This window comes from Calypte anna, chromosome 3, assembly GCF_003957555.1.
Source record: "Calypte anna isolate BGI_N300 chromosome 3, bCalAnn1_v1.p, whole genome shotgun sequence".
Classification (NCBI taxonomy): domain Eukaryota; kingdom Metazoa; phylum Chordata; class Aves; order Apodiformes; family Trochilidae; genus Calypte; species Calypte anna.
The window spans coordinates 104307403-104379491 of record NC_044246.1 but is presented as its reverse complement, the minus strand read 5'-3'; the positions used below and the strand labels follow the sequence as shown (position 1 = coordinate 104379491).

At 40.6% G+C, this 72089-nt stretch overlaps 2 protein-coding genes across 3 annotated transcripts; both read left to right on the top strand.

Annotated features, from left to right (window-relative positions):
• Positions 1-19200: 19200 nt before the first annotated feature.
• LOC103529798 (cytosolic 5'-nucleotidase 1B) lies at positions 19201-25729 on the top strand. Of its 2 annotated transcripts, XM_030447979.1 has the most exons (7): positions 19232-19440; positions 19523-19690; positions 22568-22697; positions 23237-23359; positions 23436-23486; positions 24040-24224; positions 24864-25482. In XM_030447979.1, exons 1-7 carry the CDS (start codon positions 19312-19314, stop codon positions 25200-25202), a joined length of 1125 nt encoding a protein of 374 aa, XP_030303839.1. In that variant the 5' UTR covers positions 19232-19311; the 3' UTR covers positions 25203-25482. The 2 variants fall into 2 exon arrangements, with proteins under 2 accessions (XP_030303840.1, XP_030303839.1); XM_030447980.1 differs by lacking the exon at positions 23436-23486 and having other exon boundaries at positions 19201-19440; positions 24864-25729.
• An 8199-nt stretch (positions 25730-33928) lies between these two features.
• On the top strand, positions 33929-38871 carry RDH14 (retinol dehydrogenase 14). Its single transcript, XM_030447981.1, has 2 exons — positions 33929-34294; positions 37337-38871. The coding sequence occupies exons 1-2, from the start codon at positions 33929-33931 to the stop codon at positions 37952-37954; spliced, it is 984 nt and encodes a 327-aa protein (XP_030303841.1). The 3' UTR covers positions 37955-38871.
• Positions 38872-72089: the final 33218 nt, after the last annotated feature.

Genomic DNA, 72089 nt, shown 5'->3' with positions numbered 1-72089 from the left:
AAAGTTAAAACCTAGTAATGGGCAAGCATTTCTAGTGTTTTTCTCTTCAGAAAATATTTCTATATATCTTTCAGCTGCTCAAATTATCCTATTTGAAACGCATTTGTAATTTGCTGCGACTGAGTGACCTGCTTGTGAGGCTGTATCTGATCATTTGCAGACCCTGTTAAATAACAGCTTGTGCATGACTTTAGCAGATGGTTCAGCTAACATATAATTTCTATAGGTATATAAAATAACATGTGGAATAAGAAAGCATAATGGCCTCAAGATTCTCTCCTCATTTTTGCAAAGTCATTTGCTTCTAGTTGTTACAGCACAGCAGCAAAGGGCCATAGAGCAAAAATTATGAGAGGTAAACTAAGCTGAATAATAACACTATTTAAGTAATACTGCAGAAGCACTACTAATGTGTGTATAAAAACAAGTGTTACACAGATAGCTATGAAGAAGGAAGTCTAATATTTCCAGATCAAGAAAAACTATCTGATCATCACTGATTTAGTCATGGTTTTAAGTATCTGCAGTCTCCAGAGAAGGTTTATTTTGACATAGTCATTATTAAAGCTGGTATTTAAAAAGTATCAGCAAGCAATCCCATAATCTATTTTCAGGAGATAACATTTTTTAAAGGATATGTACTGTCAAAATTAAGAGGCAAGACTTTGCTTGATGGTCCTTGAATTTCATTCCAGATGATAAAGAAACAATAAGTGGTTCACAGCTTTGATAGTTTGGAGAGGGAGATATTCCAGAGCATAACTTCAGATTGTAAGTACTTATTCACCCTACACTTCATCTGTATTTGACTGAGGGAGTTAGAGGTCCTAAAGAGCAAGAGGCTACTTTGCAATACCATGAAGGTACTTCCACAGTGCCTTTTGCAATCCTGATCCCAGGATGTGCACCCAAGTACATCTCTACAGCAGGGAAGTTCACTCCATGGATTTTTCCCTTCAGGGAATAAACTGGAATGATATGTGATATACTCTCTACCTGTGGACCCGCATTTCCTTTGGAAGGAAATCCTGATGCTCAAGCAAATGAAACACAACCCCATCTACTCCCCTCACAGAGTTGGAACAAGGCCACAGTGCCTGCAAACTGAGCCTGCAAGGTTTTGCTGTAGGACCTGTCAGTCCCATCATGTTGGCTCGCCAAAGAGCCCCTGTGGGAAGTTTCTGCTTTGAATCATCCTCTAGAAGAATCCACCACTCTCTGCCAACCAGGGAGGAAACCTAAGAAGACCAGTTTGCTGTGGCCAGAGCTAGCCTTTGCTCTCACATTTGTAAATCATTTATACTGAATTAATTACATGGCACTTTGCTCAGCTAATATTAATTTGGCTGTGAACATCAGCAAATGTCTTGCATGCAGACTTGTGGGTGTTCTGCACGTGCATTAATGAGAGAATATGTCATCTTCCAGAGCAAAATGAATATAGAATATATAGTTCTGCCAAAATATCTCCTCAGATGTTTTTCTTAAATATTTCAAGCCACGAAAAGGGGATACGACTTCACAAAAATGTTTACCGTTCCCATTCCAGTTTTTATTTCTGATCTACCCTACCTCCTTAAATTCCTTCTCTTATATTTAGGATGCCGTAATTGTCCAGTTCAAACCTAAAGCCAATGCACTATCATTATTAAATAGCTTTGCTCATTGACATCTGTGACTGTGGCAGAAAGAATCCCCAATACTGTCAGAAAATAAAAATCAACCATCAAGTCCAGAAATTAAGACAGAGCTTAAAACTATCAAAACATATAAAATTATCCCTTGACAGTCCTACAGAACCCACATACAGGAGTCTAATTTATATGAATTGTTCCAAGCCTCATTTACCAAGGAAAATTGCTGTCATTACAGATACATCAGTGAGTTGGTCATGAACATTTTTGTTCCACCTTTTAAATTTAGAACATACTGATTACTTCATGAAGTATTTTTTCAAGGGGTAATGTTGGTTTTGGGAAATGAATTAAAAAACATCTATGTCTGTTTTTTGATGTAACTAAGACTTTGTCTCCAGAAATGTTCGTTCCATGGCTCAAAATTACTTTTCATAGAGAAAGATAGGCAACTGAAATCACAAAGTATATATTGAAAACAACCAAAATGCTTCCAAATAGCCAAAGCAACAAGTTACAGCTGATCTGAACCAAACCCATATCTTTTGGATTTACAGTCCATGATGTTTTTAGATTTTGACTTCTTTGTCCTGATTCAGGGCATAAACATTTTTCCATACTGTTACATTTGGCCAGAATGTGAAACCTATTTCCTGCCTGTTTCTTTTTTACTACCACACTGATGGCAGCTCTCCTAGCACAGTCACAGCTGTAAGATATTGGCTCTACTGCAACTGTAAGAGTGCTTTTGCTGATATACTTTATGTCAGTTCCACAGACCCAGAAGATAACTGTTCTGCAAAACCACTGTTTTCATATGCTGGGATAACTGTAGATATATAGTTTTACAAACAGACACAAAAATCCCTCAGATCTACCTTGTGTTACGGTGTTAGCCATAAATTTAAGAGTGTATTTCCCCCTGTTTGCATCAATGAATCTGTTTCACTGAAAGCATTTCTGTAATTCACCAAAGTGCAAAGGGTCTCTCGGGTCCCATGCAGGCAGTTTTAATGTTGACCATAATCCATATTTTAATACTTGAATGTAGTAATGGGAGATGCACCAATACCATGGAAATGGTCTTAAATATCCCCTGTTCAAAACACTCCCAGAATTATTAAGTTAATAGTCTTGCTGTATTTATTTTGCTAAACTTTTTGTCCTGTTCGTAGTCCCTTTGTGGTCTCTTTGTTCCTGCCTCAGTTGCTGTTTCAGAATACAGATAAGACTGCTCGTATTCCTCTTCTGTCCAAGCACTGTATTCCTTTCCTCCAGCTGGGTGTGCTCCGCTCTTTCCCAAGCAGAGAAGAGTAGCCTTCAGAGGGTTTTATGGTATATGTACAATGAAAAACAGTTTGGGGGATTTTTCTTTTAATTCTGTAGATGTCTGGCATGGCAAAACTCATGTCCACAAGGGTAAAATTCTTCTCTCCCAAAGTAGAGTTGAAACAGCTTATTAGAAGCCACATCTGCCCCATCAAATTCCCACAGGAGGCTTGGTCATTGTTGGGAAGAGCCTTGCCTGACACAACTTCATTGTGCCCAGGAGCATGCTGATAGCAAAGCACTACAGGTAATCCTGATGGTGCCTGAGTTGTTCCTGACCTGGTATCATTTGCTAGTGTAAACCTTCCTATCCAGCTCAGCATCCTAGCAAGAATGGCAAGAAAGAAAACTGCTGGAAAGGATTTCAGGACCCCCAGCCAGCAGAGAAAGACTTACTGACGTGTATAGCAGGTGTCTGCATGGAGGTTAATCCCCAGGTACAGGTCCCTGACTAACTAGAGGGTAGGAGATTAGTCATTAAAGAGCCGCCCCTTCCCCTTGAAGGCTCCCTAAGCTTTCAGTACAGCACATAGCAAAGCTTGATGGTGCTGTGATATTTGGTTGGCATTGGTATCGTGGAAGACTTGAATGGAATTATTTCACATTCTTCCTAAAATATCATCACCGTACTGAATTTTAGCCTGCTTGAATGAGTATTGGGATTTTTTTATATGGGCTGAGACTTTCTCTTAAGTCTATGAATACCTAAGAGCAAAATAATTTATTTATTTACTTATTACAGAGATCTTGCTAATAAAGAGAGGGCGAGCAGCATGAAAGATGGAAGGGAAAGGTTCAGCATTTTTAATTTTGTCCCTAGCCTTGCCCTTGGACAAAGCACTGAACAGTTGACTTTGCACATGATACCAATTTTTTAGACCCGTGTGGCTAATGAGACCTGCAGGATAATACATCACATCACCACTTCAAAAGATAGTATGTACGACCCTGATGTTTTCAAATTTCATAAAGATGACATGAGGGCAGCTGGAAACCTGCCAAGCTTCAGAAGTGTTCCTGAGTTATACTCACAGTATCAAAGCATGACAGGATTGGAGGAAAAAACAATGGTTTGTAGAGAGAGACAGAAACTGGAAAATAATATGTGAATGGATAAACAGACATACAGGGGTCCATTTTTATGTTCTGTGATATTTCACACACTGGCCATGTCTTGTGCATGATTAATTACTCTCCTTCATGTTATGACCCCCACAATGCTTCTGAGATACTAGACAATTCTGTTCTATTTGCTTTTCCTGTATGTGTTTCAAGCCTCTTGCAACTGCAGAAAAGATAGTGGTGATCTTACACGTAGGATCAGCAGCTTTGCACATTTGTTAACAGCTAGCAGCTCTCTGCATAAAGGAAGTGTATGACCTAATAAAGTTGTGTAACATACTGTCATTAAATATGTGTAATGGCTCTTATAATTCGATATGTTCTCAGATGTCAACAGGTTTTGGACTGGGCTCTGGGTGTTCCTATGTGGCAGATCAAGCAGAGATGGAGGCCAGCAGATCCCTGGAAGGTGCTGCCAGCTCCCTGAGTGCTGGCTCCGGGTGGAAGAGGGAACTTTTCAGAGGTGAAGCTTGTGATGCCCTGAGTGTGCCTTTTAGGGGTGCCAGCACAGCCCTGTGAACAAATGAACTGCTGTGTCTGGGCTTGCTCCATGTGAAGATATCTCTGCTTTGCTGTGTGCCCATCACCAGCCCTCAGGAGTCCAAAATGCTGTCAGGGGCAAATATGGAACTTACAAAGAACACAAACTGTAATAAAAGTTTTCTTTTCTGACTAGTGCTGACACATGGGGTTTGTGTTTGTCTTTTTTTTGTGTCTTAATGCAATACAGTTCTGCTAGTGCAAAATCAACAATAATGTTTTAGGTCTTTATTCTAAGGTGAACCATGGGAAATGAGATTGGTCATCTCCACTAACTAGGACAGACACCATTTCTATATGTCCCAGTTTTGCCTTTTTACTCAAGAAAAAAGAATGCAATGAGAGATGGGAAATAAATCATTAGATTTTAAGTGAAGAAAAGACAGGCTTCCTTTTCAGGGTTGGTGCCAGAATCACTTCAAGGTATAACCAGAAATCATCAGCTAAGTCCTGGGATTTCATTTTGTTCTTCCTCATTTGCTTTCAAAATTATGAAATACTAAGAGAACACTTTGCAGCAGGGGTGAAAAGGGCTGCAGGCACCCTTTAAAATACAAAATATGTACATTAAAAAGCAAAAATGGACAAAAGATATGGGGCTTTTTAAAATCTGTCCTTACTTCATCACCACTCTGAATGGGTGCTCACAGTTACTGTTTATATGATACTATAAGTACTAAGGAAGGAAAAATTGGCCAAAACTCATAAGTCCTCTGCTTTTTCAGTGTGAAATTCTTGATAATTTGTAATGCAATTAGCCATTAATCATTTTAAAGGGGTTTTAAATGGGCATGAAGTCCTTTGAGTCTCTTCCATATACAGACATTGGATCAGGGACCTTTGCTACAAATTACTTTTGTCTGGACTTCTAATACAAAATCAACTTGAGAACAAGGGAAATACATCACTGTTAAATTTTATTATAAGACAGAGCCATTATAACATATCATGGGAAACATTTTTGAGCTGTTCTATTAATAACAGCAGTGCCTGATTTCTTTGGTTTAAACTTACCTTTTTCACATTTTCTTGTGACATTTTCCAGATATAAATTGTTATGATGAAGAGTCATTCAAAGCAGGAGGAAAAGCCATAATTATGCTTCTCTTTTAGAAAAGAGAGTAGGGCAGGAGGGAGATTATTTTACACAGATCAGTGAAGGACACCCTAATAAAGATTGGTCTGGAACATTTCTTTTTATGACAATTGACTTATCAGCAAGAGCCATTGTAGCAAATCTGGAAATTACATAATTGCCAGAAACTGTAGATATTTGACTTGGCAAGAGCCTTAGGTGTCTCTGATTTATTATTGTAAGAATTTGGCTCTGGAAAGATGAAGAAATGTTTAATGAAAGAACAGTAGAATACAAATGAAACAGACAGAGATCCTGTTCTCAGAGGCTATATTTAACTACATCGTCACTACTACTGTAACACAAATAAACTAAACTGAAAATGTCCATGGTGGCAAACTGGCACAAAGATCAATCTGTGTGAAAATACTAATTTCAACAGCTGAACACTCATCTTTTCCTCTTCATTTTGCACTTCCCTTTGGTAAGTTATTTGTGGGTCATTAATTTTATTAGATATTATCCCTTTTAGCAGAGGCACAATAATAAAGCTGTAAAAGGGAAAGAAACTTGCATTTTTTTTTAATCTGTCCTCCACAAAGCAGTGAAGTCCTTTCAAGTGGCAAAGTCAAAAGGCATTAAGTAGAGAGAAATGTAGGTTACTTTAAGATCAGAGTGGTGAAGTGGGAACTCTCTAAGTATTTATTTTAGGTTTGGAGGATTTGCAGACCACAGCAATTCTGAAAACACCCATAATTATTCCCTGTATCAGAAGACTAGGTCACCACACAGTAGATTAAGGTGAATGTCTTGCTTAAACCATTTGCTTCAAAGAGATTTACTTTGGCAAGTCCTCCAGGAGAAGTTTTCCCTTTGATAAAGTTCAGCCTCTTGCTGAAGAAATGATGTTTCCTGAAAATGGATTATCATCTAGTCTTTAATATCTCCTTATGTTTCTCATATTTATCTTACTACCTCATGGAGGAGCTGCTAAGAACATCCCACAGTTTATCTGTCTTGGCATTCAGCTGGGCAGCAGCCACTGCTGTTGCTCCTCACAGCTCTTGTAAAAGGAAAGAAATCCTGCTGCAGCGTGAGATCAACATTTCTATCTCCTGGAAGACATGTGCTGGCACCACCATCACCCATTAAACCAAAGGTTCTGAGTCTGCTATCAAGTTGAAGCTTCTCTGCTGGCACTTGGACAGCCCACTGCCCTGCCAGGACTCTGATCATCCCAGTGTTATGGAGGAGTAAAACACCGTGGTAGAAAAAAAAGTCTCTGTTGAAGTAGAAAACTCAGATGATATATTTAATTGTCAGGAGATTAAGAAAAAATATAGCAAAAAGTCACATAAAACCACCTTCTTATCTCCACATTTTTTCCAGGAGTAAATACTGAAGAGATGTTACTGGACATATTGGGAAAGAAGAGATATGTCAAAGAGTCTGAGGCCACCTCTGCTGAATGGAGTTATCACTAACAATAAATTATTCCTGCTCTATATCTACCTTGATATTGTTAACTACTCAGGCCACATAGGCAAAGGTATCTCCTGAGACCTGAATGCAGAAATCTTTTTCTCAAAAGCCTTCATCCAGGCATGAGTTTACTGTTGAAGCTAAGTTATTTAGCAGATAGCAATCAGTTAGTATTCCTGTGGCCATAAGCAGTAAAATATGCACGCATCAGAAAATGAAGCACCTCCAAAATGAGCTCTCCCACCCAGGCAAAGTAAGCAGCATGGCTGTTACTGTATGCCATGTGCTACAAGAACATTTCTTAATGGACAAGTTTGGACACTTTGGACCCTTTTCATCAGTTTACCTTCCTTTCATACTTATTTTCCACCTATTTCATCTCTCTGGGGAAATGGAAAAAAAACACACAAACCCAGAATTCTACATTAGTGATCCAATGTGTGCATTACTTTTTCCTGAAAGGGAGCAAGACCTTTTAACACATATGCCTTCCTTAATAGATTTTTTTTTTCTTGCTCTATATTTTTTCTAAAGAAACAATAATCATTCCTCTCATATCGCACATATCATATTTTATACATTAATTACTTTATAATCTGTTTTTGCTTCTTTTATTTTTTTTCCTTAAGTATGTTGCAATATTTAATAAATAAATAAAAAGTAAAAGGCCAAGACAATCCTAGAATTGTAGAAAAAGTCACTGTCAGGAAATCTGAAATTAAAAACGTCATACAATTATTATTTTAGCAGTGCCTGGGTATAGAAAAACACACTTTAAAAGCTGTTAGATGTCTTTTTCATTCATTCTCCATAAGGTCATGCAATAGGATTCTAAAATCTAATGGCAGGAGTGAGAAGGAATTTCAGTCTCATGCCTAATGGAAAGGAGATGGCTGTACTAGATAGGAGTTAGAGGTCCAGAAACTTTCTATTGTTCTTACTCATTACAAACACATCACCTAGCACTCAATGTGCATCCTCAAAAAACATGAGAGGAATTACTGTATTACAAACAGTTATAAAAGCTGCAACCAGGTGGCTGGAGGTCCTAATGCCAGGCTACTCTACCATGGGATGAGAAGCTGCTATTCCAGCATAAATTGGGTTCTTTGGAGTCAGAATGCCCCTGGCAGTGGCAGAGGGAAAAATGGAGACTTGGAGCACCTCTGAGGTTTCAGTGGAAAATGGAGAGAGGATCCTATGGAAGCAAATCTCTACTGTTCTGTGCCAACTGAATAAACAGCTTCATTTGGAGATCCTCAACAGGATTATGAACTGAATGAAGTAGCTTGTTTGCTTCAGAAAAAAACATTTGATGCTGCCCTGAAACCCTATCTCAAGAATCAGCCCTTGCAGGTATGTCAGTTCAAGTGCATCTGGAATAGTTTGGGTTGTTTGGGGTTTTGGTTTTTTTGTTTTGTTTTTTTGGGATTTGGTTGCAGGTTTTTTAAGAAGGATTACTAGGACAAAATGGAAAAAATTATCTATGGCATAAGAACTGATATTAATTTTTTTAATAGTTTATTCTAGGGAGGAATTTTTATTACCTCAGTGCTACTATACAGATTGAAATAGAAGAAATGCTTTGAATGCTAATGTTTTGAAATGCTAACAGGATTTGAACTCCCTACTTATGTAAGACTCCATAAGACCATCTCACAAAAAATGCCTTAGAATGGCTTATAGGAAAACATGGCCAAAAACCTCCTGCCAACATGCTTGAAGAAAAAATAAAAACCAAACAAAAAAAATCTATTCTAGAGCATCAAGTGCTTTTTGACCATCGCTTTTGTGCTAGTCATAATGAGGAAAAAGCAGCAAAATAAAAGATTTTTTTTTTCCCTGCTGTCAGTGATAGTTTTTGATGTTCGTGACTAGTGAGGATTAATAATTTGATGAAATCTAGCTTGACAGGAGATCAGAGGGACTTATATGCAGGGTTTCTAACAGACAATTTTTACAGGACCTGAAGTCTGTTGCCTAGATATAGTGCAGCTTTTCCCTTTTAAAGAGTTTGTTACCAAAAGAACAAACTCAGTTATTCCTGTGCTATTTCCATTTTTGAGATTGTCTTTTATGAGTCAAAGATTTAACCTTGATGGGGACTCTATGCAACCCTTTTCCCTGGAGATCTGATGTAGCACATTTGAGCCTCTTCCAGAACAGAGAAGCCAGTTTCTGGAGAAGTTAAATTCTCTTGATTAAAATATCTCACTACTTTCAGGAAACACAGAATTTTGACTACAGGCCTTAACTGAAGAATGTCATGTGGAAGAAGGTCATGCATAAGGAGGAAAATTATACAACTGATTAGCAGAGACAGTGAGAAATAACATATCCAAATATCTTTGATATTACTAGAGATATAAATATCACCAGGAACTGTGTCATTATGGTAAGAATGAATGGATACAGACTGGAGAACAAATGGTACCAGTAATGATAAGCACTAATTACTTCTGTATTTGATGAACAACAGATTTCAACACACACCTCCTGGCAGGATAAGCCATAATTTTATTTTTACTTGATTGGTATAAATGATGAAGGTGTTAGTAAAGCGATATCTGCAGAAGCAGCTATAGATGTCTTTTCATCAAACACTTATTAATTAAGTGAGCTGAAAAAAAGATTGAAGATACTAAGTAATATTCAAACCTTTAAGTCAAAACTAGAAAGACAGGAAAATATAATTTTACATAACAATAGCAGGTCATGCAAAAGTAAACATGTTTTCATTAATTTCTGATCTTTATGCAGAGGAAATACTTGAAAACTAAACTTCTTGAAAGTGTATAGAAAACTTGATTTTGATTGTGTAATATGGCAACATATTTTATAAATTATTACTGAAGAATTTTCATAATATATACCAAAATGGATGTTATTAAAAGAATTCTAGAGTGCGGAAGGAATTACTAAATGGGACATGTGGAAACTATTTTCCAGATGTTAATTACTCCCAAGTCATTCATTAATCTAATTTTACCTAATTTTTGCTAGTGTCATTAGTCCTTAGACAAATTCTTTCCTGATTTTGAGAAGTCAGCAAATTTTATCAGTTTACCTTTTATTTATTTGGTGAGGTTGAATGACCTTGGAAAATCACAGATTATGAATGAGATGAGATAAAATGTTATGGCACAAGGTACAAGACCATGTTCTTAAGAAAAAGAACAAGAAAACCATCACCTCGGTGGTTAACAAAAGCACTTCATAAAGAAATAATTATAATAAGTAAATGCAACTAAAATACAGTAAGTATATACCGAGAGACACACAAGGCAAGATTCAGAAAGAAACCAAATCTTTTATTCAATTGCTTAATGGCAAGTTTTGGAGGCATAGCATTTGATTTATGTCTGTATAAAACCTTGAAGAATTGGTGGTTCATAACCACCTGCAGCAACCCAAATAAAACAGCAAGTTTCAGTTTTGCTTACTGAAAGTTTGCCTTTCAGTAAAGCTGATTCCAAGAAGTCCTAATAAGGTGCACTCAATTAATTTTTTTAATTCTTTGTTTGTGGAAGGTTTAATGGAATTAGAGCAGCTGTACAGAAGGACAACTGGAGCCAGGGGGTGTTTTCCTCCAAAATAAAGGCTGTGAAAGACACACCACCATGGAAATAATGGTAACATCACAAAAATATCAGGTATTACAGACATCAATCATAGAATCATTGAATCATAAACTATCAGGTTGGAAGGAACTTTAAGGATCATCTGGTCTAACCTTTCTTCAGTCTAGAGAGCAGAGAAAACATACCTGGGTACACCCTTATAACAATTTTCCAATTTAGATGGAGAACAAAAGAAATCTAATTGGTTTTAATATATACACTGGTTATACACATTACTGTGAATTCAAGGAAATAGACTCAGGAAATCTTTTCTTACTCTTCACTGCTTTTTCTTTCTACTAAGTACATTACAATATTTATTTCCCTAAAACAAAATGTATCCAGCACCAGATTTTCAACCTTAATTCTGTGAGCATTGCCTAGCAGTCAGTATTGCAGTAATATTGTTAAGGGGTAAGTTCAGGATCAGCTCAGCCTTCTGACTCAGCAGTTACACCCTAGCATCACATAAATCCTGATTTACAATAATCTTTTCAGCCTTTGCAAGCAGACAGAAGTTTAAATGGACATGGCTGCAGGTCATAAAAACACTCAATGAAATTTAATTAAAACCAGAGGCAGGTAGTGGTAGGCACTGTCACCAAAGACCCAGTATATCTGAGCAGCCCACTGGGAACTGTCAGATCCTTGCTCCCTGCATATTTGCAGTCTCTCCATACCCTTCAGTCAGTCCCATCTCACGGTGATTCAGTGAGTTTGGACATATAAATAACCCTTCCTATCAACTTCTATAACCTCCTTCATGCAACAGATCAGTGAATTTCACACAGAAATATACACACAAGCCAAACAAAACCACAGCATATGTATTTCAGATAAACAGAAACTACTTATTGAGGGCTGCTCATGAAGCAGGAGGTTGTGAAGACTGGGACTTCAGCCCAACCTGAATTATCCAATACTGATTAAAACAGCAGCACTGGACCAGCCTAGGTTGTAAAAATACTTGCTACTTGTGCTGTGCTCTTTACTGCTGTCACATTGATGCCCCAGTACCCAACACATCTGCTTTGAAGATCCCTGGGTGAAGATCCTTGCATTCCTCTAACTGCAAGTTCTCTGCATTTCTCTTTGGTAGGCCTGTAGCTTCCAGCTTTTGAGTCCTACACAGGGCTTGACAGTCCAGTTAAAAAGCCTGCAGTATCTTTGGAAAGACTGAACATTAATCTTGGCTAAATGTCTTGGATTCAGAGGCTTGGATTCATCCCCACCAGTGCACCAGTACTATGTACACATTTACCCAAGGCATTGACCTCAGCAATAGCCAGCTTAGGGTCTCGTGAGAGAAGAGCATCCATGTAAAAGTTAAACTTTCAGTGGTACAAACTGTCTTCTACAACTTTTCTTCTACAGAGAAAATGCGCCTGCATCCAACCTGGAAATTTTCTGTACAGGAAAGCAAATAAGATGAAAGCAAGACCATTTATGTGTTCTACACAAAGTCAGGAGCTGAAGCTGATAATATAATTCAGATTACCCAGTTATATGATCCATGGCCTACTGAAATCCCATAGCGTGGAGGTTTTTTCTGTGCTTTTACAGCACCATGTAAAATGAGGGTTGGATTTTGTGATGTAGACAGTTATGGAACCAGACATCATAAAGGCCTCCTACTGAAATCATTGCTTTTATGTTACTACTGTTGTTACTCTTGCCATTGCTGTTCATATTGTTATCTTTCCATGCTCTCAAGAAAAATATTGGAAACAGAGAAATGTATATACTGCTTTGATGTAAATAATACAACTTCAAAGCTGCTTTCAAGAGAACTAAAAGCAGACTGCTGCAGTGCTATTCACCCCAATGCATGGTGTGAACCTGTGTAAACTGATGAACGTGTCCAAGGAACGTTTAAGTTACACAAAGACATGAGAAGCCATGGTGAAAGGAGCTTTTGAATGTGGGTCTCACCAGCTGCAGCTGAGTCCCACAACCTCACCTCATGAGTCTCTGCACCAGACAATTCCTGTCAGCCATCACACCAGCCAAGGCAGCCCAGTTTTCTTGGCCGTGTAAGAGCCAAGTGCAAGCATGGGACTGAAGCACAAGCACAAGACAGCAGCCTGGCTGTGGGAAAGTGCAAGGAAAAGGGCAACTGTGGGAGCTTAACACTCAATGCTTGGGCTTGGAGAGGTCTGCAAAACTAATCTTTCTTCTACTGAGAGGAATCAAGAGGGGAGGAGGAACGTCGTATGGGGAGTGCCTGCCTGTGTGTTCCTACAGCATCAAACACAAAAGCTCCCCAATGCTTTTTGAGGCCCTTGGAAACTACCATAACACAAACAATAGTACATTATCATCACTCTGAGTCTTTACTGGTATTCTCTCAAATGCTTAACTTGCCAAAAGGGATGAGGGGGGAGGACCTGAACCAGAAATGGGATACCCATTCCCTGCAAAACAGAATCACATTGTTAACTTATATAACAGAGATGTTATGTGCAGGTTGCTGACAGGTTTGAAGCGATATCTTAAAGAAGCCCTAAATCTTCTCTTGTATTTACACTTCTGGATCTTCTTTCCCCCTCAGGAGGGCTACACTAATCATTTACAACCCTCTTCTTGGAACTGGGTGGTAACTGTGTGCAGTGAAAAGCACTTTTGCCGCAATTAAAGCTTGTATCCTTCATTAATCAGTATAATCACACTATTCCACACCTCTTGCCTGGAGCAATTTGTACATTTTCTGACTATATCCTTATCCTTCACTGCCCAGGAGTGTTCAGAAATTGTATTTTTTTTTAATCACATACTCATAAGAAACTAACAAAAAGGCTTTGTCCCCAAGGACAGTAGCAGGAGAACTGCCTATGTAAACAAAAGTCCTGTCTCCCAGTCTGCTGTGTAGGTCCTGTTACTTATGAGTTAAACAATAGAGAAAGGCTAGAATTAAACTTCCTATGAGTGTAAAGAGGAAAGGCAGATGTTCAGTTTTAGGCAAATGGTGGATCTGTATTTCCCAATACAAGTGTGGACAGTCAGTGCCATAACAGAAGCAAAGGACTTTTTCTCTCTGGTAGTTCTGCTTTGCCTCTGCTCCTGCTGCCCAAAGCCCATGGGACTGCTCAGCCATCCCAGCAGGGGCCATGCAGCAGCCCCCATCAGTGTCATTCCAGTGAGCACATTGTTTGATACCTTCCTCTTCCATTCTGGAAACGGGTGGGAAACCACACTTTGCTTGAGTGGATTTTCAATATATGCCTTGGAGTGGGGTGTGGGGGGCAGGGAGGGAACCTATCTAACAGTCTTGCTTTTTTTTAAACCATAGCTAACACAATGCAACAGAGATTAAGTGATATATCTATGGTATTTTTGTACGAGCCCACAAAAGTATGACATAAGTATATTTTTCAATATGATTTTCTCATTAAAGATTTTAACCTAATTTAATACTTGAACCCTGGTGGAAGCCAACACAACCTAATATCTGCATCATGGGTATTTAATGCAGAATAGAACATGTAATTACCGGCGTGAATCTTAGAATAATTTAACTTCTTTTGTTATGGTAAAATGGATCAATAGGGTTTCAACAGTTAGGTCTCTGTCTTGCACAGACATGTCTCTCTGTGGAGATGTTTGCGTGACTGGAGCCTCCATTAATTTCTATTATTAAAAGGATAATTGGTGCATAATGAAACATACTTAAACAGCTGGCTGTATTATACAGAGCTGAATTCAAAAATTTTCATGATATTCTAATTTTTATTCAGTAGGAGCTAGAAACTCCATAGAATTTGTGTGTATAATTTATGCACCTTCTATCTTATGTACAGTTGTTTTGCAATTAAAGTATTCCTCTGTTTAAGCTTGGAACAGGGACAAACCTTCCTGCAATACTGAAAGGGTCACCAGGCACTGCAACAGGCTGCCCAGGGAAGTGATGGAGTCACCATCCCTGGAGATATTTAAAAGATGTGTAGATGTGGTGCTTGGGGACATGGTTCAGTGCTGGACTTGGCAGTGCTAGGTAAGCAGTTGGGCTTGATGATCTTAAAGGGCTTTTCCAATGAAAACAATTCTATGATTCTACCTAGGTAAAAATAGTAATTTTCTCCTTGAATTTTAGAATTCTACTTATTTTCTTTTGAAATCTTGCAAGCATTTCCTTGGGGTAAAATAAGATCATAATTTGTTGCTCAGCTCAGAAGAATTTGGAAGACAGTTCAGTTCTAAAAATATATGTGATAGATTGTATTTTCCTAGGAAAAATTATATTAAGCCCTCTATAGGGTAGAAATGTCCAAAAACCAAAAGACTTATCTTGGATGCTGGTTTCATCCTGACAAGATTAAGGAATAGAAAACTTCAGTGCTCAGAGAAATTCAACTTCCATGGCTATAATTAAACAGGATTATTATAGAAAAATTGATCAATGGTCAAAAAATGTTATGCCTCCTCTGTAATAATCTTCTGTACTTGTGCTGGATTCAGTTGCACTTCTCACCTGACCTGTCACATGAACACTGGAATGAATCCTGCTCAAAGTAACAGAGATGGAACAGATCATCTGAGAAGGACACAAGATTTGTGTGATTAGATAATCCATGGGGCTCCTGCAAATGAACATACTAATAAACACAAACCAGCAGCAAAGTAAGGCAAGGAAAAGACACAAGGCACTCACCACAGATTGCAACATGATGCCACAGGTTTTTCCTTGTTTTCTTCCTAGACGGAGGGAGGGAAAGAAAGGGAAGAAGAGAGAGAGAGAACAGCAAGCTCCACTGACGAGGGTCCAAAACAACCCAAAAAACCATGAGATGAAATAGAAAGCATGATAAGATGAAAAAGGAAAGTGAATACTTGGGTAATGTGGGAAAATCTCTTTAGTGTAAACACGTGTGTCTTTAAGCCATGATGCAGATTAATCATGCAAATCTTGGGCACAAACCAACTGCTTTTTTTGTCATTCTGACTGTGTTAGACTCAGATTGATCAAAAGGAGGCAACTAGAAGAACACAGACTGCCTGAGATCCACATTGAAGATCTGTTGGGAATATACTAAAAAAAAATTACTCACTTTAATGAATCAAGTCTCAAGTTATAATATTGAATTAGAAGTACTTGTATTATCTACATACAGGAGAGTTTTCCAAATCATTTATGTGGCAAGTCAGATGCCATGTGACAGCATTGCCACAAATTTTGCAGGGCAGGCTGACCTAGATCAAAGCCACTCTCAGGTTCATCCTTCTGAGAACACTACACTTATATCAGAGTTCTTGGGGTTTCAGGATGAAAAATCACAATGCATATATTAAGTAAAAGTCAGAGCAATTGAACTCTGAAGTGACCTTGATGTGATTCTGGGAGAGTCAGGCCCTAGAGTCTGCATATTTGTGACACAATCATGTACAATACATACTAGGGTCTATATATCTAAAGGGAAAAAAGGCCTTCATTGAGAGTCTTTCCCTTACTTCTGATATCACTATTTTAGATGTTTTGTAATATTTCACATCTTCCCAGATAGCAATAGGTATTAGAAGAAGAAAAAAAAGGCACTTTTTTCATTATTAATGCACTTAGAGCTCCTTCTTGAAGAAAAACATATAAATCTTACTTAGTGGTTGCTCTTAACACAGGAAAAATATTAGCAGCTCAGGCAGAGGAACTTTCCTTTCATTCTGCTTCCTATAACAGAATTCAGAGTACGTGCATGACCTACTTTTCCTTCACACTTACTGCTGAAAAAACCCTACATACAAAGATAGCAACACACATTCCTTTTTGTTTGTTTAAATGCAAATGCCCTACAAATTAATTGGTGATAGCAGAAAATTCTTTTCCTTTCTATCCTAGCTCAGAAACCGCAAAGTCATTCAATTTTGAACACATTCCTATTTCTCAGACTCCTCAAAGATTTAGTAAAAGCAAGACATAGCTTTTTAGTGGAACCCTGTGGACATTACTACATGTTTTAGATGTAGATAAGACTACTATGTTCTACATTTGGAAAGTCAAGATTTCATTTATAAGGTGCTGAAGCTGAAAGATTTATATTAGGCCCTGAGTACACAAACTCCAGCAAATGTAGGAAATGGGGGGTATGTCAGCAGCAAGCAACCAAGCAGAGAATAGAGACATCTCAGTTCAGTGCATATGTTCACACAGCCGAGTGGTATGCAGAGATACCATGTGGGTTTGGAGAGCAAAATATTTATGTTAGCATAGCATTGCTTTCAGCAGTAGCACTTCAACAGAACTGCTTGGGCCCAGTACCATCTTTTAAGTTTTCTGGTGTCTTGCAAAGGTTAAAAGGAGTCTTCATCATTTGAGTTGTGACTTTTCTTAGGCAAACGTGGGGGAGGATGGGGGAAACAAAATAAAACCAAAGAACATGCTGGAGGAGCTCTGATTTTGATCCCGAGTGTATGCAGAGGGGTGGGGAACATAGCAGGACAAGCATTCAGCCTGGGCACATCTCTTGGAAAGGTATTGCTGCTGATTCATGAAGATGGGGAGATGACAGTTCAGCTCTGTAACCACCAGAGAACTGTATTCTTATTCCTCCTGCTCTTTTCCCCTCTTCTCTAAAGGCAATGGCCCACCTGCAGTATTTAACAAGAAACAGATGCATGGATAGCCTCTTGTCAGAGAGCATCTTCCTAGGCTGATGCTGAAATTTTGGAGCAGGACAGTGATGGTGACTGGGACCAGGAACAGATGTCCTGTGGCTTGAACCCTTTTTCCAGCTTCTCTCACTGCTCAGCCTGGCTTGCAGCCACTCACAGAGAAGAGAGCTGAAAATCAGTGATGTGCCTGACCTGACTGCTGGAAGGGGAATAGCTGTTTCCAAGGTACACCTCTGAGGACAGATATTAGAGTGAAATAATCAGGATCAAGACTCAATGAAAACAAGCACATCTATCAGTTAACAGAGTCACTAAAATCAGGGGGGGTTTTCAGATGTATGTTACGCCTTTTCTATCTTTCTGTGAAGATGCTACATAACTCCTCTCTTCACAGCTTTCATCTTGATACACTACTTTCAGGATCATCACTTCCCTCATTCCAAGTCTCTCCCTGGTCAGTTGGGCAATAAGCAATGCAGTAGATTTGGTGATGGCAGATCAGCCAGGGAGTATCTGTATTTTATTGCGTAGCAGAAGAATAAGCAGATGAATATGCTGCATTTGCACTACAGTCATTCCCCCAGTAGGACAACAAATTGCATGTTGTTGATTTGCATTAAATGCTTTAAGAACCTAAATCTCTTTGAGATCTTTATCCTTCGGTCAAAATTGTTTGCAACTGGACATTACTGGGGAAGGATGAACAGATGGTATAATCACATAAGCCTACTTTCACTGGGAAGCAACATTGAAATAAAAATAAATGGGTAAAAGTAGAAAGAAAACACATTTGTAGGCTGGATGGACACAGAAAGGCTTGATAATTTGATAAACATTTTGCAGTTACCAGGGTCAGAAGCAGAGTATCGGTTCGAAATGTTAAAGAGGGTGCTTATATTTGCTACAACTCACAGGTACCACTGGAAACCACCTGACAAGACTGCCTGTGCTCTGCCAGACCCCACCAGAGGTCAGGGGAAAAGCCACTCCCTTCCTCACTTCCCATCCTCTCCTCCAGCTCATCCATTTGAGGACTGTGGTTCAGATCAGCTGTGACTGCAGAGGCAGCCAGGAGCGCTTCAGAGGGGTGTGTATTACACAAGGAGCCCACAGCCCTGTGTGGAATTCTGGGGTTTAGGACTACCCAAAGCAGATGTCAGGTTGTTTATTGTGCGTGCAGCCTTTGCTCGCAATATCACTGTCCAAGTTACTGCTCCTAACAGGTACTTTCAGCATTGCTCTGTGGGACAAAGCACCCCAAGTCGCTGACACCCACTTCATTCTGACTGCAAGACACACTATTGCTGTATTATAGAAGAAATCTCCTGGAAAACTGCTGCTGTTACTGGGAAATCAATTAAGACTGCATCTAAGTAATAAACTGTAACGCTGTAGATAAAACCGGTGCTGGAGGCTGCTGCCTAATGCCACTGTGGCTGCGTTCACCACCGCTCGAAGCACTGTGGGGAGCAGCACCGGGTGTCCCGGAGCAGCAGTCCCCCGTAGGGCCGGGGAAGGGCTGGAGCCCCGGCCCTGCGCACCCCACGGACAGGCCATGAGGAGAGGTGCTGCGGCCATGCCGGCCCTTGGGGTGGCAGATGGGGGGAGGCCAAGAGTGCTGCTGGCTCAGCGGAGGCCACTGTCCCTCAAAAATGCCGCCTCGGGTGCGGACAGGCCCGGGCGAGGGCAGGGCCGCTCCCTGCCGTGCTGTGCCCAGAGGAGGGCAGGGCGGCCCCGGGAGCGGCAGAGCGAAAGGGAAAGCCAGTGCCCGGGTGACTGCCCCGAGCAGGGCGGGGCGGGGGAGCGGCTGCTGCCACCGCTTCCCGGTCTCCTGCGCCGGGGACGGCATCGCCCGCTCCCTGCCCGGCTTGTCCACACCACAGCCCCGTTGCCCGCCGAGCCAGGCAACATGAGCGGCTCCGGCCCGGAGGCGCCCCAGCCCGGCGAGACGCAGGAGGTCCAGCTGCAGGAGGCCGACCAGGACTGGGCGGCGGCCAAGGCTTTCTACGATAACCTGGTCTCCAAGAAACCCCGGCCGGTGAGTGCGGGCGGGCGGGCCAGGGGTGGGAATCCGGAGGCTGGGGGCTGCCGGCCGGCGCTACCCTCCGCTCGTTCCGCAGCCCAAGCCTCAGAATGCCATCACGGTGGCCGTCTCCTCCCGAGCCCTCTTCGACATGGTGGAGGAGCGGCGGATCTACGAAGAGCAAGGGATGGAGAAGTACGTACAGTACCAGGAAGACAACGAGAACGTCACCCTCAAACCCGGACCGGCTTTCTACTTTGTCAAGGTACCGGGGCTGGGCGAGCCGGGGCGGGCTGGCCCAGCGGAGCGGGGGGGGGGTGTGTGTGTTAGAGCGCGGAGGATGTTGCAAGGCCGAAATTTGTGGAAGAGGACGAACCCAAAGAGGAACCTCCGCCCAAGGAGCGGAGATTATGTTGCCCCAGGAAGCGTTCTGGGGAGTTGTTTCCCCTGAGGTGAACTCGCCTCGTCCCGGCAGCCCGGCACCACCTCCCTATCTCCCTGAGGAGCCCGGGCGCTGCGGCCACCCCTCCTCTCTCTCCCCTTCCTTTCCCATCTCTCCACTCCCCTCCCGCCGGCACCAATGCCAAACGCCTGCGGCAGATCACGTACCCTGAGTGTCACCGGGACCGGAGTTTTCCGCTCAGCATCACGGTTTGGCTCCCCCGGCTCTCTGCTTCACACCTGAGGTGTGGGGAAGGAGCAACCTTCGTTTTCTGATGGTTACACAGGCTGCACAACGACTGTTTTCAATAAAGATAGGACACGAATTGCTTTATGTTTGTTGCCACCTCTTCCCTCCAAAAAGCAAAACCAAAACACTTTAGTACCTCGTTCCATTTTTATGTCTCCCCATAGGGCTACTGTGGCTAAAGACAGCACTGACTCAGTGTTACACAAGTTATTAAAAAAATCAACGTGGTTTTATTTTTTTGTTTTATTTTTTTATTTTTGGTCATTTTTATTTCTTCCTCATTTGCCATGGCACTCTTGAAATTGTATTTGAGGACCAGCAAAAGAAATAGAACCAATAGCTGAGAGAGTTTAAGCAGAGGTAAGATTGAATAATTTGCTTTCATTGCCCAAAGATAAAAGACATGGCCAAGGTAAAACAGCCTCCAGCATGAAAGGCAAATTAAATTTTAAAAATTAGCATGTTGTTTAGGAACACAGATTTTAGTAAGATTGACTTGGAAAAATACCTCCGATGGACCTCATTGTCTTATAAGCACTACCACAGGAATTTTAGAAAATTTATTAAATCATAATTAGCAGTCATACTTGATGACAGCAGAGTTGTGGCAGAATGCATCCTTCAGGTTTTAAAAGTTGATTTTCATTGCTGCAATTTCAGTCTCAGGAAGGTAAAACATTTTCATCATTGATGATCACTTTTTGGCCATACATAGTGGAAAAATTACTTATGTCAATACCCATCCTGTTCTAAATACAGCAGCTGTTAATAGCATTAATAGCACAAGCATAGCAAAAGGATTTTTAGTGCAAAAGCCTTGTCATAAAATAATTCACTTTGCACACCAGTGAGGCTACACAGACTAGTGAATTTACTGCATCTTTTCCTACCTGTAGCAGCTAGAGAGAGCAGCTCTTTTAGCATAGTCATCTTTCAGGAGGTTTGTTATAATTCGGTGTTGAATTCAGTTTGACTATAAGCAAAGAACTAACTCTTTTTCTCTCACACTTTGTAAACCAGAGGTGTTACCTGTGCCCAGCAAAATGCACCTTGACATCTGTTCCCTTGCAGTATTTGCATTTGAGTTCTTTCTGTGTTTTAAGAGATTCCTAAACCAATTAGTCATAGGAATCATTAGTCTAGAGAACTGTGGGGTTGTTGGGTGATGCTTTCAATTTGGAGGGAAAGAAAGGAAAAATAATTTTTTTCTATTGTTATTATTCCTTTATTGAAATCTTTAAGACACTAACTTGAAAGTATATCTCATGCTTGTAGCACTTAATCTTAATCACAGGCTCAGATCTCCCTGTGCTGCAAAATGTACAGGCACTGGACAAAAAAATGGCATCCCCCCTTCCACTTCCCCTTATTATCTAATAGATTAAGAAGTTCTGCATTAGAGTAATAGGAGACAGTACAAAAAAAATAGAAAGGTACAAAGGACTTATGTCCACATATTAAGATTTTTCCTAGCTCTTATACCAAGGTCTCAGAGTTTTCCTAAGTGCAGTCCCATGTGACATAGCCATGGTTTTTGAAGTGAGATTCCCAGAATTTAATTATGAAATCTGATTTTTTAATGCTTAACAACTGGCCTGACTTTTTAAAGAATCTTAATGAATATCAACCCATCTTGCATTCATTTTATGATTCATTGTTGACTATATTGCTATAATTCCAAGGAATTCCATTCAATGGCCAAGATCCCAAAGCAGATGTCTGTGCATAAACCTAGAGCAAAGAGCAAGTCTGACTCCAAAGGGATAAGATGCTAAATAATATGAGAGAATAGATGGATACAGAGAGAGACAAGAAGATGAAAGGTCAGGGAAATAAGAATACAAAACTGGATATAACATGTTGGCCCAATATCTTTAAGGAGCTCTTACATTAATCAAAATCTGTCTTATTCAGTATTGCAATTAGAAATCACCAAAGTAATCATGTTTGACAGGATTACTCAGTACTTAAGTGTTTTGACTTAGGTGTTTTGACACCTAAACACCTGAACGGTGTCAGCAAATCTTTGCATAAGTATGTGGCCCAAATTCACATTTGTGCATGCAAAACAAGCAGGTTATGAACACAAATTCCTTTACACCTTCTTGATTGCACAGGAACAATTTTCAAGTGGACAAGAAAAAAAATAATAGGTATTGTGATTAATGTTCAGCAGTGCACTGATTTATTCTAGATGATTGTGGTATCCTAAGAAAGAGTTCCATGATAAATTTAAATTCTGTAACTAAGCAAAAGAAACTTAATTGCTTCCCATCAATTGAACCCAGTCAAATAGTTGCTGGGAGCAGAAAGGGATAAAACAAGTTCAGCAAGTTAAACTGTCAGGTTTTACACATTCTCCTTCAAGAGAGTCTTATCACTAAGCCCACAGCAATTAAGAACTGAAGCACATTCCTTTCTATTACTGACTTCCACATTTTTAACCTGCAGGCACTGGAGCATGTCAATGCCCGACTTCTTGAACTGTACCCTGATGATGAAGAACGATTTGATATTGTTCTGATGACTAATAACCATGCCCAAGTGGGAGTCAGACTCATAAACAGCATCAATCACTATGGTAATTTAGGATAAGTATTACCTGGTAGAACTGTCTCCTGTTACATAAGAAAATTAATAATTTTATTTCTCCTGCTCTAACCGTGCTGAAAGCAAATTCTCTGATACTGACATCCATTCTTCAGAGGATGACACTTATTTTCGTGTGGTGGCGTAAGTGAGATAATGTTAAAAAGAACTTGGTCTGAAGCTCTAAATTTAACTTGTCAGGTGTGAAGCTTAATTTCTGAAAGAAGTCCTTAAACTTTTAATTTTTTGGTACTTACACCCCATTTACATACAATCACATCCACATTATTTGCTCTGCTGTCTTAGAGGGACTTTGTCTTAAACTCTGAAGAAGGACTGATCAAATGTAGTCAGTTGACACATCATGCTAGTTGACTGCAATGCCAGTCAAGTTGTCTAACTTGCTGGAATTACAGTGAACAAATTTTTCTTTTGTTAAGTTTCCTATTAGTTGTAAGCTAGTGTACCTTTTTATGGGTTCCTTTTACAGGTTTGTAGAGTCACACCTTGTTGTGCTGTTCTTTACTTCAGGCTTAACAATTGAACGTTTCTGTATGACGGGAGGAAAAAGCCCAGTTGATTACCTGACTGCATACCTTACAGATTTGTACCTCTCAGCAGACTCTGAAAAAGTACAAGAAGCTATAGAAGCAGGTTTGAATTTGCTTTCTTTTGTTCTGTCTCCCTTGAGCTTGTTAAAAAATGCATATATATTGTATGCTTCTTACAGAAAGTGGTGCTGCTTCATCAAATACAGAAAGTCACAACTCTGTATGGACAGGTGCATATTATCACTTATTTTTACTTAATCAAATGCAATGAGGGTATTTTCCTGTATTGTTCTTCTCTGACCCTTTTGCCTGCTGATAATGACAACTTAATCACTCTCTATCTTTCTCATAACCTTCTGTATTCTCCCTACAAGAAATGAACTCTCATATACACCTACACATCTCTCTTTAACTTATGTTTGAATGGGGCCATCTCTTTGATATGACTTACAAAAAACAATTTCTGTATTTTCTTAAAAAATATCAAACAATCCGACTCAACAGTCTCTTTGGAATTTCCTGCTTTGTTTCATTTGCAGCACACCTTGGGGACTGGTTTTGTTTATTTTATATAGAAGCGTAAGGAAGCATGTCTAGGAAGTTAGGTCAGTGGGACACCTTCTATGCATTTGTGTTAAAGAACAGCCATTACAAATTAGTTCTACTGCTAATTTCACCAAATAAAAAGGTCAACACAAATAAGTTGTTGGAACTGAGTGGCTGATAGTTTAATGAGTGACTTTGCAGGACATGCTAACTGAACATGCTCTGATCCATTTCCAGGCATCGCAGCAGCTACGATGTTCACTGCCAACAAAGATATTCCTTACTCGGACACACAGTTGAGGGTGGCATTTGATGGGGATGCAGTTCTCTTTTCTGATGAATCAGAACAGATTTACAAAGAGCAAGGATTAGACAGATTTTTTGAACATGAGAAGCTGAATGAAAATAAGCCTCTTGCACAGGTTTGTACTTCTCGAATCAGTGTGTTTTCAAAACCTCTGTTGGTTTTCATTGCTGCTGTCTTTCTTCAGTTTCTCCAGTGTCTATGTCTTCTTCTTTGTGGAAGCTGATTGCTCTATTTATTTTGATATTCAAGAATAATCTTTAAAATGCAGGGGTGACATAAAAGAGCCCCTACCACTGCAGTTCCTTCACCAGACCTGCCACTTCACTGAGAGAGCTGCATATATGACAATGACTTACAGTTGTATTTTAACAACTGTAGACATACCATAGACAGTGGTGTCTATGTAATTACTTCTCTCTATGGTTTTTGCACACCAAAAAAAAATTAATCTCATGGTTCATAGTAAAAAGAGTTAAATTTTTAAAGAACATTTTATTAAAGACTTTAGTAGCAACTTCATAAGTTTATAGGAGACCATGTGAGCTTTAGTGAGTATTGATTTCCTACTGATCACATATGTAGGATTATGAGATTTTTCCAGTTTGTGAGTTCCTAGTAAGACCCCTTTGAACACATTACACAGAGTTGCATAGCATTAGGGAAGGAATCCTGTATGTAACTGACAGTCTGGAATAAAGCAAAAGAATGATTCTGTGAGCTGTGGACAAATACTAAATGTGCTTCTCATATTCAGGGTCCTTTGAAAGGTTTTCTGGAAGACCTAGGGAAACTCCAGAAGAAGTTCTATGCAAAAAACGAACGGTTAAATTGTCCTATAAGGACCTACCTGGTTACAGCCAGAAGTGCAGCAAGCTCTGGAGCCAGAGTGCTGAAGACTCTTCGTAGCTGGGGTCTGGAGATTGATGAGGCACTTTTCCTAGCAGGAGCTCCTAAAGGACCAATCCTGGTGAAAATCCGCCCGCACATTTTCTTTGATGACCAGATGTTTCACATCGAAGGAGCACAGAAATTAGGGACCATAGCTGCACATGTTCCCTATGGCATTACTCAGAAACACCACAAATCTTCATGACTGGATGGCATCATTAACAATAAGGTTTCTAACTCAGCCAGCCTCTAACATACCAATAGTTGTGTCTAAAACCCTCTACATTTGTATATTTTAAGCACTGTGGTTAAAGATTTAACTCAGGCCAGAGCAGCCTTTAAAGGAAATATTTTTAATATAGGCAAGTTTTAATTTAAGAGAGTTCTTAAGTGGATCTAACACTGTTTTTGATATTGGGAGAATATTTTTACTGTTTTTATAGCTTGAGGAAAATTTTGAAAGACAGAACAGTTATATTTTCTCTAAAAAACTATTGGCAGGTTATTTATAACAGAAGTCATGCTGCTGTGCTAGTCTTTATTATTTCTGAAATTGCTAGAAGCACTGTTTGCCTGTGTTTACCTGTATGTGGTTTTCTTGTTAAGTATGTGTTCAGTAAGTTTGTTATAATGTTTCAGCTTTCAGTGAAATGTTCATTTATTTAATCTTGTGTTTACAGGAACCTTTTTTTTTTATATATTGTTCTCCTATTCTAATAAAGCTGGCTTTACAGAATTTTGTCATTTATTTCTTAAGAGGTTTTAACATAATTTCCTATGCAGAGTTTGCCTAATAAGTGTTCCTGTGTGTCTTGCCTCCTTTGGATAGTAGAACCATAAGTGACCACTTCCAGCCAAATTTGAGAGAGAGCTAGCAGTCTTAAAGACACTTAAGTCCCAACATATTTCACAGAGCTGGGCAGAAGTCAGAGATGCCTTGAATATATTGACTGAAACAGAGACTGAGGCTTTAGAATATAGCTTTGTAACAGCAGAGAATCTATCCTAAATAATGCTGTTGATGGAACTCCTTGTTTCTTAAGTTCACTTAGGATTTACAGCTCTTACCTGTCTGTGTGAGCTCAGTTTGGCAACCTCACATGAGTTTCCAAGGGACAGGTGCCAGTTGCAACATGGATTCATGTGAGTTTACACCATAGGTCTATTCTACCTCTTTTATACTAAGTTTCTATCCCTGTGTCATCCATGTATCAGAATGCCTTCCAGATGACACATCTGTCACATGGTGGTTGTTCTCTTTCTGTCCCTAGCGGAACAAGTGTCCTGTTTTATTTTTATTGTTGCTGTGTATTTATACCAGAAGAGACAAAACCAAAAGAATGTTCTTTGCAGTGGGAGTAGAAGTTGGTGAAGGCTTGTCATGATCTGTGGTTCCTGTAGGGATTCATTCCAGAATCTCACAGCCTCTGAGAAAGTGTGGTGTCTTCTGTCCGGATGAACTGTCCTGTTACTGGGGAAGGCTTCATTGTATTAATTGTGGTTTCCCTCCCAGAAACAGGCAATCTTCTAAATGTTCTGGGTCTAAGCCACAAACTTCTTTGAAAACAAAGGCAAAAGCTTCTATCCTGCATGAAACTTGAATAGACATCATTAGAAGGATTTTTACATGTTCACACCACCATGTGTTGTTGATAGGATGCACTGCGGAGTTCTGGTGTACTGGTTTCATAAGTGCTAAAGGCTTTGTGCCCAAAACATATCACATTTCCCAGCCCAGCCAGGAGGTGAGGAAGACATGAATAACTGAGGCCTGGTCATTGTCTGCCAGGATGGGATAGAGTTACCTCGCCAAATGGAGATTATAAAAAATGTTATTAGCAGATGTTTTTATGTGAGAGCTCAGAATCGGCAAGGAATCAAAAAATATTCCCTAGCTGTAGAATATAAATTGCATGTGTACCTTCACCACAAAAGCAGGGCTGCAAATTTCAGGAACACTGGCCCTGCTTTGTTGAAGCAGAGCATGGGCCAGCCATTTTTCATCCATGTGATGTTGGAGCCATAGCTGCTGGGTGGAGAAAAACCATACTGGTTATATGCTGTGCAAAGATTGCTGGCATTTGACACTCTGAGAACTTAGCAATTCAGGCTTGTCAGTGAAAAGTGCTAATGGGAACCTTGATCCTTTTAAGACTCAGTCTCATACCTGAAAGGTATCATACCTGGAAGGTAAGCATATCAGTGAATAAATTGGAAACAGAACCCTCTATTCTATTATGTTTCTTTCCAATCAACCATTCACTTACAGTAAAAATGAAACATACTGGCAAGGATATAGTTAGGAGTTTCTAGTTCTTACACATTTTTGGTCTGTACACACAGTTACAGAGGGACTTCCTCTTGCAATGTCATTCTTGACAGAAGCACTGAGGCATGTGTGAAGAGAAATAGAGTTCCCATATTAAATTTACATAGTAATTTTCTTGGTCATAGAATTCAAATTTACATTGAAGTCCAGAAATTGATATTAAGGGCCAGAATAACTTCCCCTAAGCCAGTTAAGCAAAAGGCCCTTAGATGTTTTTTCAGATTATTCACTGCCTCCTAACTATGAGGCAACTGTCCCAGGTTTGATGGCTGCTTCTTTATATATCCATCTGGCAGCATGTTGGGTGAATGGAGCCTCATTCATTCATGCAAGTGCCTTTCCAGACTTACCTGGATGTTTGGGGAGGCTAGGGCTTGCCAACTGGTCTCTGAGCATTATAATTACTGTTTTATGCTCCAAGGCACAGATTGGCTGGCAGACTAAAGTAATAATTATCTGAAAAGGGATGGAAGCTGAGGGAAAGGGTTTTCTGTTTGTGTAGACAATAGCATTCCAGTCCACTAAAGAAAACAAACAAATGAAAAACAAAAAAATGCTCCTTGCTTCTCATGCTCATGAGGATACAGTGAATTTATGCCCTTGCACCTCATAATGCTAAGCCAGTCACAGTTATAACAACAGATAACATTTTTCAACAGGGCGAATAGAGGAGTCCTACTGTTCTGGACTAGCCTGTCTGACAAACTGTTCATAGCACTGGAAGAAAGACTCATGAAAAACTGTCATCCCAGCCAAAACCCAGAAGAGGATTAATGATAACACAGACCTAATTCTGTGCTAAAATGGAGACTTGTCATTAAAAGTCAGCTTGTTCCCTTAGCTTCCAGGTTCATGCACCACATCAAAACAGGAAAGAATTCAGGTAATACATACAGGAATGTCTCCTACTGCTACCAATCCCCAGGTGCAAAAATACTGGAAATAGAGCCTGAAGGTGACCTCACTTTTTTTTTTTTTTTTCCAGAACATACTCCCAGAGTGTGCTGGATACCTCTCACCAGATACCAAGACATGACAAACCATTTTTGTCAGTTCCTTCAAACCTCCAGGACAGCCTTTCTGTTTCCAGGTTAGAAAGTCATGCACAGTGAAACAACCATCTGGAGGACACAAAACTGTTCAGTCAAAGATTTGGGGATGCTCACCATTGCATGTGTTCCAATGTCTTTTCCTGTGTTCCTGGGCTGTGACCTCAGAACTTGAGAATCAGAGGGCTCCTATATCCTGAGAAGGATACTCAGGTAAAATTCCTTGAACTCCTATGCCACATCTCACAACCTGCACTGGCATGCAGTAATGCTATACAGAGCACACCCATCTCCTCATGCAATAGTAACTGCAGCAGTAGTGGATCAAGGGTTGGACTTGATGATCTCTGAGGTCCCTTCCAACCCAGCCAATTCTATGATTCTATGGTTGAGTACAGAAAGCAGTGAAGCAGTCTTAGGAAGAGCATGAGCACCAGTTACCCTGCTCAGTAGTATCTGGGATGGACAATATCTGAATGCATGTCATCCCTGACTAGGTGAGCAGCTTCTGATCACTATCACTTGAGCTTTTGTGCCCAAAGTTGATTGCATTGAAGGCTGGATTGGATTGACCACCTATGAACCCTGGCAGGATCCTTGAGGCAGTGCCCTCTCCAACACATTCAGAGTCTTTTGAAATAGTGGGTGCATCAGAGATGACTGTCAGCGTTCCCACTGCCAGGTTTTGAATAGCAGATTCACCACAACGATTTCTTGCAGGATGAGAATTTTCCTCTGTGTCTTGGTTTAGCCCCAGCCAGTAACAACCACAAGGCCGCTCACTCCTCCCTCTCCACGCTGGGGAATGGTGAGGAGAAAATCCAGCTAAAACCTTGTGGGTCAAGAGAAGGACTAGGAGGGCTTCACTTCAATTATGGTCATGGGCAAAACAGACTTAACTTGTAGGAAAAAATCAACTTATCTTTAATCAAACCAAAACCAAAACAAGGCAATGAGAAAAACAAAACCCAGAGATTAAATACTTCACCATACTCCTCCCTTCTTTCTGGGTTCAAATAACTTTGTTCATGGTATCTTTACCTCCTCCTCCCCAGAAGGACAGGGGGTTAGGGAGTGTGGTTTACAGTCTGTTTCTCACAAGTGGTTTTCTGCTGCTCCTTCCTCCTCAAGCAGAGGGATTCTTCACAATCTGTCCTTACTACAAATCAGGGTCCCTCTCATTGGAGAGGGTGCTTCATGAACCCTTCCAACATGAGTTCCTCCCACAAGTTGCAGTCCCTCAGGAGCAGACTGCTCCAGTGTGGGCTGCCCACAGAGCCTGTGGACTGCTTTGGGAACAGTCGCCTCTCCTGGAGGAGGGTCCTCTATGGCTGCAGGTCATATCAGCTCCACCATGGTCTTTCACAGGCTGCAGTTCTACATCTGGCCCACCGTGATCATTCACAGGCAGCTCCACTGTGCTTCTCCATGCATTGCAGGGGACAGCTGCAGTCACATCATGGGCTGTGGGGAAACCTCTGCTCAGGCGCCTTCTCCTCCTTCTTCCTCATTGACATTGGTATCTCTGTTCCCACTGCTCTCACCTCCCCTTCTCCTCTGCCCTGCAGCTCTTACACAAGCTAGGTTCCCCTTCTTTAATATGGTAATCAGAGAGGCAAACCCATTGTTGCTGATGGGCTCGCATTACCAGAGCTGGGTCCAGATTTTGGGACTGGATTTTGGAGCCAGGGGCCCCTCACTCACTACCAAAGCAGCCACACCAACCCAACACACTCTTAACAGGGCATTTCCTGGTTCTTTTATTTTGGTATCTTGCTTGCAACCACTGTCCCTTTCTCATGATCCTTATCTGCAAGGTCATTAGGCAGCAGAGATGGGCATGGCTCCAATACCTCCCAAAGACATGATTCCCAAATGATACCTCCCATGATTCCCAAAGACATGAAGCAGAGTGTATCAAAAAACACCTCAAACTGGTTGTTGCATTTACATGAGGTTAAGGATGCCAAAAGCCATTTCTGTCACAAGCAGATGCAATGGTGTGGCCTGGTTAAAACACTTTTTGGCATAGCCATGCATCTCACAATGTAACAAAGAGACAAGAATGAGAAAGTTTTCAGTGGAGAAGACAAAGACAGAAAAGATATCTCAGTGAATCCAATGTGTGTTTAGTTGTGATCACTCTACAGCCTTTAAAATGCCTGAGAAGTTTGACAGTCAGAGGAGAGATGCTATGGATACTTCCAGAAAAATTTGATGTTTCTTCAGCTATAATATGAACTGGAGTCAGCCTCAGAACAAACTGCAGGAATGGGAACAGACTGTGAGAAGAATCAACATGTGACAAGTAAGGGGAGATTACTATAGCAAAAAATTAGCACATACAGACCAGCTACAAGAAACCTGATGAAAGATTCATAGGCTTCCTCTTGGTTTTCTTACCCATTTCCCCAAATGGGTCAGGTCTTAACTCAGACATGCTCATTATTGGTCAAAATTGTTTCTGGTCTGCCTGACAGGCTCTTGTCTCCCTGGACTCTAGTTAACCGCATGCTGGCCTCTTGTCCTGATCTGGAACTCCTCTTAATCTGTGTTTTTTATGCTCATTGTCACTATTTTATTCCTAAATCTGCACCAACCCCTATTAATGCCTTTTTTTTTTTTTTTTTTTTGGGAAACACTTTTCGTCAATGTACATTACTCTTGATCAAAAGCAAGCTACCTTTTAATTGTTTCTCTGTACATTCCTACTAGCAGTTTTTACTAGCAGCTCTTCTAGGGCTAAGATGAAAGGGATTTTGAGTGAGGGAACCTCAGTGGCCACTCCTGACTTCCTGGATAGGTTCATGTTCCATTTGGACAACAGGAAGAAAACAGAACCTTGGAAACCCCAGTGTCAAAGCGTGTGCCCAGGTCTCTGTATAGATATTGGATAGACATAGGGTGCATGCTAATATTTAAGAGACCAGGGAATGTTAGTGTGCTTGTGAGGTGAGTGAGCAGACATACACATGTGTTCTGCAAGCATCCTCCCTTCTATCAGACTATGCTGGGATAAATGCCCTTGCTCCTGAAGTCCACTAAATTTTATTTCCTTCAAACAGGCTACCTCTAAGCTATTATTATTCAGCTGAAGTTGGTTCTAGAACAAAGTGTTCAGCAGGTCTGACTGTCAGCTCACTGGTATGCTTAGACTCTAGAACACCTATAAGACAGATAACTTTCATAATGCTCCCCCACCCTCAGACATCTCATTACTTTTGCTTGTGACATGCAGTCAGATTCTCAAGATATGCTTGGCCATGTACTAACATTTCTGTTGTGCTCAGACACACAATCCAGCTTGATCCAGAGCCACAGAACCTGCTGAAATATCTAAGACATGTATCTAAGACAATATCTGATCTTGAAAGGATCAAGGGGGTAGGTTTCAGCATGCCCCTCTGAAATACTCTCTTGCTCCACTTGTACCCTAAATTTTCCTAGAATTAAATTTTCCTAGAATTTAGTTGTCACAAAGGCCACTTGACATGGAAAAGTCCACAGGCATGTAAATTCTTTAGAGCATGATGGCTGCTCCAAACTGCTGCACAGGAGCTCACGAGCTGTGGGTGTCTTTGGTTACTGCAGTGGTGATGTGGAAGTGGGGGGGCCACAGGGCTGTGGGGGGGCCTGTGAGAGGCCTGTGGGGGGCTGTGAGAGGCTGCTGGAAGCTCCCCGGATTCCAATGCCTGCCCTGCCTCTGCCCAAGGCTGAGCAGATCGAGGAAGATGGATGCACCTCTGTGAGTGACATATTCAAGAAAGGGAAAATGAAACTGCAAAAAAAAAATTGTACAAAGAGACCTACAGAGCAGAAGAGAAGAGGAGGTGAGAAAGCAATGGCAGAGAAAAGACAACAAAGCCAGTGAAGAGGAAAGGGAAAGATGCCCAACCAGAGATTTCCCTGCAGCCCGTGGTGAGATGGCAGCTGTGCCCCTGCAGCCTGTGGAAGAGTGTAGTGGAGCAGCCCCTGAAGGACCATGGTAGGGTAAATGTGGATTTGTGGCCCTTAAAGTGTCACAGGTGGGCAAACGTGGGGCAGATGTGGATCTGCATCCATAGAGGACCCTGTGCCAGAGGAGGTAACTGTTCCTGAAGCAGCTGTGACTCTGTGGGCAGCCCAGGCTGGAGCAGTCTGAGCATGAGGGACTGCACCTGATGAGAGGGACTCATATCAAAGGGGTTCATGAAGGCTCTCTCCCATGAGAGGGACCCCACATTAGAGCAGGGGAAGAATGTGAGGAGTCCTCGTCCTGAGGAGGAAAGAGCAGCAGAAACACCATGTGAGGAACTGACCCTAAAGCCCCACAGCTGAGGAGGAGGCAGGAGTGAAGTAATTCAGGCCCAGGAAGGAGGCAGAGGTATAAAGATCAGTCCATGTTTTCTCTTTCTTCTTGTAGATTAATTCAGTTTTTTCTTTTCTTGCAAGTTGAACCTGTCTGGTTTTTGCCTGTTACTGTAATTGGGGAATGAAATCCTCCCTTTGTCTCAATTAAAGAGCCTTTGGGTTGATTTTTTTCCTCCCCGTCCGACAGTGGGGGAGAGGGTGAGTGAGCAGAGCCTGGTTGGTACTGGCTTGGATTAAACCGTGACATTTTTGGCAAGCCAGGGAAAAGCCCCCAACAGAAGAAGAACATGCAGCTGTGGGAGTGAGTCCAGAGGAGGGCCACAAAGATGATCAGAGGGATGGAGCGTATCTAGTAGGAAGACAGACTGAGTGAGTTGAGGTTGTTCAGCCTGGAGAAGAAGGCTCTGGGGAGACTTGATGGTGGCCTTCCAATAGCCTGAAAGGGGCTTACAAGAAAGGTGGAGAACAACTTTTTACAAGGGCAAGTAGTGATAGAATGAGAGAGAATGCTCACAAGCTGAAAGAGCGTATATTTAGGTTCGACATTAGGAAGAAATTCTGTAGTGTGAGGCAGGTGAGACACTGTCACAGGGTGCCCAGGGGAGCTGTGGATGTTCCTTCCCTGGAAGTGTTCAAGGCCAGAGTAGATTGTCCTTGGAGCAACCTGATGTAGCAGATGTCCCTGCCAATGCAAGGGGGTCGGAAATAGATGATATTTAAGGTGTCTTCCAACACCAAACTGTTCTAGGATTGATTCTATGATTCTAAACTTAATTTAGCAGTGTGGGCACTGCTCTTAGCAAACCAGCCTTTAAAGAGCAGATGGAGCGGCATCCTGCTGCTGGCACACCCAGCTGCCTGTGAGCAGGAAAGGAGGCAGCATCCTTGCAGGGGTAACAGACCACGACCCGCAGTTTGCTTTGCGTTGCCCTCGGGGCCACGCTGGGTCCGAGAAGGCCACCGAGTTGCCGGAGGACGTTTCAATTCCCCCGTGCGCTCATGAAGCACCCCTGGGAACGGCCTCCCAGGGTTTGGGAGCCTCTGGCAGCAGTGCAGCCCTTCCTGCGGTGGCCAGAGGACTACAAGCCCCACAATGCACAGCGGCGCGCCTGGCCAATCCTAACGCACCCCCGGGCCCGGCAGGCGGGCGGGCGGCGATGCGGAGGCGGCCACATAGGGCGGGGCATCGCTCGGGCCGACTGGATGGCCGCGGCGGCCACGGCACTGGCAGTGGGAGGGGGGCTGCTGCTGGCCGCCTGGCGCTGGCTGCGGGGCTCGGCCCGCGCCGAGGCCGGGCCCGTGTCCTGGACCTCAATGCGGGGCAAGACCGTGATCATCACGGGGGCCAACAGCGGGCTCGGCCGGGCGGCGGCGGCCGAGCTGCTGCGGATGCGGGCCCGCGTCATCATGGGCTGCCGCGACCGGGCACGGGCCGAGCGGGCGGCCCGCGAGATCCGGGCCGAGGTGGGCGAGCGGGAGGAGGCCGAGGGCGGCGGCGAGCTGGTGGTCCGGGAGCTGGACCTGGCCTCTCTTCGCTCCGTCCGCGCCTTCTGCCACCGCGTCCTCCAGGTACGGGCCGGGACGGCTGCGGGGCGCGGCGCTGGGCCCACCGGGGCCCATCGGGCCTGTTGGGGACACCGACAGGGACAGGGCAGCGTTAGGCTGCGGCAGAGGCTCCGGGCTCCCAGTGAGAGGACGCGGGATGGATGAGCTGGATGCCGACGGCGCGGTGCTGGCGGCCTCCGCTGGGATCCGTGTTCCCAGGGCCTCTTCTCCCGCCGAGAGGCCGGAGCGGGAGCGGGAGCAGGGCGGGTTGCTGAGCCCACCGCAGGGTTTGGAAGGAGGGTGTAAGTCAGCTGCCAATTGGCGCCGGAAAGCGTGAAGTTCACGCTGGTTTGGGGTATTCTGATCCCTTTCTGTCCCGAGAAGGAAGCACTTGTTTCTGTATGAGAGAAATTACTGGTCTTCCTTTCTCTCTTTACTCATTAACCTGCCTGTATTGCTCTAAGTGGGTGTCAGAGCTCAGCCTTGTCTCCAGAGAAATAAGCGTTCAAATGAGTGCACTGCTCACAGCTCCAGCCATCCTTCTGCGTCCTTCCCACGCGGGACCCCTCCCACGTTCTGCATCTTTTGGCCAATACTAACTGAGTTTAGTAAGTAGGTGGGCTTTTTAAATATATAAAGTTTCTGCAAATTTCTTGGAAATCTGAGTTTTAGGAGAACAGGGTCATCCCACTGATGGTCCTGACAGGAGTGCTGCTAGGTGATTTCAGCAGTGTTTGGCTGCAGAGAGCAGGGAAGGCACCGTTGGAGATGTTATTCCAGTCCCATGGAAAGTGTCAGTTGGTGCTCCCATCTCACCACAAATAGTTACTCAAGCCATGAGACACAAAAGTCCTGGAAAGCCAGGCTTGAGAAGTTATGCTGCTGTTCCAAGACCTTCTTGTTAGGAGCTTGAAAGATGCTCAGACACTGTTGTGAGGGGGGAGAAACAGGGACTTCGTTGCACTGATTTTCAAATAGCTTTTCTAAAATTCTAATATCTGGGAAAAGTCAGGTTTTAAGTTCTCTAGTGGGGCTCTGCAGTTACGTATGTTCATACCAATATAGTGATAAGGTCTAATCTTGCATCAGCGTTCTGGGGAGATGTGTATATAGAAAATGATATGCTGAATAAACACCAGAAAAGAAATATACTGCCCAACTTTAAAAAATTATATTCTTTATAGGACAGAATGTCCCCAATGTGTGAATTGATTAGTCTCTATTAGTAAAGCCAGAAGAAATGACTTTATGAGAGAAATAGATGAAGAGCATGTGTCTGCAGAGTGCAGCTGATATCTGTGTTCCTTCATTTTCAAAATCATTCCACAAGCAGATGGATGACTGGAGATGGGAGTTCAAGTCGAACTTTTTAAGTGCTTTCAATCCACATTCGTATTATCTTCTGTAACTTGTGAATTCTTTATGTAGCCATTTTTTTGGCCTTTTTCTTTCCTGTGTTTTTTGTTTTATATGAAGAAGTCTTAAATACCAGCAGGATGGGGAAACAGTGCACTCAAATAGGGTTCTGGAAGTGTTAAGTCTTATGAAACAAATCCCCTAGTCAGATGCTAGAGAAGTTTTCTGAAGCAATGTTTTTCTTGAAAAAAGAAATACCACTTCAGAGAGCAGATCTGCAGTCAGTATTTCTCCAGTCCTGTCCCTATTTAGTGGTAGGAGCCATTATGTCCCTTTGGGTGAAAAGGGGAAGTGAGTTTGATGCTCTTAGGATCATGCTTCAGGGATTCAAACTCCATGAAGCACTGAGAAGCCTCAAGTCCTGCGGGAATCAGTCTGAGACAGAAGTACTTAATGGTTTGTGTGGTTGGATGCCAGCACCATTAACTGAATACTAATTGCAGATTTGGGTTTTGCTCTTTGTATCGTTGCTGCTAATGGCAGTCAAATAAAAGGCAAATGGTAGAAAATACTTTTTGAGGTTGTCTATTTTTATAATCAAAATTATCCAGAAATATCTCAGCTTGCCTTCCAGTCCCTGCATTGAGTTTAAAGAATTAACAGCATAAATTTGCTGTAATATTTTAAGTCTTTTGTCAGGAGTGGGTGAAAATGTCAGATTCAGAGCTTATTTAGGCAGTTTGCTTCCATCTGTATTTTTTGAAAAGGGCAAATTGGAGAGCTCTTGATTTTTGAGTGGTTACTGGAGCATGAAGTGCATGATGTACTGTATATATATTTAAATTTTCCATGCCACTCTCTTAATTGCTTATGTTCCCTGATTCTGTAGAGTAGCATACCCTCTTGAGTCTTGCTTCCTATTGATCTGAACTAGAATACTGATCCATCAAGTAGCATGTCATAAATATTTCAAGCCTCAGTCCCATATACACACCATAGTTCCTAAGTGAATTTACTAGATTTAAGTTTTTGTATGGAATCAGCTCAGTTTAGGATCACAAATGTTACTTTTCTGTGATGAGTTCTCCATCGTTCTCACTGAGCAGCACAATCATGTAGTGATTCCAAAATAAGACAGTGTTTAAAATGAGAACACTGTTTTGCAAGTTTTTTTATGCCACCACCCAAATGAGATGATGGGTCTGAAGTGTAATGGCTTTTCTTCAGCTTTGAGGTTAGTTCTGTGCACTAACAGTTTTGGTTTCCTATTTGCATGTCTCACAAAGTAGATCACTCACTTAGGCCTGCCGTAAATTCATACGTCTACTTTTTATAAGAAAACAAAATGGATCAGAAAGGTAAATTGTCACTGAATTACTCTAGAAAAAGCTGCTTCTGGAGAGGCAGATGATTGTGTTCTCTGCCTGTATTAAAACTAGACACAGGTTCTCATGCCCCTGCATTCTACTGAGACAAAATACTCAGTGTAGTGGTAGTTCAGCTTTTTTTTCCCCAGCAATGCTTAAAGAGAATATGAGGAAGTTACAGATAGGAAAACTAGCAATGAAGCTGAGAGCATGAGGAGGTTACAGTTCAAAAAATTGAATTGAAAGTATTTCTTCCTAACAGTGGCCAATGAGAAATATTAAGCGTAATATGTTTTGCATGGCACTTATAAAACTCAATGATTTTTTTCTTTCCTATTTAAAGGAAGAGCCAAGGCTGGATGTTCTGATAAATAATGCAGGGATATTCCAGTGTCCGTACATGAAGACAGAGGATGGTTTTGAAATGCAATTTGGTGTAAACCACTTGGGTCACTTCTTGCTCACCAACCTTCTTCTGGGCCTCCTCAAAAATTCTGCTCCGAGCAGGATTGTGGTAGTATCCTCAAAGCTTTACAAATATGGCGAGATCAACTTTGAAGACTTGAACAGTGAAATAAGTTACAATAAAAGCTTTTGTTACAGTCGGAGTAAACTGGCAAACATATTATTTGCAAGGGAGTTGGCCCGTCGGTTGGAAGGGACGGGAGTCACCGTCAATTCGCTCCATCCTGGGATTGTCAGAACAAATCTAGGCAGATACGTGAATATTCCTTTTATGGCAAAACCTCTGTTCAACTTGGTGTCATGGGCTTTCTTCAAAACACCTCTGGAAGGAGCCCAGACTTCTATTTATTTGGCCTCTTCTCCTGAAGTCGAAGGTGTGTCGGGAAAGTATTTTGGGGACTGCAAAGAGGAGGAACTCCTGCCCAAAGCCATGGATGACTTGGTTGCGAGAAAGTTGTGGGATATTAGTGAAGTGATGGTTGGGTTATTGAAATAAGTGCCAGGGGCTGTCTGCTCAAAGAATGCAGGTAGCTGCAACAAATACTTGCTGTGATGTAATTCTCACTGTAAGTGCTGTGGGAATATGGATTGCTTTGCTCAGTAAGTATTAACTAAAGGAGTGATTTTATGCTGAAACTGTTTTAAAATAAAGGACAATCTTTACTTGATAGGCACAGGCATTCAGAAAAAGTCTGATACAAGAGTTTGAGGGTGTGAATATATTTGCTGCTGAAATCTGTTTGGAAACTCATGTTTTGCAAATAAAAATAAAACTGTGTTTTGCGATATATGTGCATGTTTGTCATGTTCCACTACTTGTAGTTGAGCTGGACAATGCAGGGTAGTGATGGTGAAATACCTCTGTGGAAAGTTTTTTTAAAATCAATCCTGATAATTATAGGATTGTTTTCTTTTTTTGAGCCATACAATGAAAAATGGAATAAACAGGTTTATGTGTATTTTAGATTGGAATCATTTTAGGCCTCTGAGTGCCATCGGAAGATGTGTTTTCAGCCTCATGGTTTAGTGAACAAAACTTGAGCCATATGCAGTTTAGCTGCAAAGCACAAATCAACTTTTTTAGTGATGTGGCTACTATTCAATGAGTATATATATACACTTGGCTGTGAAAGCTGTGTTTTTATTTCCCTGTGTGCTGAACTTGCCATTTTTTGACATGCAGACAGCTTGGTTTTCACAAAAAATGAAGTTGAAAGATGTATTATGGTTTTGATAGGGCTTTGCATGTCACAAATTGTGTGCATATAAAGCTCCGAAGACCTGACCCAGATTAGACCAAATAAAGTATGGTTTTCAGTGGGTGTTTGGCTTGACTGATGGCACTTTAACTCGGTAATGAGATTAGATAAGTTTGTCTAATATATCTTACTGAATATTCTTTAATAAATATATATATATAAAAAAACAGACTTGGTATTCATTCTTTCACTGTGGAAGATACGTAAGAAACTAGCAGACTTGACACAGTAACCTTGTTTCACAGAGGGAAATTCACCTGTATTAGTTTAGGGAACCTAAATTTGGTAGAAATAAAAGGAGTTCCAAGGAAGTATATGGGTACTGCGTAGAGCTGTACTGATTTATTCTTTTTTAATTCATATAACTTAAAAGTTTAATCTGATAATTTATGAGTTCTTGTTTTGCTGTACATTAATAAAGGGTTCTAGCATTTCTAGCATCATCCATCTAGTCAAGATATATAAAGATGGAAGAATTGGTGATCTGTTATAATAAATACCACTCAAGTATCAATAATAAATTATGTATTCAGTAGATCCATATTCCCTACTTATAAATAGCACTTCAGATAGCAATGAAAGATTTTTTTCTCTGGTTGTTTACTCAAACTCAGCATATTTTAATTTTTGCACAGTGGAGAGGACCTACTGTTCACCAGCAAGATCATCCCCTAGGCCAGTGACCTGGGTGGGGGTAGAAGGTGGCATTCCAGAAGATCACAAGGCAGGATAGGGAATGGAGCAGGTTTTTAAGACTGTAATATGTTGAGCTTTGCACTGCTCACTGTAAGGCAAGGTGTGGAGATGGGTGTGGTGTCAAAGCATACTCTGAGCAAAGTTCTCTTAAGTAATTGCTGGGGGAGGTGTGTAACATACATGGGCTACTTCTGCTTAGCTCTTCAGTGTTGCATCTCACATTTTCATCCTAAATACTTGTTAATAGCTGCACACAACACCTTTAAACAGCTAGCTAAAGAATTAGAAGTTCATTAATACAAACTTCTCTGTAGAGAGATACAGAGAAGCTGAGCCAAACTTGGGCATGTGTTTTCAGTACTACTGTAACAATACTGTAGGAGCACTACTGTATTGTTTGACTGCTGAAACAGGTGTGTACCTCTTGCAAAGTAAGCCTTGGATGCAAAGGTAGAGAACAGAGCAGATGGCTAGTCTGAAAATACTGAAAGAACTGCACTGAAACTCTGAAGAGCAGAGGGATATGTAATTTTTCAGACTGAATGACCAACCTAGCATGTACACTTGCCTTCAAAACAGCAAAGGTGGATTTGTACTGAAATAAGAGGGGGAATAAGAAGCATTAGTTGTATAGATGGCTGTGTAACATGTAATGCATCTAGAAGCTGAAGACCTCATAGGTCTAGAGATCTTCCTAAATATTAGTGCAAAAAAGGCCCTTATTTCAACAAACTAATGCTGACTCTAGGTTAGAACTAAGCATTTTGGCTGAAGTATCTGCTCTGCTATCTCCACTTTACAGGTTCTTAGTAAGCTCAGATATATAATTTTAGGATTGTCTGAATGTCCCTGGTAAAGGATGAGCCAATAGGAGTTCAGCATCCTCACACTTCACCCCAGTATTACAGTGTCCCCAGAAAGATGTGGCAACCTCTGTATGTTACTATTGCATAAACAATTTATATAAAGAGTGTGAAGCCGAAACCAAGACTCATTCCAGATGACCCTCTCCACCATCGTGGCCATATGAACAGCATCACCCCCAAATTAAACTTATTTCTTATGAAAAAATAAACTTCTTAAAAATAAGATGTGAATGAGGCAAACAGCGGCCAGGGAGAGCATGTACAGCCCATGGGAAACCATCAGGTACAGACACTGCTCACATTTCTAGCAAGTATGTTATAGACATGTAAGGAAGCCACAGCTGAGATTAAGAATTTGTTGAGGTTGGTGATACAAATGAATGTTATGAAGCAACTCCTTCCAAAGCCAAAATGTACCTTCAGCTGTCTTATATAAAATGTTAAGAGCATTTGATTTTGGGTCCACCAGCAGTTCTGGGCCAGAGCTCCGTGCCTGTACTCTGGTTATTTGAAAAGTGAACGTAGCCCCTGCCTTTTTGCTTTCCACAGAGGTGATGCCTCTGCCCTGCCATAGCTGAGAGATGGAGGATGCCACAGCAGCAAGTAACTTCTGACTGCAAACTTTCCCTGCTGGAACTTGAAATCCATCTCAGCAATGAGTGGAAATGCCTCCAAGGGGTCCCACTTCTCACTAACTGCATTTTGTATGGACACACCATTGCAAGCTAGCTGTACTCTAAAAGACTTCTATTAAAATTCGGGTACAAGTGTGTGTGTGTGCTGACACGTGTGCAGGTGCATTTTAATCCCATATTTTGAAAAGAAAGGAAGAGGTGTCAGTGATTTACTGAGGGACAGAGGGGAGAGAGCTGGCTGTTAGCACAGTGTCACCTGCCACCTGCATTGCATTGCTCCATGATGAGACAGGGCTTGGGGGAAGATCTGCTGGGATTAAGCTCAGTGTTGTGCTTGGTTACTTAGTGTTGCATTCAGGCAAACATACCCACTCCCTGCTTTTGCAGCTGGAGAAAACACAGGCATGGCCAAGGGCAAGGAAACATCATGTGATGTTCGAGAGAAATGGGCTCCAAGTGTCTTAAGGGGAACAATTTTTAGCTGCTTCAGCGTCTTTGCCATTGATGCTTTTGGAAGTGCCAAACCAGTTTCCTTCATAAGTAAACCAAGAGTTTAAGAAATAATTTCCTTTTTAGAAATGTTTTTCATTTGATTCTCAATCCCAGGCTATAGCTGTAAGCTACTCCTTCTCGCACAATAGTAGCTCTTATATCTGAGCTTTATGCAAGTGAACTAAATTGCAGTTGCATGTATTTATTTTATACACCACATCTGTTTAAGTCAAGGGAGACTTATGTACATTTTAAAAAAAATATTCTGAATCTGTCACCAATTTACCTTCCTTACTTTGCCACAAGGGCCAATATCTATCCCCGGGCAAGGGGACAACACTGCGCTTTCAGTTACTACAGTCAACACAGCAGGTAAGCTTATAAACCCAGCAGGGGTTCTCTAGTAAAAATTCTCCATCTTAATGAGATAAATGATCAGTTTTTCCATGATGCAATAAAAACAGAAGTATTTCAACTCTGCTTTCTTTCTTCAGTGGTTGCCTGGTTTGCCTAGGCTTCCTAGTAAGTGAATGCTTCACAAGCTTCAAAGCCTGAGCCCTATGAATGTGCAGTGTGATAATGCTTTTGCTGAAAAATGTGGGTAATTCCCACTTCAAGCACTCTTAATTTCTTTCCACCTAAGGCTATAAAGAAAATAAATAACTTGCAAGAGTCATACAAATAATTTTAAAATGGGAGGCCTGTTCCCTTTTTCACATAACTTTTTCCAAACTAATCACTTAGAGGGTAATTAACTTGCAAGACGATCCAGGAGGCCTCCGCAGCTGAATTACTACTTTTGATCCGTCCCAGAATGGTGCTGCTATTTCTCATAACAGAAAATGACGACCTCCCTCTAGACTTTTTACTTACCATTTTAGCTACCACTAGCAGCCTCACACCTGTCGTAACTGGATTCGGATCAGAGAAGTTAATTTGAATATTTAATTGATTCCAAATGTCCCATATAACATGAGGAAAAAGAGTGTTTTCCTAATTGCTTTTTTGGGGGGAGGCTGGCACACTGACCACCTAACAAAGTTGATAGCCCTTTCTTTCCACCTTTTAAGAATGATCACTTCTTTTCAGGTGATGTAAAGGAAACTTAATTAATCTGGATAGAAAAAGAATCAATAGCTTATTTGCCATGAAAGCCTCAGGAGTGTGTCACATGCCTGAAATCTTTAACAATCATTTCAGCAAGGTACTGAATATTTCTTGCCATCTGCTTCATGGCCAAAGCAAGCAGTCTGAATTCCTTATCCCACTGAAAGCACTGAGAGTCAGAACCTAAATATTTGTGCTGATTTGGATTTCTTGGCTTTGGGTTTGGTCAGCAGAACCCTTACAGTCAGTTAGATGATGATTCTTTCAAGCTTGATGAATAAAGCTTTATGTATGTCTGTGCATGTGTGGCATTTTTCAAAAAATACTTCCCAAATTAAGGGTGGGGCAGTGGTGCTAGGTATATGTTGAATAACTTGCAACATTCTCCAAAAATGTGTGTGGCTTTCCCCCCCAAAAAATAATGTCTGCCCATCTCTGTAGTTCTTGAGATGCTTCTCAGTTTGCCACCCGGACTGCAGTTTGGTGATGAGTGATGCTATTTCAGTTTTTCTAAATCCTTTTCAACCTTCTCCAACTTTCTCCCTGGTCAGTGTCCCAGGCCCCTCCTAAGTCACTGCATAACCACTCTCCAAATCCCATCAGCTCCCAAGAAAAAGCAGTGTCAGGATCTTTCTAGATGCTTCAAGAAAGGGGTCACAGACAGCATAGCAACTGCAGAAAGAGAGGTGACACATTTCAAGGCCTGGAACCTCCATGCACTGCAACAAGTAGGTTTGGTGTCATATTATGTACTCATTCATGGAATCACAGAGTTACCTGAGTTGGAAAAGACCTTCAAGATGATCAGTTCCTACCATTAACTTAACACTACCAAATCCACCATTAAACCATGTCCCTAAGCATCCCATCTGCATGTCTTTTAGGCAGGACCCCCTTCTCTGATGCACATGGATAGGTATTTTAGGCTTCAGCCTTCCCTGCAGATGTAACCCATGGGTAAAAAAGAACAGATTGAAAAGTGCTTTGGAACAACTCATTTGCTATTCTGAAGGGCTGGGATCCTACAGGTCCATTTGAAGTCACTGTTAGTTCCAGCTGCTTGAGATTTCACCCAGCTTTGAAAATACCTGAGAGGAAGAAGGAGGAAGAGACCAAAGCATCACCTTCCTTATCTTCAGTCTGCCCTCTTGCAAATAAATCTTCAGAGGTTTAAATGTGACTCAGATTAATCTCCACAGGTACTGGAAAGCAATGTAAGTCTGCTTTATAGAGGTATTTTTCCATAAACTTTTGCTCTTAGTAGTGACCTTAAAAAAAAAAAGTAATTTCACATCTTATATATTAGTCAGATGATGTTATGAGCTAATTGTATATCAGGAGCTCATCTAAAAATGGGGTTCTGGAACAGTAGAACAGAATAAGAGATAATGAGCTGTCATGCAACCTGAACACTCAAAAAGGAATGATTAAAGGAGTAATTAAAAATCTTTGATTACTGTTGTTTTGTTTCTGTTATGGTGGGCTTTTATTGTTTAATTCTTGGTAGTTGCAATTTTTTTTTCTCAGGAAAAAATGTTAAAACTGCAGAGAACATGAAAACAGCCATGTTTCAACAAAGTGACACAGTTCTTCACTGTGGAAAACCCATAAAATGACAGGAAATGGCTTAATGTGGTAGGTGTTCATTTTTAAGGGTTCTGTTGACAGAAGTTGACGAGTGAAAATATTGTATTTCATTTTTGCCTTTTGTTCAGTAAATAGCATGGAATTTTGATGCTGCCTAGAGGGACAGCTTTGTTCTGTGGTGGTCTAAACTGGCATTTTTCATTATTACAACCAATCAGAGTAGGTTGGGGGTGTTTTGAGGGGTTTGTGTTGGTTTCGCTGGTGTTTTTCTTAAGGAAAAAAACCTAAAGTCAAGGAGAAGACCAAGAAAAAGCACCACAAAGTTTATCTTTTACTCATCTGGAAGAGTTTATTTTAAACACAGAACATTGTTTGCTGCTGTGGAAATGAAAGTGAGAGAGTTGCAGCTTTCTTCCAATGCCATCTGGCAGATGATTTACTTGCGTATGGTATTCACTAATCCAAATAACCCTGTGTGTGGTAGCATTGTCTCTTTAATGATCATGCAGCTGAGTTGGCTGAACCTTAGATGGCTCACACAGGGCTATCAACAGCACAGTACAATAGGCTGTTTAAAATTAGAACAGCATTAAGGAAAGGGATATGCCAAAGTCGTCCTCCCTTTACCTTTATTAAGCATTTTCTTCACTCAGACTGAGCTTGATATTTCCTTTTCTTTCTTTTCAGGGTTTTATTAACTCCAGAGGCTTTAGCCCTTTGAATTCAACACTTTCATGTAGCCTCAATGTTCAGGTGCGACCAGAGCTTTAGGAATCCATCCTTAGACTGGTATTCTTGTACTGATGATAACTGTTTGCTCATTTAAGGGCCCTTCCTGACCTCATCAAACTTGTATTCCTGCTGGGAAGTTAGGTTGTTCAGCAGGACAGATGTATGCTGTAACCAGTAGCATAGGGGATTTGGGGTGATTTTTCCACAGTGCTTAAATCTGTGTGCCTAATAGGTCTCTATCTGTGGCTTTACATTCCACTCTGAGGTCAAAGGACCTAAAATTTAAGTGCTGACTCTGCTTTATTTTAGTTACTTCTGTTTTTTAATTGGATCTGACCTAAAAAAATTAATGTTTCAGTTCAATTTGCAATCATCCTTTTTGGAATCTGCCTTTTTGATTTTAAGAACAATTTAACAATTTTGGAAGTGCTGATTTTCTATAACAAAACCACTATAATTCACATCTTATTGTAATAGCTACCCTCTTGATAATTTTATAGCAGAGACAGGGAAGGAATTGAAAGCTCAGCTCTTTTACTGACACCTTGAATTCACCAGCTGCATCTGCACCTCTGAGCATTTAGTGCCAGGATCTGGCTCGTGGACCACAGGCTGAATTGGACAGTGGGACAATGCTGATGTTACCATACTCTGTGTTCCCCCAGAAGATGCATGAGTCCATTCAAACTGCTTGCTGGGTTTGCCCTTGGCCCATGCTGACTCCTGAATGATGCAAAGAGTTCTTTCAAAAAGCACTAGTTGGCCAGAGAGAAAGCTGTGCCAAGAACAGCCCTAACTATTAAACAGTGCAGATGACTGAATTTCAGTGCCTGGGCTGGCACCCTGTCACTCCTTAACTGAGTGGAATAAGCATAGCCAAAAAATGCCCCCTTCCTTCCTCAAGTATTAACAGAATAGATGTGATTTTTCAGTTTACTTCCATGACATTCAGAGACCATTCTAGCAAACTGAAGCATATTTTCTCTTACTTATTTTATAGCACTAAAATTCTGCTGACTTTGCTGCAATTTCTATTGACTGACCCTGTAAACACATGAAGAACTGGAATTGTTATTAATATCACCACGTCATCATGCTTTATTCATTTTCAGTTTTATAACTATACTCTGATCTCTTGGAATCATATCCATTAACGTAGCACTGGCCTATGGAAATCTTATTTTATCAAAATGTGTTATTTTTGGACTGGATTTCACAGTTACACAGTTGCACTTTATAGATCCATAGATTTTTCTAAAGCCAGAAAAGGCCCTTAGACTATTTAGTCGGACTTTCTGAATGACACCAGGCATTTAATTTAACCTAGTTAGCCTTAGGTCAAGTCCAGCAATTTGTGTTTGGCTAAAACTTATCTTCTAGAAAGACATCCAGTTGGGATCTGAAGCCATCAGTTGGAGAATTCATCACTTCCTTTGGCAATTCAGTCCAATGGTTATCACCCTCATTCTTAAAAATGTGTGTTTTGATTCTTGCCTGAATTTGTCTGGCTTTCACTTCCAGCTATCACCTCTCATTATGCCTTTTTTTTTGTGAGACGAGAGTGCTGCTGTTACTGCTCAGTATTTTCTCTCTGTAGTGATACTCACACGTTGTAATCACTGAAATCATTGCTAGAAGTTTTTGTTAAACTCAGCAGACTGAAGCCCTGTAATCTCTTACTGCAAGGCCATTTTCCAAGGTTTCCGATAATTCTGTAGCTCTCCTCCACGTCTTATCCAATTTTTTACCTCTTTTGTAAAATAAGGAAACAAGAACTGGATGTAGTACTCCAGCATGTGTCCATTTATAGGCAATCCTATTATGCTTTCCCCATGTTTCTCCAAGGCAATCACTGATTTGAATGGGCTGCTCCCTGGCGATGGGGACAACTGGAATATCACAGTCTGTATATGAATACTTGAGCACTCTTTATCTTCCATGAGATGGTGTCTGCATCCAAGCCAATATTATAGGAATGCTTCCTTTCAATTACTGACACTTCAGATGTGTTTGGGAATTATCTGGGAAAATTCTGGCAGCAGCTGAAATTATGCCAGAGACAAAAATAATGCCTCATGATACAGATGTTTAAGGACTAATGTCTGAGAACATTTTCTGACCCTTTTTAATTAATAATAATAATAATAATTTTAATAAATAATTAGTAGTGTAATCTAAGATTTTCCAGCTATTCTCAAAGCATCATTGATACTTTTAGCTTCAGTGAAAGCATTAAAAAAACCCCAAACCTTTTGTTTTATTTGCTTTAAGAACCCAGGAGTCAGATATGTGGGGCTCAACTGGTCAGCTCAGTAAAGTAAAGACAAATTAGAGAAAGCATCTCCTGATTTTTTTTAACTCATTTCTCTTTGATGTCTGTTTTTTAACAGATTCTATGTCATATGATTTCTCTGTTCCCACTTGCCTCTGATGATGAAGGGTACTTGGACCCATTAAGAGCCCAAGTCTAACTTTTCATGACAAGGCTTAGGTGAAATGATTCCTCCTGGGCTTCTCTTTTCTGCAAGAACTACTCCTATGGGCCTGATTCCTATCTGTGGCACTCACACATCTAAATCACAGGAGTATATGTTTTATATATTTGCATAGATAGGATAAACAGATTTTAAATTACTTTCTTGACACTGGAAGTGCCACCAGGTTCAGCTGTAGGCTGAGCTGTGATCTGTGGTAGTTTCAGACTGATTCTTGCTTTGTTCAGCTGTCCTTGCTACAGGACAATAAGTCTTCAAGAAGAGAGAAGTGATAGCAGGTGTACTTACTGTTACAGTGACCTGAGCTACATTTACCAGCAAACATGAATAGGAGCCTTGAATTTCTTCTCACTTGTAAACCAATGTGTAAACAGGGAATGTGTAAATTGCTATTCTTACCTCAAAAAGCACCTGTGTTCAGGGATAATTTGAAATAATAGCTGATTTGGCATGAGCCAGAGCGAAGCCTGCTGCAGGCATGCAGTGGGGATTCGTTATTGCTTTCATTAGATTTTATTATCATCACCTTCAGTGACACATACAGAGTTTCTTTCATCACCATGGAAGGGGTTAAACACTGCAGCAGCAGCAGCCTAATATTGCTCAGCACCTGCCCATCTGGCAAGCTTTTGTTCTCTACAGTTCGTTCTGCCACCCTGGATTTTACATTGGCACTTTTGCTGCTGATCAAAGTGCTGAGATTACTTAAAACAAGGACTTCCTGGGCAAATACATTGGGCAAATACATCACCATTGGTCTAGTTCGGCTCTACAGGGCCCTGGCAATAAAAGGCCTCTGGGTAGGCTGGGCAAGCAGAAAGAAGGGTGCATGCAGACATTTATGATGCTGCTCTGTTATTTTTAATGCACCGTACATTCAGCGTTTGCTTCCCTTTCTAGTGGGAGATCATTTAGATGTTTCTTTGAAGACTAATTTAAGAATGTTGGCAAAAGCCAGTTGGTGTAACATGTGCAATTTATTATGTTAACAGTGCCTGATGAAACAACAAATATGAATAATCCTGCTGAGCACAGAGAAAACAAATGCACTCTTTTTATGCTGTAGCTTGATCTGATCTTGGTAGACTACAGTTAATGTATTTTGAAACAAAATATGCATGGCAAACTCTTCATAAGACTCTAATAAAAGTCTTTCTCTGTCTCATTTTTAGTTTTTCCTCTCTCTGTCTTCCCTTTGTTTTGTTCAAATAAAAAAAGAAATAGAAAACATGTATTTTACTATCTGTAAAAAAACCCCAAACCCAAAATTCTCCTCAGCTGCTGTTGTTAAAATGCTAAACTCCATTCCAGGAGGTTCCTGTTCATCCTCGGCACAATAAATTATACAGCACAGAAAGGAGCCCAAAATCTAGTGCAATTCACAGATAAATTAATAAACTCTGCTTTCTTTTTTGGTAGGGAAATTGAGCAAGTTGGAGCTTCATTGCCTGAAGATGATTGAAATAGCATGAAGCAGGACACAGTCAATAGTCAGGCAGTTAATACAGTGAGAAACCCATTAACATTGTTGACTCAGTAATTTATTTGCTCTGCTATTGATTTGATCTCTGCCAAGAGAGAGATGAGGGCTTGGTCACAGCTTTACTGAATGTGTTGTAAAGTCTTGTACAGAATGATTGAAGGAAAATTATAATGGGCAGGTCATAGTTGGGGTGGCTTGGAAAAAGCCTGGGAATTTGTAACTGTAAAAGTCAGACTCTTCCTCTTTGGTCCTCAAGCTCTCCAAATGGTGTCTGACTGACTCCAGTGGGATGGGTACTCCATGGACAGACCCTGTGTGGGATTGCACTGGGCAGGACACAGCACAGCTTTAGAGCATTGTGGATTCACTTCCATCTGCCTTAGAGAAATACTTTCTCAAGTCTCAGACTCTCTGCTTACAACTTTCCACTGCTCATTGGGGGAGATTCAGAAGTGTCAGTGCCACTGTTTTCCCTTTTATTTGTTTGTTTGTTCCTAATTCTGTTAGGCTTTTAAAAGCCTCCTTTCTGACTGCTGACTACCAACAGGGTATCTGTGCCATTGCACTGGAGGAATTCAGCAAATGAACCCATATGTAAATGAATGCCATTAACCATCAAATTAACTTCCTCAGCAGTGGGGAATACCATACTTCATTAAAGTTCTACCCTTATTGTCAATTTGCATCTAATTTACAATTTTAGTTTAGGAAAGTTTATCCCTGGTTTTTGTTAGCTAGATTAACTTTAAACACGGTACTTACATTATGTTTTTTGGATCTTTCAGCAAGTCAAAGTGTCTGCCAGTTCTCTGGAAATGAGCAAATTGACTGTTTCTTATGAAACATGCTGTTTGCATGAAATTTGCACTGTGGCACGGCCATGTGTTTGTACATATGCTTCCAGGATGGATCTGCTCTCTGTTCATAAATTACAAAATTGCTTTTCATTCCTCCCCGTGAATTCATCCTGAGTGTGATGTTCATTCAGGACCCAGTGAGATTTCAAGGAAGAAATTAAATAATTTTATATTTACTTGCCACGACTGCTGAACTCTTTGATAATGACAATCAGCCTCTCAAGGTAAGCAGCAGAAAAAGCCACCCTGTAGAGTTTCCCATGGGCTGGTTTTTTTTTTACCATTTGTCTTGTGCAAAAAAAAAGTTTTTAGTTTTCACTGGTAAAAAATTTGGGTCTTCTGTTACCTAAAATGTTTGATAAATTAAAGGATAAGCAATGAAATGAGGGTCTGAGCAATAACTGGAGGTCTTCAAAGTAAAGGATGCTAATCAGAATGCTTAAAATTGTGTTGCTGTCAAACACAGAACAAATTAATATTTTGAATAAAAGAAGGTTTTTTTAAAAAAACTTCTTCTTAAACAAATATATTTACTTATTTTCCAATAAAATGTCCCATTTCTGATATTTTTGAAATTTAGAAAGAGTAGGCAAAAAGAGTATGTTCAGAACTTTATTTTACATTTTTAAAGGCAGGAAGAAATTGAAAATGTAGTTCCAGGTAGGCCTTGAAGGGTTAATTATGCACTTTGTATAAAATAAATTGGCAAACTGAAATATATTTGGCAGAGGCCAAATACCACTGGTGCCTTCACATCTTAGAAGACTTTGCACTATTTGCAAGCTGGTGTCTGGACTACTGCAGTGAAATACCCCTTTTTGACTGAATTAACTGTGTGTACCTTGGCCTATTCTCACCTTTAGATATGCAACCTACAGCTTTGGTAATTCTGTTAAACAAGATGGGAAAAAATCCTATCTAGAGATTCAGGACAGCAACCTCTTTCAGCAGGGCACTGACACATCTCTAAATCCATCTCAAGTTGACCAGACACATGAGTAGGTGTTAAATTAAGACATAGACTTGGGATTGAGTTAAGCTTATTTCAGATGCAAATTATCTTTTCATTTATTTGTTGTCACATATGAATTTTGGCTTATATCAAGAGACACTAGCTAATAAACATAAACCCTTGGCAGCTCAGGAATGGTACTTTCCTATTCTATTCTATTCTATTCTATTCTATTCTATTCTATTCTATTCTATTCTATTCTATTCTATTCTATTTCTATTCTATTAAATACTGCATTGCAGCAGAGATGAGGAATCTTACATCTTTAACAGTGTGTAGTGTATTATGCATAGCGTAGATGGTAGCCAAAGTAAAACCAAAGTGAACTGGCCAATCCCTTTGAAATGTACCTGGTACCTTCCTCGTGGTCACACTTGCTATTCTGGTTAGGTATTTCCTTCAGTCAAATATAATTTCTAGAACAGGCACTGTAAAACATATGATTTTTTCTTTTATGTATGAAATTTGAAAAATTGTTCTTGCTTTCTCAGGCAAACTGTTGAAACAGGTCCGAGTTTGTAGTTTCTGTCAGTACAAATTGATGTAAAGGCCTCCTGTGTAATAATGATAGCTTTAAATTGTTTATAGGATTGATTTTAATAAACACTGCATAACATAGAGCAGTGCCCAGCATAACCAGTTGATTCAGTGTCAGCACAATATCATCTTTCACTGGTGCTCTGAAGAAATAGCACAAACAATGAAGATGTCTGAGGTATGTCACAATACTGTGATCAAAAAGAATGTATTATTTAAATATTATAATAAGTCCAGTGATGTCTTTTGAAATAGAATTATTTTAATTCAAAACCATCTGCTTGAAAGTCCAAAGAGATTAGAAATGTTAGTTTATGAAAACATACTAATTAAAGGCTCTAAATACTTAGAATAGTTCTTTGCCTATGTAAGTTGGTCCAACTGATAGCAAAACTCGACATGTTTCATATTATTTCAACTTCTTTTGTTTGAACAAGGGAATAGATAAACAAAAGGAAACGATCCTGTTGTTTTTAAAATTCTGTGAAAATATAACCCTGCCAGAGGTCAGTCTTCAAATGCACAGTCCATATGGCTTGGCTGACACAAGTAGCTGTAAGGAAAACATCACTTTGTAGGAACAGTGGGACTCAGCTCTCCAACTCCGTGCAGTAGCAAAGTGGAAAGTAAGTGTAAACCTAACTGCTGCTTTACCCACCATTTTTGATGCCTTAGATACATCTGAGTCAGTAGAAGCATAAACTACTGCAGCTTCTAGGTCTGCTAATAAAAGTTTTAAAAATATCTACCCTTTATTTCATATAAAACAATGGAACAACTATTCTGTGTTAGGCGTGCAAGTCGTCAGATTCATTATTATAAATGGACTTCACAAACAGCTACAATGTAGAGCAATGGAGAAACACTTGTGTTAATTGTGGTGTAACTATTCAGAAGAAACTGCTGTTCAGTTTGCTGCTTTACACTTCTACTCCTCAAGTATAATGCAGCTATCTGAATGTACAGAGCTTCCTGCACAGACCTTCTTGCTATGTAGACCACGTTATGGAATACTGTTTTCCATAATCTTTAGAATAAAGAAAGTTTTGCAGTGCATGTGCAGTAATCTAATGCTTCCTAGAAACATGAGGAATATGTGTATATAGGTTAATGTCAGATTTATGTAGTGTCCCAAAAAAGAGTGATCAAGGCAGTGTGATTTATCCTTATAGCCACACACATTCTATGGTCTGCATGTTGGGCACAGTGAGAAAAATTAATGAAACCCAACAAAGAAATCATCAGGACTATATCTCCAGAGGTATTTGGGCATCAAGCTGGTAGGCAAAGAAGTTAAGGTCTGTACATGTCCCAGCACTAGCTCAATCATGCTTTCCCTTCTGTCTTGCCATGTTCAGCGTGATGCTGTGTGCTAATGCCAGGGATGCTCATACAGCCAGAAACCTGCCTAACTTGGAGCTGGTGGTTCCTTATTTTGCCTTCAGTCCATAACCAACTGCCTGTGTGCTCCATATCTGCTTCAGGGCAAAGGCAAAGAAAGGATCTCAGATGAGTAGCTGAAGGTACAGCCTGCTTGGAAATTTAAATCACTCCCACATGTTCTCATGCTGTGCCCCAGAGTATACAACACTTTTAATGTCTGCCTCATGCTGTAGAGTTACTATTCTAGTGGACTGCAGGACAACTCAGGAATTATTTTGAACACTATAAACTGATAAAAGGTATAAAATAATCAAGTCTCATGGCCACAGAGATAACACAGGGACAGAGGAGACCCATAGCCAAGTGTTATCTTGGGTGAGTCTGGTCAGTCTTCTCTGGGCAGTCTGGATATGACCGTGTTGTACTGCTTGGGCTTGAGTCACTCCCTGAGGAAAATGCTTTTACCATGTAGAATAGAAAAAGAAGCAGCCTCTGTGGTTTTGTTCATCTGTCTTTCAAAGTGTTTCTGCAGAGCTATGCCTGTAGCATCATGAATTTTCATGGAATAAGATAGACAAGGGAGCTATGAAAGTACAACTGGAGAAATAGGATACATCACTAGGGACATCACATACCTCAGGCCTATTAGTTTTGGGTTTTTTTTAAATCTGGTGTATCTACAAGTGGAGGTGACTCTTCAAGCAGTATTTCCAGGACTCTTTCAAACTGATGCTAAGGCAATATAGTACAGCAAAAGAATAAACATATAACATTAATTTACTCTGAAGTGGTGTTAAAAACTGCCAAAGCAATGGTCTGCAGTCTCAGGTATGACTTTCTTAAATGTTTTTCATAATACAGGAGGAAAAAATTTACAGATGTCGTACAAATGTCAAGCCTTCCTACCAATTACTTCTTTAATTCTTGAAGTCTGATGTCTTTCTCACAATATTAAACATTTATTAATGATGCATGAAAGATTAAGCCCTGCTTTTGCCTACAGAGATTAATTTATTTTTGGACTCTTCCCTTATAAGCATTAAATACTGATAAGAGCTCCTTTCTCTGAAAACCATTCAATCAGTGAAATTCATTTACATAAAGTAGTATTTATAAATCCTGCAGCCTTTCGCTGGGAACTACACAATTCTCATAATCCCTTTCAGTCCAAATTCAACCTTTTTCCCTGTAGTTTCCTTTCTGAATATCCTTCAGATCTGGATTTTGCTAGTGTTTGTTAATATTGAACTAAAAATAAGTACACATTTCCCTTTATGGGAGAAATAATGTTTAAATAACCACATTGTTTATTTTTACCTTTGGAAGTGATTCAGATATACCATTGCCATGGATATAGTAAAAAACATGAGCTGAAGTGTCTAATAATAACACCCAGCTGTTAGACTAGTGCTCTTCAGGTCTCAAGGTGCTTTGTAAATGGAGTCCATGTAATCACTGACTTTGGACAGAAATTGAAAGAACAAAAATCTCAGATTATTTCCCCCATGAACCCTCACATGCCAGCAGTAGAAATCAATCTTCTGGATTTCCAAACTGCATCTAATACACCACTCTAGGCTGTCTCTGAGCAGCTGATACAATCTCTATTCTAGCCATAATCTAATTGGATTTAACAAGAAAACTTTTTGATGGAAATGAGAATTATTTCTTACAAACATGGTACCAAAACTGTTCCTTAGTGGTAGGGGCCAGGTCACTATTTTTTAAGGACTATTTTTCTACTTTGAGAATGGATCTTGGTTCCTGGCAAATAGTTTTGAGTATACTGTAATTGTTCTGTGGGCTGGGACAAGTGGTCAAAAACCCAGTGACAGCAAATGGAGAGCACTATGACTAACTCTAGTGCAAGACTCATCCTGGAAACACCTCTGCATTGTGCAGAACAGAGAGTCCTGGAAAAGAAGTGAAAAAGCCAAAAAAAAAAAAACCAAAAAACCCCCAAACAGATAGAAAAATCTTATTTTAGCCCAGTTTCCATGAGGATTTTAACACAATGATCACTGCTTTGGGCACAGTGATACGGTTAGCCAGAATTCTCCAGTGAAAACTTAACAAAATTCAGCAGTTTCACAATTAAGTGAATGCAACTGAAGAGACTTTTAATAAGATTTTTTAGTTTAACCTGACTTCTTTTTCATGGTATTTTCCAGTGGCTATGGCAAGACACTGGGACTGTTTCATAACCCTGGGGTCTGCCATATTTATTCACATGCAAAGCTCTTAAATCAGTTCTCACCAAGCTCTCAGGAACCTTTTAATATTTCAGTAACATTTGCCTAGTTCCTGAAGGATTTCTGTATGAATGATATCACCTCAAATCCTGTATTCAGTTTTGGGCCCTTCAATACATGAAGGAGTACCTTGAGCTGTGGGAGTGTGTCTAAAGAAACACCATGAAACTGGTGAAGGGTGCACAGCACAGGTCTGCTGGGAAACAGGTGAGGGAACTTCAGTTACTTAATCTTGAGGAGGCTGAGGGGAGACCTTATTGCTCTGTACAACTACCTTAAAGGAGGTTGTAGTGAGGTGGGTATTGGTCTCTTCTCCCAAATAACTAGAGATAGGACAAGAGGAAATGGCCTCAAGTTGCACCAGGGGAGGTTTAGATTAGCTATTAGGAAAAATTTCTTCACTGACAGGGTCATCAGGCACTGCAACAGGCTGCCCAGGGAAGTGGTAGAGTCACCATCCCTGGAGGTGTTTAAAATCTGTGTAGATGTGGTGCTTGGGGACATGATTTAGTGGTGGACTTGGCAGTGCTAGGTAAGCAGTTGGGCTTGATGATCTTAAAGGGCTTTTCCAATGAAAACAATTCTATAATTCTGTGAAGAGCAAAATACTGTAATTATCTGCAGCAGCTGATACCACACAGTATGTAATCCAGACTGAGGCAAACTGCTGACCTAAGTGCATGACCCCAGTACCAACTCAAGGCTCCAGAATAAGCATGTTCCAAGGAAGCACATGGCAAAGGAGACATTGCTTCAGATCCATCCATATTGAAAAAAAAAAGTGTTTGAATGAAATATGATTTTAAATAACACAGTTGATGACACTGGCTTTTGATGCTGGAGGTCTGTACAACTATTTATTCATTTAGAAAACTGAGCTTGCTGACCTCTGCTCTGTTTCCTGACTATGTTACCCAGGGGTGGTTTATGGCCAGCACTCAGCGTAGCACAGCTCAGCACAGAGGGGCTGCTCTGCATGACCAGAGCAAAACTATTGATTTACATTAGCAGAATCTACAGAGTGGCTTTCTCAGAACCCATGATATTTAATTAAGAAAATTTACTTGCCTGTTTTCTTGCCTGTTTTTATAAATGGAAAGAAAGAGAGGATATTGGGCTAAGTTCTCCACTAAGTGTTTTCACTACCAATGGAGCTATTGGAGTGGGGCCTGAATGAGTTATGCACAGGGTAACTCATTATTGTCTCGTGGACTGTGTGACCAATGTGACCACAGTGATCAGATATTTTGACCTCCTGATAAATACAAGCCACAGGACTTCCCTGAATCTTTGCAAACACAAATCTCTCTCTCTTTTTTTTTTTTTTTTCCCCACAGAATGGAAAACTATAAATTTATACATTACTCAGAGGTACTTCTGTTTATGTTACATAGGGTTCTGTGAATAATTTGGGTTCGTTCTCTGGACTGTTAAGTGAAAGGGAGCTGTTCTATCTCAGCTGGATCACAAATGAAACACCCTATAATATGCGTAGAAGCAATCGTATGGTATAAATAATATTTTTAATCAGTCATTGAAATAATAATATAAAATTCATTTTATTAACTTTTGAAAAATAAATGTCTTCACTTCCCTTTATTGGACTTTAAAGGAGGAAATTTTTACATTCCCTGTGAAAAAAATAAAGTAAAAAATGTTTAGAGAAAGGAGCAATCTGACTGGTTAGAGATCACAAATCACTAATAATAATAAGATCTGAACATCAGATGCCAAGCAGCTGCAGAGCCTCTTAAACAAATTCCTCTTTCTTGGAAGATATGGCAAATTTGGAAAAGAGATGATTGCCAAACCCATCACAAAATGCAGGCAGAAATTTTTCTTTGAATAAATCACCGCCGCCTTTGATAAAACCACATGTAAGCATCTTGACATGAAAGAATGTTGCAAATTGGTGTGCACGGTAAAGACAGAGCTCATGAAGCCTGCAGACAGAAAGCACAAATCCAACTCACGTAGGGTAAACAATCCACTCAAAAGTAGGAGGTGATAGGTGTAGAGTTTATTGGCTATATAGCAAGATATTGCAGGCTTTCCCATTCCATGATGAGGTACTATGCAGTTTATTCCATTTCAGTTTGCCACCTGGTATAACAATGTATAAAACTAAAAGAGTAATTATTTGGAAAAGTCAAAGGAATGTTCAAAAGTACATGGAACATGATTATGTCTGTGAGTCTTTTCCTCACACTTGTACTTTACAGGGCAGGTGTCAAAATTTCAATTTATATATGTAAGAATTATGGAAAGTTTTAAATTCTCAGTATGGAATATTCATTCCTAGCAAGTGCTAAATACCCCAGCTTTACAGATACTGGAAAAACTGTTAATCTACCACTCTTTGTTAGCTCCACTTGCAGTCCTACCACCCTCCACTGTGGAAATATAAATCACTGCAGTAATAATTGTTATTTTTCATCACTTTGTTCTATGGAAGCATGGCATGTTACAAAAAGGTATAGAGTAAACAGGATTCTAATAACCTGCAAGAGTCGCACAAGTCACAGTGTGTTAGCAGCATCAAAAGTTCCTGTTTCAGGAAATATTTATGCTGTGGAGCACCTTCCTCTTCCTTGATTCATTTACACTTTATCAGACATTAGAGCAGCAATGAAGTAAACCAAAACATTTGACCTGTCTTTAAACAGTTTTTTAAAAACAATTTTTTTTTAAAACTAGTGCTTTCCTCCTGCTTTTTTTTTTTTTTTTTTTTTTTTAATTTCTCCTGCGTTACTGGAAATAAGTTATGAGAAACAAGCAATATCTGGGTGTACCAGAAAAGGGTGTTTTCCCTCAGATTAATTCAATAGTCATTCTGTGTCTGCTAAATCCAGGTTTCTCCTGCCAATCTCCATCCAGGATCATGAAGAATTCTTTATTAATTCAGACTAGTATGGTGGCAAAAGTATTTTGAGAGAATAGAAAGATTCCCCCTCAGTGAAGGAAGATGGGTTTGCAGAAGAACATTAGCCTGAGCTGTAGGAAAAGGCAGCTCAGTTCCAGAGATGCACAGGATCAGAATGATTCGTCAGATCCAAGGCATTTCACAGAAAAATGCCTGATGGCTAAAAAATGGGTGAACAAAGGAGGATGTGGCTAAAATCCTGTTTCTCTGGGACTGAAGTTTCCCTCCTATTTAGGATTCACATTTCTGCATGGTTCTGTGGACCTGAGAAGCCAGGGCTTTGTTCAACACTGAACCTAAACCAGTATTTTTTTTCACTGCTGAAAAAATACCATTTCCTCCTCATTTGTCACTGCTGACAACACATTAGTTACTGTAATTGTTTGGGATCAAGGCTATCACTGCTCAAGTCTTTCTTCTGCGTAGGTCTTTTGGAAGGATCAAATATGGCCCTGTAGCATCACTGAGTGGGCGAAAAGGAGTCTTGTATGCCAGTGAATACTTAATATGATCCAGATGAAGCTAAAAATAGCCCTTCCAGGAGATTTCCCTTGTGCTCACTCTTTAGCTCATGCAGCTGGTGTTGCCTGTATGCTGTCTGAATACAGCCAGCCCTCCTTCCATCCCCTCCATCCTCCCTCCCCCAAAGGTCCTTCACATAACCTACAGAACAAGCTAAGGCCTGGTGGCTGGAGTACTACTCTCATCCTCCACATCTTCTGTGAGCTCTAAAATTACAGTCATGTTGAATAAAATACACGTAATGACCATATTTTGCCCATAGCCCATTTTGTGGGGTGTAGGCTGTGAGCAGGCTGAGCAGAAGACATTGTGCCTCTGTCAGGACACAGGGATGATTTAACCACTGACTTGCTCAGTGCTGCCAAAACTGAGGCAGCTGGGAGCTGAGAACCAAAGCTGGGGCACCTGGAGGATGTTGGTATGGAGGTGAAGATTATGAACACTTACACAAAGATGAGGAAAATGCTGAAAAAAAAAAAAAAAGCTGCTGTTGCATGTAGAAGTGTTGGGACATAATTCACGTTGAACATAGTTTAGGTCTTGGATGTTTATTTTGGGATTTTCTTTTTCTGGACAATCTAGGACACCTGTTGGTTGACCTGTCTCCCATCTGTACACTGGGGTGATAGCAGTTTTACACCCAGAGGTAAACTAACAGACAAATTGTATCATGAATGAAGCCTAACGGGGAAGTGGACATAAAGAAGGGATTGGTTTATACAGCCACAATAACTTCATTATCATGTGCTTTAATAACTTTATTGTGAGAATACCTGATAAAACAATGTGTCTGCCATCTTCACTGCAATCAGAAATGCACAATGTCTTGACATTCATGTTAGGCCAACTTCCAGTTTACAGTCTCCAAGACATTGGTGTCTGGAGCTGGCTTGGCAGAGGATCGTTCTGAAAGCCTTCTAGAAGAGTCTTATCCATGGGCACATGTTTTATGTACAAATGCATATTATTTCCAAGGCTATGTGTTTCCAAATGTGAAAACTGTGAAGTATTCTGGCCAAAAAAGAAAAAAGTAAACCAGCTGAGCATGGCTGCATATACCAACGTCCTTTCCTTTGTGTCATCCCCATCCTTCTGCTGTGCCCCTGCTCTACACCAGAGAGCATCACTCTGGCTTGTCCTGTGTAGTACCCATCAGCCTCTCCACACATGGTCACTCTGGAACAACCCAAATGTGAAATTTTGTATCTCTCTCTAGTCCCCTGGTTATCAAGATAAAACACATAATTATATTGTTTCCTCTGAGGGCTTTTATTTAGGCATTATCTGGATTCAGGGATTGCTAATGTATGCTACTGGTGGCTGCCTCCTTTTTAATAATAAAGCAGATGTATGAAGATTATATAATAATCCAAAGAATTCAAAAAAATATTGAGCTTTTTCCTGAAATTCTGAACTGAAATACAGTACTAAAAATCTCAATGAAAAAGTTGATTCTCTTTTACCTTTTCATTTTACCTTTTACCTTTACCCCCTAGAAAATAATACACTGCTACACAGGGATGCTCTGAATAAAACGAACCTTTTCTCTTTTTTTTTTTTTTTTTTTTTTCCTCAGCCTCCTGCATATTTTAGTTCTGCAGTGATTCCTAGTTTTGCTTGGCCTTTTTGGTGGGTGGATATCTTTTGTTTGTTTGTTTTTGTTGGCTTTTTGTAAACTGCTGCCATGGAGTTTGCTGAGATGGGAACATTTTCTGCATAGCAGTGCACATACCTAGCTTTTCTTTGGCTGTCTTCCTCTGCTAAAATATTTCCTACTGGTTTTGGCAATGCCCTGGACTGTGGTGACACTATGGTTATTTTCATTATGATATCACTGAAGAGCCCTAGTCTCTACCATAAAGTTATATATGCTAGGACAAAAGATAGTATCTGGCTCCAAAATTACATTAACATTTACACAGGTGAAATTCTAAAAATATTTAAAAATGGTTTTATGTATGAAATTACCTTAAGAGACTCCAGTCATGGATCAGAACATGGGATAAACCATTGGGTTTCATCAATATCATAACTCTTTAATGATATAACATAAGTTCTAGCATGCCATTTTCTCTGTCCTTCCTTTTTTTTTTTTTTTTATTTTGTCTTGCTGGGACCAAATTAATCTTGGATGCCTGGTAAGACTGCAGGGAACAAGGTGAGATTGGTCAGAGGTGGAAAGCAGAAGAAAGGAAAGGAGACCTTGGACTACCTATCTCTGAGGGGCCTCTGCTGGCCAGGGCATTGCTGGGAAAGTCTGGTTTCAGTTTTTTGCTCTCCATATTTTTCTGCATAACTCTTGTGGGACAGATAATTTCTGATTACTGGACAAAGTGAAACAGTTCATCTTTGCAGTGCTGTGCATATCATTCACTGTTAACAGAACCCTGGTGAAATCCACTGCTTAGAGGTCAGACACCTCTGTAGAGCTGAGCTGAGCAGTGCCAGAGCACACCCCCTGGCTCTGAGGCACTGTCTGGCCATGTCTGTAATACTGAGTTTCCAAAGGCTCCAAAGCAGGACAGGTACATGCAAACTGCCTACCTAGAGTGGTCTTTAGTCCTTGATAAACTTTGAACAGTGGCTGAGATTTGTTTGTGAAGATGTGCCAGAGGGTGCTCTACAACAGCTAAAATGAGCATGTGTTCAAGTCCCCCTTCTGGCACAGACATAGCCATAGTCATCCTAAGCAGGAAAAATAGGTACATTCAATTCAATTCAATTCTTGAAACCACAATGAAACTAAAATTTTTAGCCAGAGACAGTGCTTCCACAATCCCTTTTCTGGCAGACACCAAACTAGTCCACAGTGAGATGTAATCTCTGATCTCAGTTTGTCCACAGAAATCTCTTTTTAAAGTTCACCTACCCTTTCCCATCATGTGCAACCAGAGGATCTTCAGAAACCCTAACACTATGAAAATAGTGAAAGAGCAAATAAGATTATCTCTTCTCAGTGAAAATCCTTGATACTCTGCCTGCTACATCCAAAAGACTCTGAAGTCTCAAAGATACGTTCCCATGGCTGGAAGAGTAGGAGAAGGTAGTGATGGGGAGTGAGTTGACCATAGAAAATGTTCCAGATGAGAGATGGGGAAATATCAGAGTGGCAAATTCCCAAAAATGGGCACCTGGTTCTAAGTATTACTTAGTGCATAGAAAGATGAAGATTTTTCTATGGTTTCTATTTCTAAAGAGCATCTGTCTGCTAGACAGGGAAGGGAAATCTCCATGTCTAAAAGACCTCAGCCTGTAGGATCTGGATAGGTGTTCATATTGGGAGAACTCACTATAAAGGGGTTAGGCTATGGTCTATAGTGAAAAAAATGCCTTTTTTAAAGAAAAAGATATTTGTATGTAGACCCCCTCACACTAGGAGAAGAGTTAAAGGGCAGAGAAAAAATACCTGTGACATACAGAATGCCACACACAGAACTGTCATGGTTGGAAAGACCTCTAAGATCACCTAGTCCAACCATCAACCCAGAAAAAACCACTAAAGAATCTCCTGAAGTGCAATGTCTACATGGTGTTTTAGCACCTCCAGGGATGGAGATTCTACCACCTCCCTGGGCAGGCTGTTACAGTGTCTGACTACTTTTTCAGTAAAGAAATTCTTCCTAATATCTGTTTTACAGTTCCCCTTGTGCAGCTTCAGGACATTTCCTTTAGTTCTACCATTTACTTGAGAGAAGGGGCCAACACCCACCTCACCACAACTTTCTTTCAGGTAGTTGTAGAGAATTATAAGGTCTGTCCATCAGATACTATTCAAAGCCAGCCAGGACTGTTACATTAAATTATTCTTCATAAAAGTTCATGCTAATGAAAAGAAAACACCTCCTTGCTATTCTGAACAAAACCTTATTATAGGAAGGGTTTTCTCCAGTGAGTCAAAGCAATATTGGAGGTGTCAGGTGGAATTCTTTCATACATACTTTCTGCCCTTATGTCATTTTCCTGTAGCAGATGAAACTCAAGAAATGCAGTGCTGAGTCTGGTTCTGGCATGGCCCACAATACCAGTGAAGAGTGACCTTGTCTGATTTTATCCTAGATACCCAGGGCATGGGCTTCTCCAGCAAGCAACCAGGGACATTTTGACAAGAATGCACCCTGGTAACAGCGTGATGGTCATCAGCATCTCTATAGTATAAAATTAAGACAAAGAACTAAAAATGGACTAAGCAAAAATTTCCAAACTCCATGTATTTCACCACAAACCTTGTGCCTGAGAAGTCTGGAAAATGGGCACGTAAGCTCTGTTATCTCTGTATTACATCTCTTCCTCTTACTCTAGAATAAATAGTTAGACTTTCCCAGTCACTCAAAACAGCAGGCATCTAACAACAGAAAATATCTTGCTCTGTTCCCCTTAGACCTCCTAAGCAATCATTTTCCCTGCTCCCTGAGCCCATGGATCAGTGACAAATCCTTCAATATTATAACTGAGCAATAGCTATGGAGATGTCAGTGCTGTTCCTACCTTATCTGCCCAGAACAACTAGTGCCTGCTTCCCTATTTGGCTGAACAGCCTTGCCCTCATCCTACCTCAACATTTCCTGAACATAAAGATAAAACTGGTTTCTGTGCTTGCCAGCCCACTGCTGTGACAGAAACCAACGGGAAAATGTCAAGCCAGCAACTTGAAACTGTTGGCTGCTCACCACAAAGACAAAAAAGTCTCTTTGGAATGCCAAGAGTGTTCATTGCAATAAGACTTCCAGGTATATGAACAGAGGTTGGAAAGCACTTTTACTTTCAATCTCCTGAGGCTGATGAGAGGTTATGAGGATGACATTTTAAGGAGGGAATTGTTTATTTGTGATAGAAACTGGGGGAAAAACAAGCTTTTGGTTTCTTTTTGAAGTATGGGTAGGATTTAACAAAGCAGCTTTCAGAGACATTTCCCTTATCAAAAAATAATCTTTTCCCTTGCAAAATCCAAGGATGAGGAAATGGTTGGAGAACTCACAACTCTTCAGAACTGTGAAAACGCAGCCTAGGAACTGGCAGAGAACTGTCTTTCCATGAGTGGGGAATTGACAGAAACCTTGCAAGGACTGAGGAGTCAGTGGGAAAGGACAGGGAGAGCAATGTGATTCTGAACAGACAAGCATCCCTTAACAGAAAACATGCTTCATTGAAGCTTCCCTCCCACTCTCTCCTTTCCTTGGCACCATCCTGAAGCCTCAAGTGACTCCATCTCTGGATTCCCAGGTCTCCAAAGTGTAATCAGACTGAAAAAGCAAACTCCTCAAAGAACCAAACCACAGCTCCTTCTCACAAGGCACTGACCACAGCAGTGCCCACTTCAGAGCCCTCCAACCCAAACAAGACTTTATTGCTGGAACAATATCACTTACAGCTCTTCAGATTCCTGAAGAATCATCAGGCAAAAAACCCACAGCCACAAACAGCTGTAGCCTGTAATGTTCAGAGCTGTGGGAGCTGTCTGCATTGCACTGTCACTGATAAGTTCAAATCAGAGTATTTGCCCCGTTTTCCTTTTTCTCTTTCTATTTTTTTTCCTTTTTACTTATTTGTTTTAAATTTATAGCACTCACAATATGTATTGCCAATTTTCCTATGTTTACATCTTTGTACTTCCATTTTTCAAAAATCCAATTGTTTTTTTTTCATTGATGTGATTTTATTTTCCAGTTAAAAATAATGGTTTGAAGCTATTAAAAAAAATTAAATAATTTTAGAGCTTTGTTTGCAGGAGTTGGAAAGTTTGTGGTGCACTCCAGGAAGCAAGGATCTGGTTTAGCGTCCTTCAAAAGCAATCTAACTTGCACTCAATAAAATCACTCCACAACATGAGGTAATGGGTGGTAAATGGTTCAAAACCTGCTAATTCTTCAAATCAGGATTCTTACAGAGCCCAGGCAGTGTCACCTTGCCTGCTTTGTCCAAGTGCATGTTCCAGTGCCATCCTGACATTATCCAGATAATTATTCAGGTAGTAGTTGTCTGATTTTGTGGTTGCTGTAATTCAGTAAATATTTTATCAAGGAAGGTGGAGTATATAATAATCAAAGAGAAGGTAAGACTAATTGGCAATGACTATACCCACAGGCTAACTAAGGCTTGGACATAGACCCAGTATTGTCATCCAATCCTGCACAGAGTTAACATTGCTCTCTGGTACTGTTTTGGGCACCAAAATCCGTCCCAGATAATGCTGGGCATGATTCAGGTAGCTCTGGCTGGTGAGCAGCCCCCTCTCTGTTTTGGAGGGGTGAGAAAGACCCGCAGTGTGAATGTGACTCGTGCCACCCCAGATGGCCTCAGTGACAAATATCTGTCCTTGGCTCATTTAATTTCTTAGTACAGACGTTGTTACTCTCTCTGTAGTGGACTTGAGACCTCCTTTTCATTAAAAATAGAGCAAGGAGCTGCTGCAGCCCCAGCATCGTTCATCAGATCATTACGAATCCTTCTGGAACAGCCTGATTAATCCGTTGTTATCCGGACTTTCTGCCTGCACCCTGTCATTGCCTCTCATCCTAATCCTGCAGCACAACCCCTTCCCATCAGAAAACACTCAGTTCAACTGCCCAGCAGGGCACTGCGAGGGGTGAAGTGTCTTCAGGAGTGTGCTGTGAGAGTATTGAGTCTTGACTGCAAGGGCCCGTCAGTAACATGTAACAAATGTACAGACAGACTATTTCCCAGAAGATACAAAAAATATACAGAGAAAGACTGGGCTAAAAAGCTTTTAGTTTTGATGTCCTGCACTCAGAAGTTATAAAGGGAAGCCAAGTGTCATTTACAACTGTCATATGAAGTCATTAAGATGTATTTTTAAACTGCAGAATAAAAATCTCTCATCTAGGGTGAGTCCCAGTTGATACTCAGGAATAATATTGAGGCTGATTCCAGCTATCACAGGCTATGCACACCTCCTTTTTTCAATTTGCATCACACTAGGTAGGACTAATCTTTTACCATCCTCTCCACTCTTGTCTTTTCCACTTGTTTCCCTTGTCTATGTACCAATCTTGCTTTTTTGCCTGATTTGAGTTTCAGACTCCTAACACAACATGGTGCTGCCGCAGTTTAATGTACATGTGATTGACTTCAGTTGGAACAGAAGAGGGATCCAGCTCTACCTTCACCCCCCCCTAAATGTGCTTCTTCACATATCACAGAATTATATAGTCATATAATCACAGAAAGTTAGGGGCTTTAAGGGACCTCAAAAGATCATGGAGTCCAACTCCCCTGCCAGAGCGGGGTCACCTACAAGAGGTCACATAGGAATGTGTTCAGGTGTATTATGGATGTCTCCAGAAAAGGAGGCTCCACAACCTTCCTGGGCAGCCTTTCCAGTGCTCTGTCACCATCACAGTGAAAAAAATATTCTCATGTTCATATGGAACCTCCTATACTCAATTTTATATCTGTTGCCTCTTGCCCTATATTTGGGAATAACTGAGAAGAGTCTGGCAACATCCTCTTGTCTCTCTCCCTTTATGTATTTGTAAGCATTAATGAGGTCATCCCTCATTCTCCTCTTCTCCAAGCTGAAGAGACCCAGCTCCTTCAGCTTTTCTTCATAAGGGAAATTTTTCACTCCCTTTATCACATTGATCTGTGCTGGAATCTTTCAAGCAGTTCCTTGTCCTTCTTGAACGGAGGGTCCCAGAACTGGACACAATAATCCAGATGTGGCTTTACCAGGGCAGAGTAAAGGGGGAGGAGAACCTCTCTAGACCTACTAACCACCCCCCTGTTAATGCACCCCAAGATGCCATTGGCCTTCTTGGCCACAAGGGCACACTGCTGGCTCATGGTCATCCTTCCATCCACCAACACCCCCAGGTCCCTTTCCTTTTCACTACTCTCCAAGAGCCCAGTCTCCAACCTGTACTAGTTCTTGGGGTTGTTCCTACTCAGATGCAAGACTCCTTAACTGCAGTTGTCAGTTCTTCCCCCATATATCCACAAATATCCAAAATATCTGTGAAAGCTACTAGTGTTCAATGAACAAGTCATCTGCATTTTTTAGCATCGGGCAATTTTCATTATTTTAAAAACAATTGCTATGTTCATTGTAAAACTCCTAGTATTATTTTATTTCAGGTAATGCCCACCACCAAAAATCACAATACTGGTTTTGCCAGGTCAGAAGAATCACAAAGAAATCAGAATAGTGCTAGTTTCTTGCAAACATCTGATTTTCTCTTTATTAACAGAAGCTTGCACTTGTCTGGAGCAACATAGGGTTTCCATGCTACATTTATATCTTTTGTCCTACCAAAAGACTACTTCATCTACTGGAACAAAGTCTACACACTGAGAGGAGGACATCTATCTTCTTGATGCATATTTGGCCCAGAGCCTGAAGCCACAGCTCTCTAGCTGAAGATGGTTCAGTAGGTTTGGTACAACGGTTGTTAAAATTGACTTCTAAGTCTTGAACACAATGCTAAAATCTGCCTGCACAGGAACTGCTCCTTCTGATTCCTGCTCTCTCCCCTTATCTCCAGAGCTTGCTCCTCCCTCTGCTGCCACCCACTTGTTTGTGCTTTGGTTTGCAGTCCCTGGTTGCACCCTGTGGCCCCATCTTCCCTTGCAGTGCTTCCATCACCTCTGAATCCTTCCTGACACTGGCTACACAAGCCCTGTGATTCCTTTGGCCACCTCTGAGACTGAAGAACGATGCAGCCAGACCAGCTCCTTCGCTGAGATGTAGCAGGCACTGGACTCTTTGGAGAGAGGATTTTGATGCTTTCTCTCCTTCAGGGCAAAGGAAACCAGGCTTAATTAAACCCAGAAAACTCAGGGAGGTGTTAGCTGCTGCCTCACACATTGGGTTTATAGGCTGAATCTTGTTCTCTTTAGGCTTCCAGATTTTTCTCAGTTACTATTTCTCCTGTCACATACTCACTGTTTCTTCTGTCATACACTTAGTTCTTCTGCCTGCCCTTTGGAAAAACTATTCTACAGTCCTGCACTTCATCAGCAAAATAATTATTTCAGGCTTCCCTGTTAGACATACTGAGCTAGTGTGAGGCACAGAGAAGTGAAAGGAAGTCTTCTTCTTGGTTTCAATAAGCTTTGAATGAGGTATTTTTCCTCGATGAATCCTGTATTTTCCTCTTCTTCTTTCACTCACTTTGGTATTCAATATGTATGTGAGTGTGTGTGACTGTGTGCTTGTAATCTCCATCTCCTAGACTTTTAGTGCTGAGAAGGATACAAATGTGGAAGATAAACTCTAAAGATATCATCAAGAAGCATTGAAGACAATTCCATGTTTTAATCCTGCATAAATTATCCTGGAACAGAGCCCACATTTATGATGTGTGAGAGAATAGAAGAATAATGGGAATACTCAGAAGTTTCAGATGATTATAAACATATGGTCCAGGACGGTATAAGAACAAAACATACTGGGGGAAACATCATCAGAAAATGAAAGGTTAATAATGGAAAAAGTAAGTTTGGAACCTCATATGTGGCCTATTATCAAACACAACTGACATGAAAGAATTCCTTCAGAACTGTTAAAAGTGGACAGCTAGTAGTTTAATGATTGTAACAAGAAAACTTTAAGGCATTGGAAAGGAAACTATATGATTATAAAAGAACTCATCACATATTTAAGCCTCCTATGAAAAATGGTAGTTTTGTGCCTGAGGTTCCAGACTGGGACTCAGATCTTGATTTATTTCCCGGTTCTGCTACAGATTTCCTCTGTGACCTTGGGCCAGTTACTTTGGGAGAAACATATTAAAGCTCTGTAATGACTTATGAATCCAAGTCCCTTTTTCCAAAAGGGGCATAGCAACAGATTTACAAATGGTCAAACATGTGGGAATGCTGATTGTAGCCAGGGCTCCCTTCACAGTGACAGTGTGCTGCCCCATCACTTTCCAGTGCTGACCACTATCAGGCCACTGGGACCCAGGGAAAACAACAAGCTTCTGAATGCCCAAGGAAAATGAGCAGGAGGTGACATGAGAGTGATCAGCTGCCATCTGACCTCCTGAAGGTGCTGTAGAACAGGCACTCTTGGGAGCTGCATAGCCTTAGCCCTACCCCTAACCCACTCACAGGCCTTGGCCTCAAAGCTTAAACCTACTTCCAAAAAGTCAAGGATAAGTGGGAAGAAAGAGGGGCAGGAGCTTGCTTTCCTCTTGTGCCTCCAGTCTGGGAAGTTGAACTGTACCAAAAATGTAGAGCTCTCCTTTTCTTGTTTAGATCCTTGGGCTTCAGCATCAGGATTAGGAAAGAAATAAGTGATTGGGTTTTTTGCCAGCACAGGAATTAGCTTCCTAAGGTAACTTACATAGCAACCAAGCAAGCATGTAAACTTGAAACAGCTAAGAGTTGTTGCTTCCAGATTTCAGACAGTTTTGAAAAATGGATCACGTTTTGCTGTTCCCAGTTTATGAAGTACAAAGAGAAATAGCAGAATTTTCTTTTTCCCTCTCATCCTGTTTTAGTCCCTGTTCTACATAGTGTCACAACTCACACACAAAATAGGAATGCAAGAAGTAATAAACCTGTAATGTAAGCAGGGCAGCCAAGGATGGCTGTTTGATGTAGCTTCCCTTATGCTCTCACAATGATAAAATAATCATACAGACATTTCTTTCTCTGCCTTAATACGTAGTGTGGTCATAACTCTGAAACTGCTTTGGAGAGGATTCACAAATTGCTGTGTCTGTGTAAAGTCAGCTGGAAGTAAATATACTTTCCACTTCAGTCTCTTGGATATCTATATTTGCCATGGTTTCTTTCATTCTGCATAGAAGTATATGAAGCTTAAAGCATGTGGTGGATGACAAAGGTGAAGAATATTAGGTTTCTGGGAACTGAAAATGTCTTAATGAATGTCTTAAGATTCTCCCTTAAAAGCAAATATTTTCTTGTCGATGGTTTTGGCATAAACAAAAGATCTATATAAAACACATGAAAAACTGTAGTAAAAAGGGATAAAGTGGATGCTTATCATAATTTTAGCCATTAAAATTTGCTGACAGGAGTGGACAAGTACAAAGCAATTAAGAAACATCAAGGTAAATATTTTCACTTTCATCGAAATATTTTAAAACTCTATGGATCTCCACCTAAATCCAATGTCTTCTCAGCAGAGACAAGGAAGGCTGAGCTCACTGCTAGCTTAGCCTTATACACAAAAGGAAAACTACTGTGGGTATCGACTGCTGCAAGTTTGCAATTCATCAAAGTTGTTTGACTCTTCTGGGTGACAGTAGGAACATTTTCACATCTCAAAGTAGCTAAAATCTTGGTTAATAGGTTAGATTCCACATTCAGAAAAGATATAGACTGTTTCTGTCACTGTGACCTGTATCTGCTTTTACAATCAATGTGATCAAAGCAGTCCTGCTATGGGACAGGATTCCCTTCTGGAATATTTCCATAGGACTGGAGACAGCTGTTACAAAAGCATATTTTAAAAAGCTACAGGAAATCTGTCTGTAACTGATGCTTTTCCCAAGTTTTAAACCTTGAAAGAATCTTTTTGTTTACTGTAAGTACATGTCTCTTCCCATTTGATATATCTGCTTGTAGAGGGGAATCCTTTCAGTGCCATTTTTTTACTGGTGTTCATCTGAAATCTCTTTGGTCAAAAATTATCCTTTTCTAACCACTGAGCTATGTCTAGGGGGTCACTACAACCACCCCATCTAATCTTAGGCATAAGACAAAGCATATTTGCAGGAATTCCTGTAGAAACCTGTTGCTTCTGGTTAACATGTTCATCCTTCAGGACAGAATTCCTGGGGACTAAACTGCCCCTACTAAGGCTGCATCTCTTCAGGCTACAAAGGTGAGGGAAACAGCTGAGCAGCTGTGGTGACTTCCACTGAGTATCCTGGCTGTGCCCCATCTGTGTCCTACACCCTTATTTCTGGAAGCACAACTAGTCCCAGCGACTACTCCATTTATTCTCTCTTAATTTTTTCTGTCTGTAAATTATCCAGCAGCACTATGGGAAGTGCAAGGATACTGGAAACACTGGTTTTATGTCAGGGTTTTACAGTTCAGCCAAGAACTGGTCTCATCTAAGCATTAGAGTGTGGCAAGATACACTAATGTGATTCCAGGGAACTGAGACATTGTTAAATCACACAGCCTGTGAAGAAGCACAGGTTCCCTGCTTGTGGACTGGCCATCTCTTTTCACAGCTCAGTGAAACTCCTTTTTCTCCTGCCATTGGCAATACTTTGGTATTCCCTCACTCCTGCAGTTCAGAGGTAAATGATGATCCTTCAAGACACTTCTCTGCAGAGTTTTGCTCCATGCTTCACTGAAGCATAAAATGCAGTGCACATTGACTCCATTCTTAGGGTTTTCTTTCCAGGAACATAGCTGCACACCCCTGCCAGTGCAGAGGCCCATGGCTGTGGGAGCTCTGAAGAGGGGCTTCCAGTCTAAAGCATTTTGTGCCCAAAACTTGCATACCAGAACCTGTTTGCAGTGAACAGGGATCAAAGTTATTGGTCCCATGAACCGTTTCACAGGTTCTCACAGCACTCCCACTGGTACATCATAAACTTACTGTTTAGACATTTTGAACACACTCCATGCATGTCCTCCACTATCTTCAGATTCTGTATTTCCATACATTTTTTGGGTTTTTTTCTGTGACGACACACTGAAGAAAGATATTGTTACCAGATTTGTTTCCTTTGTACTTAATCATTCTAAATTCAAAAGCTGAGGTGATAAATATGGCAAATATGTTTTTAATTTGACCTGATGGATAACAATGTCTGAGGATCTTTCAGCACTCCCTAGTAAGAAGTTCTTGCTGAAGTCTTATTTTCTGTTTTTTGAGAGATATAAATCACATCTATTTCAGTCTGTATTTCTAAACCTCAATTTATTTGATTTAGGAGGACTGAGGAGTTTTCCTGTCTCTAAAATTTAAATAATTAAGTCTGTACATAGATTAATTTATTCCAAGTCTGTGAACTACCCGAATAAGGTCATATATTGTAGGTTCTTCTACAAGAATAATGTAGATTAGGTTTAAGTGGATGAGCTGTTATTAACCTGCAGGTCTACATGATTAACAGATGCATTCATCTCATTCTATTTTCAAATTAAGGTTCACACCCTATTGGAATGATGCAATTTAAGAGCAAGTTGGTTGCCTTAATTTATATATAACCAAATTATATAACACTGTTTATCTAGTCAAATTTCATGATGTTTTCCCAGATTAAAATAGAATTAATCACTCCATAAGTTTGTCCCTTGTTTCTTTTTGGTGTCCAGTTCTGTAACTGTGAAAGATGTGGCACAGATTTGAGTTCAGGTGGCTAGAAGCCAATTAGGTATCCCAGAGTTTAAGAAGAGCATTACAGTCTCTCTAGAAAAGTGATCATCTCAATGCTAATTGTTCTTGAAAGTGGAACAGCTATAGGTTACTGCCACTGATCTTCTGATCTTCCCACAACCCTACATGAGTCTGTTTATTAATGTTTTCTTTAAAAATGGAGACCTTCTGCCCTTTTTTTTTTTTTAATATATATTCTCAATACATAAAGAGTGGTAAAGACTTCAAAGTAAACAAGATTATCTGTAACTAATTTTTTAATCCAGAGCTCTGGAATTGCTTGTGCATGATTTGGGCTGTCTCACAACAGGCTGACGATGGATGTTGCATCTCTGTGTTTCACAGGGGCCCAGTGAATTTATTTCTGAGAGCTACTTATTCTAGTGGATGTCAGAAAGGTATTGACAGCTTTTTGTTGCAATTTCAATGAGTAATACCGTCTCAGCACTCAGTGTGGAACCAGAAA

Bases quoted from the DNA above. Each gene is read 5' to 3' on its own strand.
- RDH14 (XM_030447981.1), top strand. From the start codon at position 33,929: ATGGCCGCGGCGGCCACGGCACTGGCAGTGGGAGGGGGGCTGCTGCTG. The intron at 34,295-37,336 runs GTACGGGCCGGG...TCCTATTTAAAG, and splicing joins TCTGCCACCGCGTCCTCCAG to GAAGAGCCAAGGCTGGATGT.
- LOC103529798 (XM_030447979.1), top strand. From the start codon at position 19,312: ATGAGCGGCTCCGGCCCGGAGGCGCCCCAGCCCGGCGAGACGCAGGAG. The intron at 22,698-23,236 runs GTAATTTAGGAT...TCTTTACTTCAG, and splicing joins AAACAGCATCAATCACTATG to GCTTAACAATTGAACGTTTC. The intron at 24,225-24,863 runs GTTTGTACTTCT...TCTCATATTCAG, and splicing joins AAAATAAGCCTCTTGCACAG to GGTCCTTTGAAAGGTTTTCT.